Source organism: Populus trichocarpa, chromosome 1 (genome assembly GCF_000002775.5).
Source record: "Populus trichocarpa isolate Nisqually-1 chromosome 1, P.trichocarpa_v4.1, whole genome shotgun sequence".
Taxonomy (NCBI): Eukaryota; Viridiplantae; Streptophyta; class Magnoliopsida; order Malpighiales; family Salicaceae; genus Populus; species Populus trichocarpa.
The window spans coordinates 25778751-25850105 of record NC_037285.2 but is presented as its reverse complement, the minus strand read 5'-3'; the positions used below and the strand labels follow the sequence as shown (position 1 = coordinate 25850105).

The 71355-nt window shown below is 32.9% G+C and overlaps 6 protein-coding genes and 1 non-coding gene across 19 annotated transcripts; 4 read left to right on the top strand and 3 right to left on the bottom strand.

The window, feature by feature from the left end:
• The first annotated feature begins 4959 nt into the window (after nt 1–4959).
• LOC7485701 (expansin-A6) lies at nt 4960–7476 on the top strand. The gene is made up of 3 exons (XM_002298317.4): nt 4960–5298; nt 5496–5814; nt 6782–7476. Exons 1-3 carry the CDS (start codon nt 5139–5141, stop codon nt 7089–7091), a joined length of 789 nt encoding a protein of 262 aa, XP_002298353.1. The 5' UTR covers nt 4960–5138; the 3' UTR covers nt 7092–7476.
• Nucleotides 7477–19606: 12130 nt separating this feature from the next.
• Nucleotides 19607–24044, bottom strand: LOC18095040 (factor of DNA methylation 4). 5 transcript variants are annotated; one of them, XM_052453297.1, is made up of 7 exons: nt 23824–24044; nt 22224–23136; nt 21609–22080; nt 21317–21374; nt 20931–21213; nt 19968–20010; nt 19607–19878 (listed from the first exon to the last, which is right to left on the bottom strand). In XM_052453297.1, exons 2-3 carry the CDS (start codon nt 23125–23127, stop codon nt 21656–21658), a joined length of 1329 nt encoding a protein of 442 aa, XP_052309257.1. In that variant the 5' UTR covers nt 23128–23136; nt 23824–24044; the 3' UTR covers nt 19607–19878; nt 19968–20010; nt 20931–21213; nt 21317–21374; nt 21609–21655. The 5 variants fall into 5 exon arrangements, with proteins under 5 accessions (XP_052309257.1, XP_052309263.1, XP_052309256.1 ...); XM_052453303.1 differs by adding an exon at nt 20510–20722 and having other exon boundaries at nt 19607–20010; nt 21899–22080; nt 23824–24030; XM_052453296.1 differs by having other exon boundaries at nt 19607–20010.
• A 1759-nt stretch (nt 24045–25803) lies between these two features.
• Nucleotides 25804–25876, top strand: TRNAK-UUU (transfer RNA lysine (anticodon UUU)). The gene has a single exon. It is a non-coding gene; the product is annotated as a tRNA-Lys (tRNA).
• An 11748-nt stretch (nt 25877–37624) lies between these two features.
• LOC18095039 (probable aspartic proteinase GIP1) lies at nt 37625–39180 on the top strand. Its single transcript, XM_006369463.3, has one exon. The coding sequence runs from the start codon at nt 37668–37670 to the stop codon at nt 39018–39020; it is 1353 nt and encodes a 450-aa protein (XP_006369525.1). The 5' UTR covers nt 37625–37667; the 3' UTR covers nt 39021–39180.
• A 3802-nt stretch (nt 39181–42982) lies between these two features.
• Nucleotides 42983–46161, top strand: LOC7465109 (serine/threonine-protein kinase PCRK1). The gene is made up of 4 exons (XM_052450542.1): nt 42983–43711; nt 43846–44117; nt 44476–44598; nt 45150–46161. The coding sequence occupies exons 1-4, from the start codon at nt 43318–43320 to the stop codon at nt 45714–45716; spliced, it is 1356 nt and encodes a 451-aa protein (XP_052306502.1). The 5' UTR covers nt 42983–43317; the 3' UTR covers nt 45717–46161.
• An 8610-nt stretch (nt 46162–54771) lies between these two features.
• On the bottom strand, nt 54772–58292 carry LOC7485703 (probable serine/threonine-protein kinase PBL10). 9 transcript variants are annotated; one of them, XM_002299834.4, is made up of 7 exons: nt 58130–58292; nt 57665–57769; nt 56736–57061; nt 56329–56464; nt 56091–56233; nt 55848–55971; nt 54772–55707 (listed from the first exon to the last, which is right to left on the bottom strand). In XM_002299834.4, the coding sequence occupies exons 2-7, from the start codon at nt 57714–57716 to the stop codon at nt 55271–55273; spliced, it is 1218 nt and encodes a 405-aa protein (XP_002299870.1). In that variant the 5' UTR covers nt 57717–57769; nt 58130–58292; the 3' UTR covers nt 54772–55270. The 9 variants fall into 9 exon arrangements, with proteins under 9 accessions (XP_002299870.1, XP_024447423.1, XP_024447419.1 ...); XM_024591655.2 differs by having other exon boundaries at nt 56736–57067; nt 58130–58291; XM_024591651.2 differs by having other exon boundaries at nt 56736–57067; nt 58058–58285.
• A 7053-nt stretch (nt 58293–65345) lies between these two features.
• LOC7465110 (triosephosphate isomerase, cytosolic) lies at nt 65346–69939 on the bottom strand. Its single transcript, XM_002299835.4, has 9 exons — nt 69677–69939; nt 69471–69546; nt 68664–68787; nt 68089–68173; nt 67801–67933; nt 67436–67530; nt 67000–67078; nt 65779–65861; nt 65346–65666 (listed from the first exon to the last, which is right to left on the bottom strand). The coding sequence occupies exons 1-9, from the start codon at nt 69713–69715 to the stop codon at nt 65613–65615; spliced, it is 768 nt and encodes a 255-aa protein (XP_002299871.1). The 5' UTR covers nt 69716–69939; the 3' UTR covers nt 65346–65612.
• Nucleotides 69940–71355: the final 1416 nt, after the last annotated feature.

The window sequence follows — 71355 nt, the reverse complement described above, 5'->3', positions numbered from 1 at the left end:
TTCACGAGGGAAGTGTTTAGCTACTATTAGTTGGGTCTAAGCCAGCTGCATCCTGATGGATGAACAATTATGTTCTCTTTTAAAACGTTTTGTAGGATCGTCAGGCTCTAACCTACAATTAATGTCTTCAAAAATTTCTACCAATTAGTTGTTGTCACCAATGGTGGTAATGACATGCATTGTTTTTTTTACCTTCACCAACAGAAACAACATTGCCATGAAGAACATGTTGTTTGGGAAGTCAATGCATGTTAAGAAGTGGAGGGGAAGATGACTGGTTGTAAGATTTAATGGGACAGTCAATCCCAGAGAAGGGATGCGACTAATCTAGGGTCGTTCCTATTATTGGAAGGTCCCTCTCTATGAAGTAAACAACAAGCCTCATCTAGCTCAAATGAGGAGAAAAATTTTGTTGTGTTAATCTCGACTTTAACTGAATATGAAGTCAATAAGATGGCTAAAGGATATTAACAAGTTGTCTTGCAATGTACGCTGATTCCTTGCTTTTTTTCTCTCTATTTTTTGTATTTGTTTCTGAACTTCTTTCTTTTTGTTTTTGCAGGGCTAATAGTTGAAGGAAAAGGAGAAACTTCAGCAAGACCTGTAAAATAGAGTTTACCTCAAAGGTCCTTATCTTTCATGGTTGGTGGAGACAGAGGTGAAAGGGTGATAAGGGACTCCCCTATCATTGTTGGTGAACTCTCTGCTTTTGAGGTTTATGTTTCTGATGAGATAATGGTGGGGACTATAACCCCAACAAAAGTTATGGGCAGTGATATTCCCCCAGCCAGGGAAAAAACAAATCTAACTTCCCCCGCGGTGATTATAGGTGTTGTCGTTTTTTTAATAGAATGAGGGTTTTTACCCCGGTGGAAACCCGTGTTCCAGCCCTATCTATAGAGGCTCTTGCGATGATGTTTCCTCAGCCTCAACCTCCTATCTTATCGGTTGTAGAAGCAGCAGTTGGGCCTTCTACTAGGGCTAGTATGGAGGAGTTCAAGGATGTTTTTACCTATTTGACTCTTGGTCGCACTCCTTTTAATTTTCCAATCCTGACAGATGAGGAGAGGTAACTCATGAAAGTTTTTATTGGTGGAATATCAGGCCTTGATGAGACTAGCCTCAAGGTGGTGAGAATGCTGGAGAGGATCCTCACTATCCCGTCAGACATCTCTACGATGCCTAATAAAACTCCCACCATCATTTAATTTTAATTGCCAAATGGCTTTTAATGTAAGGAATTCCTTTGTTTTTTTTTTTGTTTGGTTTTATGATTACCATTTTTAACATTTACCCCTGACAGACTTTCATGATGTACGCCCACTCTTAGAGGCATTTGGTAGCTGAAAGAAGACATGCGAGGGAGGCTGTAAATGAGAACATGGCAAATCAAGTTGCCTTCAAATGACTACATGAGGGTAAAAATGTTATAGAGTCCAATTTACGGAGCTTTAAGATGGCTTATTCCACGTTGAAAGACCAAACACACGGCCTTGCCCTTAAGCTAAGCTCTAGTGAAAAATCATTGCAGGCTACTTATAACCAAGCGGTTCCCTTACGACAGGAACTCCTTGAAGCGATGGCCTCCCAAGCTAGTATATAGATTGAGCTTACCGTTGTGCGGGTTAAGCTTGTTATTGCTAGGGAAGAAGCCCAACATTTCCAGGCTAAGTTTGAAGCTTTGAAGGACTCTTTTAGGGAGTTCCAAGAATTTTTTGGAGGGTCGGCAACTTTGATCAAGATAGTGGAGACAAGAAATTTCTTGTCATGTCAAACTTGTATTTCTTCAACATCTCAAGAGGAATTTAGGTGGATTTTAGTGTTTCCTTCCATCTCGTCCTAGTTCTAACTTTACAAACGTGTTCCTAGTCAAGGTCGTCGCTGCCCAACGTGGGGAGTATCTAGTTAAGGAGCCTGGGGTAGATTATTAAACCCTTATGTGTGTGTGTGTGTGTGTGTATTTTTTTTCCCCAGTCCTTTGAGATTGACTGCTGTAAGCCTGTAACATACTTCATTTAATAGAAATTCTTTTTTATAGAATTCACTTATATAAATGTTAATTTGCATGGATCTAGAGTTCTTGTGTAGAGATTTTATTTGGGTTCAATGTCTATACTTAGCTAAACATTCCTAGGTCCAACATTCATACTTAGTTAAACATTTCTAGGTCCAACGTTTATACTTAACTAAACATTTATGGGTCTAACACCCATAGTTAGGTAAACATTCCTTATTTTTTAGCTTTGAATTTTTCTAACCTTAATAAAGTTTAAGAGGGTTCTGCCTCCTTCCTGAAACTGAGAAGATATCTTTTTTATAAGTGTCCCCTTATCAGTCTGGATGTATCTGTAGTTAATTATTAAGAATTGCTGACATACGAACGAAGCAAGTGTGCCAACAATTACAGAAAAGTTTGTTATATGTCTCGTTGTGATTGTGCTTTGATCATCTATCTTTGATGATGATTAGAGATGTCAATAACATGGCTTTTAAAAGAACACACAATGATTTTTTTATCAGTTCCCACATACGGTGCCAATTGATATGCTCCTGAAAAATCCAAATAGCTTGGGGACAATGTTTATATCTTGGATAATCGGTTAATCTCTTGATTCTGGTAGTCTGACCTATTCTCTCTAGTTAAGGAGGTTGGTGGCTGGTGTATGATACCTGCAAAAGGTCTTCTTTGATGAATGTAGAGACTTTTTGATGCTTCAGTAGGTATCTTATTGAGAGGAAATGCAATCATATTTTAGAGATAGGTTCTGATAATAAATATAGTATAAAGAATCGAGATTCTTCATTTTCTTTGAAGGGGAACCTTGTATTTATAACCCACAAGTCTCTTTATAAGAGACAAGAGCCTAAAATGTAAGCAAAATATTTCTGACTCATCAAGATAAAACATATCTAACTTATTAAAGTAAAATATCTTTGACTGAGTCTAAAAATGCTAGGTTATTACCTTATCTTTAAAATAAAATGTTGATCCATCGTTTAGTGTCATCAAATTTTTAATGACATTATAATGAAAACAATTGAGTTAAGGGAGTAAACTGAACTTTACTCATCAATCATCACACGGCGCGATAGTTGAACCCCACCCACTCTAGGTTCCTTCGCATTCTCATTCTCAATGCTAATAAGTTTGATGCATAGCGAGCTAAGATGATAATAAAATGTATAAAAAGAACCATGATGCAATTGAAAAATACCTCTAACTAAACTATGGAAAAAACGAGAGTTTTAGAGGACTAAAGTTACCCAAGCAAAATTAAAATTCTCCAAGACGTGCCACGTGGTAAATCAACTGGCTCCCACTCAGATAAAAATAGAAAGAAGAGAAACTCATTTAGGGTTACAGTCACTGAGAAGAGAGGAGACAATTTTAAAGAAAAGAATGTCCGATTACCCAAATGCAATGTTTGTATAAATTATTGTTAATATAATGAGAAGTAAGGAAAAAAAAATACAATACTAGAGATCGTTATTCCTAGTTGGTCGATGTCAACTTTAATTATACCTAATTTCTATCTTCCTTTCCGACCAAATTTCAAATAATCAAACATTACTTCCGTCTCCGACAACTAATTATCAAAGGCAGCTCACTGGGCACGTAAAATAAGTTTAAAAGATACTGAAATGACACAACTTAAGCCAGAACATGCATGCATTGATGTGTTTTTGTTTACGCGGTGTCTCATGTTTTTTTTCAAATTTTGAATTTTTTTAATTTCAAAATAAATTTTAAAAAATAAAAATATTATTTTAAAATACCCTCAAACAAAAATGTTTTAAAAAATACTGCTGCTGCAGTACCAAATTCAACGGGTCACCAGACACCAAGGAAAGGTAAACTTATTTTTTAAGAGAAACTTCAAAAAGAGTAGGCATGGAGAGTAGTGATTGTCTGTGCGCGCGTGTGTCTCGAGAAGGTGCTTCCGTACGGCCCGCTTATACAGCTAAAGATGGACCGGTGATCACGGGGATTAAGTGGGTCCCATTTCCCACGTTGGATGCTTTGCCTGTCACTGATGCTCAGTGTCGTCTTCTAGCTGGGTTTTAGCTTCTTTTTTTTTTTTTTTTTTAATTTATAATTGGGTTTTAGGTTGGATGAATCTCCGACCCCATCAAATCTTTTTATGGGTCTACTGTGAAAAATCACAACCGCTGATCACGCCTCAACTTCTGCTTGACAGCAAGGCCACTCGCATGTTGATATTGCCCCATCTCTCTTCTTGCTGACCAGTCACCTCACTGTTTGCTTTACTTTTTACTTTTACTTTTATATATCATGTACTGTATAATTTGACTGTTTTTTCCACGTATTATCCTCTTGGTTCATCCAGTGATGTCACTGTAACTCAGCATGAGATACAATGGCCATCAAGGGCATTTATGTCTTACAGGCAAAATAGAAGGACTATTGTGAAGATTCCTAATGCTAAAAGCAAGCAAATACCTTTATATATATATATATATATATATATATATATATATATATATATATATATTATTCATTGTTTTTTCCCCTGATTTTCTACTAGTAAATGAAAAGAAATCACTAGTAGTTTTTTTTATTAACACTTGGCATACGATGGGGAGAAGCAAAATTTATATAGATGTTTTTTTTTAAAATATTTTTTATTTAAAAATATATTAAAATAATATTTTTTTTATTTTTAAAATTAATATATAAAAATATAAAAAACATAAAAAATAATTAATTTAAAATTAAAAAAAAAACACGTTATAACCACACAAACAAACACCAACACAATCAAACACTACCATAATCTCCAATCAATTTGGAGATGTGCCTCTAAATTTAAGGTAGACCCCACACATATCCGTATAAGGTTTGAGAATTAACATAATTTATTAAATACGTGCCATAAAGAAAGTGGGAGATGGAGTTAATTTTTTTCTCATTTTTGTTCACACATGAGGAAGTAGAATGTGTTCAATGATGGTTTGTTTGAAAATTCCAAATTGTGCCCTTCTAGCCTACCTTGCCTCCTCTTTAAGTAGTCAGCTCCCATGCTCTGAGCCCTTCACATCCCCATTAACTCTCTCTCTCTCTCTCTCTCGCTGACTTAAGTTGAAGGGTGTTGCTTTAGTAGTATTGCGGAGAGAAAATGGCAATGAGCAGTTTAATTTGCATTGCCACTAGTCTACTAATAATAATGTCATCGTTGTGGATGGCTGAAGCTAGAATTCCTGGTGTTTACTCTGGGGGTGCTTGGCAAAATGCTCATGCAACCTTCTATGGCGGTGCTGATGCCTCTGGCACAATGGGTGTGTTCCTTTATCTTACTTACTTCTCACATTAAATAAACCTGATCAACCCAGCTAGGTCTAATCTTAATTAAGCTTTTACTGTTTTGTTTATTTAGTGTGCGACATTGGCCTGAAAAATGAAGCTACCTAAGTAGACGCACAGTCTTAGCTTTTAATCTATCTAATTAGACTAATTAATGTGTATATGCTTACAGGAGGAGCTTGTGGATATGGAAATCTGTACAGCCAAGGGTATGGAGTGAGCACTGCAGCACTAAGCACAGCACTGTTCAACAACGGGTTAACTTGCGGTTCTTGCTTCGAGATAAAATGTGCAAGTGACCCAAGATGGTGCCACTCAGGCAGCCCATCTATTTTCATCACTGCAACCAACTTTTGCCCTCCAAATTATGCACTTCCTAGTGACAATGGAGGCTGGTGCAACCCTCCTCGCCCCCACTTTGACCTTGCCATGCCCATGTTCCTTAAGATCGCCGAGTATCGTGCCGGTATCGTCCCTGTTGCCTACCGCCGGTCAGTGCCTTTTTAACTCCCTGTTTTTGCCCTGTTTATATGCCTCTGGACTTGAACTGTTTTAGTTAGCACATGGAAAATACGAGTACATCTTTATTTTCTCTAACTTTTACACGACATCGATTTTTGGTTTTAGATTTTGATAAACACTAAAATTTGGATTCATTCCTCAGTGAATATGTGCTAATTTTACCATTTAGTTTAATTGCAATTTCTCTTCCAAGCTAGAACAGAAGGTCAAGAGTTAGAAACTAGCGCGTGCTAGCTAGCTAGCAGGAAAAGCTGTCGTAGCAAGAAGAGATAGGTTTGTAATGTAATTTGGCCCAACAACTACCTTTATTGCCCCAAAACAATAGCTCTCTGAAGCCATGAAAATACACACTCGAGATGTTGGCAAAAGAACATCCACGATAACTGCGAAAAACACCTATTCTTGGTGGGTCTTTATCGCTTTTGCCAACCAATTTTCTACCTTTGAATTCTTGTTGAGATCCAAAAATGTGTTAACTGAAGTCACCAAACAGTTTATGCACGGGCTGATGTTATTAAGAGATGTCGGTGGGTTAGTTAGACCTCAACAACTTTCTCTTGTGTCCTTCACTTATTTTAGCCACGGGACCGTTTATGGTCACCTTCGGCGATTTGTTTTTACTCTTATAGCCCCGCTTTAGTACTAAAAATACCTATGCACCCTTGCCCTATTCGTTTCTACAGAAAGGTGGATAGCCATATCTTATTACAGCACTTTTTCTTAGTGGATCAAAACAGTATTTTAGTGAGAATCAAAACATTTCGTCAAACACCAAAACCCAAAAATCACACTTCCCAAAATCCTAGACTTCCATGTTTGTGTTTTTTTTTTAATGCCTAGGTTAGGCTTGCTGTTTTCCTTGACTGCCCTTTTTGTAAATTTGTTTTATTGTCGCATTGACGGAAGTGTCCTAACGGCATTGAGCCTCCTATGCAGAGTGCCATGCCGCAAGAGGGGAGGCATAAGGTTCACCATAAACGGATTCCGTTACTTCAACTTGGTATTGATCAGCAACGTGGCGGGTGCAGGGGATATAGTGCAGGTGAGCGTGAAGGGTTCAAAGACTGGTTGGATGAGCATGAGCCGTAACTGGGGCCAAAACTGGCAGTCAAACGCTGTTCTGGTTGGGCAGTCACTCTCCTTCAGGGTCAGGGCCAGTGACAGACGCTCCTCCACTTCATGGAACATTGCCCCAGCCCACTGGCAGTTTGGTCAAACTTTTACCGGCAAGAATTTCAGGGTCTAATTCCTTTTATATTCATTTAACCAAAAAAAAACTAAAAAAGTTGAAGTTTTTTTTTGGCGGGCTTCTTTTTTGACATGGGGATGTTTGTTGGGGGATGTTAAAGTAAAAGTGGGGTTATAATTAGGGACTCCAAAAGGGATTGTGAGATTTGGGTGACTGTTTTTTTTACTTTCAGATTGGTGTGTGTTTCTCAACTTTGAAGTTGTGGTAACGGGGGAAGGAGACTGAGGCTGAGGCGGCTGCACAAAAGATGGTTAGCCCGCTGTCTAGATTAAAGTACTGGTACCATAGTAATGTATGATGATGATATTATACATTCTGAGAAGTGTATTGTAGTAGTTTATAGCACTTGATCAATGGCAAGAATATTTAGTTTGCTTTTCCATGTTCATCGTTCCCATGTTCCAAAATCATATTTTCTCTTGGACCAAGTAAATTTCTTTTCAAAAACAGTGAAGAAAATTTGATTGGGACCTCGGGACGAGACAATTTACGTGAAGAATAAAGGATCTATACAAAGTAACCATCAAATAAATGTTTGTTCGATTTGTACAAATGATACAAATGGTACCACGGCATCGACATGATTATTTTGTATGCTCCAAACAAGAAATGAAAGACAAACTTTGCACGCCAATGTTTACTGTCAACAACAAATGAACTTAAATCGTTTGATTTGATAGCAGTGATTGGTTAGGAAATTTCATGACTAATTGCAAAAGGTTGAGAGAAGATAAATACAAATCTAATTGTAAAACCTACACTTTATACAAGTTTAAAACATATAAATATATAAAAATAAAACTAAAGACAAGCATGCTTTCAATACAAAAATAATAATAGAATTCTAGCATTTATAAATGTGAGTGGGCTAGAGCTTGAGATAGCCCTTTTAGAGCTAGTTGTTGACTTTATGAGATAGAGCTAGTATTTTGAGTTAGTTAGATTGACCGAACGGTGATACTTAACAGAATCATTGATTTATTAGGTTGTTCGAGTTGTTCTTGAATTAATATTTTTCTCTCCTGATCTAAGAGTAGTTCTAGCAAGGTAATCAAAGTCCTAGCATGATTACTAATAATTGATAAAACAATGCTTAAATTAAAATAAATAAGGGTACTTATTTGCTGAAGAACTTTAAAGGAATGAAACTTTTATTGTCAATAATGAATCATTTATCGTTGAAGTTTTATTTCTCATCACTTGTGCAACTAAAATGTTTGCAATTTGCCTCCCAATATACCTCGTTTGACTCATATTTGTTTGGATTCAGCATGTAGCTAAACCTAAGGATATTAGGTCTGGCAGTTCACCAGACCTATATCCTTCTAGGCTAAACACATAATTGAACCCAAGAACTTTGGTTACCAGACCCCTTTTACCATATGCGCTCAGCTCATAGCCATGTCCAAGGATGTTGAGCGTAGAAACGAGCTAAACCTCTTTCATTTGGGTCCAATATTCTACCAAGCCTAGGAATGTTTAGGTATAGGCGCAGGTCCCATATACCTATCATTGAATTATCACCCTGTCTTTGAACCTTCCAACTAAGGACTTAGATCAAAATTAATTTTTAAAAAATATATTGATCCATCAGTAATCACCCATGTTTTTATGTATTGAACACATAAAGATTTGAAATGTTATTAGCTTTTAATGAGAATTTTTACCTTCCCAATGCGATAAACTATCCTCAATCAGAACTGTTGGGATTCTTTTGGCCAAGTGGATTGTTCCTTTTGAAAGAGTCTCTTGGGAAACAAAATGACGATGTGCATTCAATGCAGTAATTGAGTAGGTTTTTAAAGATTTATGGTAACATCAAGGGTTATTCATCCAACTATGAGGATGGAAATTTCTTTCTTTTATAACACTGGCCTCTCTCGTTTCTATTTTTTTTCTTTTTTCTTTTTTTACTTTCACTCTTGTAATTTCTCTGTAAAAATTGACTTGCTAAAGAAGCTTTGAACGAGACATATTCTTATAGGTATTCCCTACCTTAAACTTCTTTCTTCTTTTTTTCTTATTATTTATTTAGAGAAAATAGACTTTATAAGAATTACGTCTGGTCCTAAGAGTAGAGATATTGCTTCCTCTGATGGTGAATTTATTCAACCAAAAACTAAGGAAAGTAGTAGGGGACAAGGGTCTACTAGACTGGGCTCTAAGACTAAAAAGGGTGGAACTTCAACATCCACCTCTAGAATGAGGAAGGTAGTTCCTAACACTAAAGAAGTCATTCCCCTATTGCCTCTAGGGCTGCCCACTTCAAGAGAAGAAAGGGTCTCCACCCCTGTAGAGTCTGGCGTTATAGCCTCAACTATAAAGACATCTATTGTCATCTCATTATCAATGCCCCTACCCTTGTTTTCAACTGCAGAGACATTTTCACTTGCTAGGACTTCTTCTCATGATGCTCTGCTAAGAGCTAGATAGTCTGGGCTCGAAGATGCTTTTGACAATCTCGTCCTTAATTGAGCCCTCTATATTTTCCCCACTTTGACTAAGGAGGAAAATTAGTCTATAAAGGCAATTATTGGTAGGAGGTCCAATCTCAAGGAGGATGGCCTAAAGGTGGTAAAGAGCCTGAAGATGTTTTTGACCATTCCTTCATACATTCAAACAATATCTAATAAGAGCTACAACCGTAATCTAACCCTTATTAGACAAATAACTCTCCACGTAATAAAACTCTCTGTCTTTTGTTAGAATTTCATGATATGCGTCTATTTTAAAAGCATTGGATGGTTGAGAGGGGCCAAATGAGAGAGGCCATTACCAATTGCAGTGCAAATCAAACTACCATTCAAAGCTTGAGGGCTAAGAAAGCTGTTGTGGAGGCTGAGCTAATGGAGCTCAAGATAGCTTATGCAGTACTAGAGAATATCATGAGAAGCCAGGTCCTTCAGCTAAACTCCAATGAATGGGAGCTTCGTCTTGCTTATAATGAAATGGCCTCTTTGAAGCAAGGATTGGTTGAGATGAGGGAATCCTAGAAAGATATGAGGGTTGAACTTCTTTCAGCTAAAGAAGAAACCAAAGCTCTCATGCGAGGATAAAGGCTTTGAGCAACTCTCTCAAAAAGTTCTAGGAGATGTTTGAAGGTTCTGCAACATTAATTGAGATGATGGGGAACGAGATTTTTCTTGCTATGTTCAACCTGTATTTTTTCAACTTGTTAAAAGGAATGGAGATGGACTTCAGTGTTACTTTCCATCTAGTCCCCATGCCCAACTTCGTTGCTGTCTTCCTTGCTAGAGCTACAACTGCCCAATATAGAGAATACCTTGTCGAGGAGCCTAACCTCTATGTTTAAGCCTTCGCCCCCTAATTCCTCATGGCTTTATAAACAACCTCGATCCTGTAGGGTTTTGCATTTTGTAATGAATATTTAAGTTTTATAAAATTTGGTATTTTATTCATTTCCATGATGTTTTCTTGGAAATAAAATATTTTGCTAGACTTGTTTAGTGTAAATAGGTCCAACACCCATACTCATTAAAATAAAAGGAGTTTGTATAGGTCTAATGCCTATACTTCAAATAGTTTTTAAAATTATAGCGAGATTTGAACTTTGTTAACCCTGGGAGGTGGAACTCACCCCCTACTTAAAACAAAAAGAAAATATAGGTTACATGTATATACACTTTCAAGAATTCATGTTCTTTTAACTCGTGGTTATCTATAAGAGTATCCCTAACAAATTGGTGAAAAGCCCTTAAGCATCACCTGAAGAGTATGACAATCCAAGACTACACTCAAGAATGAGGGATCCGAGATCAACCTCTAGCGAATTGGTGAGAGGTCCTTAAGCATTACCTAAAAATTATACTAGTTCAAAACTACACTAGAAAATGGTGTTATTGCACCAGGAATGCCTCAGATCTATCCCTTGAATATTGGTATTATTGCACTAGAAAGACCATGTCAATCCCTTGGATAATAGTGTTATTACACTAGGAAGGCCTTAGACTTATCTATTGAAGAGTAGTGTTATTGCACTAGGAAGACCTAAGACCTATCCCTTGAAGAGTAATGCTATTGCACTAGAAAGACCAAGTCAATCTCTTGAAAAATGGTGTTATTACATTAGGAATGTCTCGGATCATCCCTTAAAGAGTGGTGCTATTGAATTAAAAAAACCAAATCAATCCCTTGGAGAGTGATGTTATTTGACTAAAAAGGCTTTATACTAATCCCTTAGGAAGTGGTGGACTTCACTATACTTATTCATAAAATGATACTTCCTTCATAATAGAAGTACATTGCTATTCAAGTTATTTATAATATAGTTTTAAGTGATCAAAATGCTAGATATGAGGAAGAAGCTTCTCATATGTCTTACAGGTTCCCATTTTAGGGCTAGTTTGCTCGCACATTCTTTGTTGCCCATAACTAGAATCACCCCCAATGAGGTGCCACCTAAGATCATATTGATTTTGGGTAGTGTTTGAATAGAATGACCGAGCTCTTCCTTAGTTTACCTAGGTTAAGAATCCCTCTTCACAAATTCATTAAGACAGGTTTTATTTATCAACCTTTCAATTTATTTATTCAAAATAAAACACTCTTTTATGTCATATCTTTTATTAATGTGGAACAAACGATACTTCTTAGAAGTACAAGTGTTGGATGGTGATCATATGGGTAGAGGATATTAAACAAACTATTTACTCGCGATGACAGTGAAGACTTATATGAAAGTGGCATTCAAGGGGGTAGTAAGTATTTCATGTTAAGTTAGTTGTTCCCTAGTTGGTCTCTTTGAACTTTTCTTAGGGTTATTATCCCTCATAGGAAAACAATCATGCTTAGAAATCCTCTCTGATTGACTCTCTTTGTAGAAACAAAGAGGCCCGTATCGTAGCACACTTACCTCATCCACCTTTATATAGTTCTTCACCGCCTATTTCACTTTTAATAAGCTTTTATTTAGGAGAGCATACAACTATTTCTATAAAGCTCTCTCATTTACCTTAGTTATCAAAGCCTCGGAAGCCACTGGCTTGATTGATTATTATACCTTGAGTATTTCCTTATTAAATCTCTTTAGATTTACTTATGAGGAATCATCATCTGCCCAAGTAAGCCCAAAGAGTTTTGTGGAGCTTCTTTTACTTGGGGTGTTTATGCTAAACTGCACTACCAGCTTGGTGTGAAGATCATCATAGTTGTTCAATGTCATCTTAGTGGAAATATAATCTTTGGGAATAAAAGTACGCAAAACTCGTATTAACAAGAAATAATTTCGTATATGACAAGGAGTTTAGACATCTTTATACATATGCTCTCATATAGGTTGTTTCCCACTCGTATGTCTGTAGGGTTCCAGGGAGTTTGAGTATTCTGGTGTGGAGCGATAAGATCGGAGGCTGGCCTCCATCCCATAATGCCTAGATAAACGCTGAGATTACTTGCTATAGACATGAGCATCGTTATGACGTGACAGCCCTCTAGAAGGGTTTGGTGACTGTTGAGGCTGAAAGCCCCCCAATATATCATTCTACCCAAACTCTTCTAGATAGTGAAATTATCTACAGGTGCTAGGTGTAGCCTGCGACTATAGAGTCTTAATGAAGGGTGTTGTCACATGTGATAAGACTTGTTGATGTGGCAAAGTCTAATTTGGCTCCTACATTGCCAACACAGCTTGAGTGAGAAATTGCACATAGCTGATGAGTTGTTGGACGTTTGGATGGGTAGGAGTGTATGTTGTGACAGGTAGGTTTGTTATACGACTTATTCTAAAAATGTCTTGATTATCTATCATTGATGGTGATCAGGGATGTCAATAAACCATTTTTGAAAGAATAGTTAGTGGCTTTTTATTAGGTTTCTACGGACGACGTTAATGATGAAGTCCTAAAAAATCCAAGTAACTTAAGAATAAGGTTTATATGTTGGATAATCGGTTAATATCTTAGTTCTATCAATTTGATCTATTCTCTCTAGCCAAGATGACTGATAGCTAGTGCCTAGTGAGCCAAGATGACTCATAGTTAGTACTTGTAAAAGGTTTATTTTGGTAGATATGGAGACTCTTAAATGCTTAAGTATCTTTGTAGATAGATAAAATACAACAATATTTTAGAGAGATAAACTCTAAAAATATGAATGTTAAAAATGTTACGAATAAAAAAATTATGACCCCTTTACCCAAGTGGTTCAGGGGATATTTATAGCCCCATAACTTTGTTGTTTGTTTTTACTGGAGTTGAGAAACTAGAAAGTCATTTTCTTCCAATAGCATTAATGAGGGATAAATATATTTTATACAATATTAATGATATAAAAATATGGTATTTCATCGAGAGACGTTTTATACACCTATAGGTGTATGAAGAAGAATATCTCTAACATTAACATTTCATGTTGAAATTCATAAGAATAAATAAATGGAACCTTATGGCCTAACATTGGGCCTATAATGATCTCCAAACCTTTAACTTTTTTTGTTAGGCACATTGTCGGGCTCGTGGTCAGTAGGTCTGGCAACTCATTAGACTCATGTTTGTTTAGGCTCAGCATACAGCTAAACTCAATTATGTTGGGTCTGGTAGCTTGCCAAACTCGCGTCCACTTGGGCTCAACGTGTAGTTGAATCCAAAGACATTGGGTCCAACAACTCACCAGACTCACGTCTGCTTGGACTCAGCGAGTAGCTAAATCCTTTTATGTTTATCCATCAAATAAAGAATGGAATTTGCTAATAAGAAAAATCCTTTTATAATAACATTAAATAATAGTCTTCGGGTATTAATTCATCTCTTTAGGGATATTATCAATTGTTGAAGATGTTTTTTTTCCAAGACACCTTATAAAACTCTATTATCAGGATATCTCTATCAAAGAATGTTTTTTTTTTTTTCTAACAAGAAACAACCATCATAGCCTAGTAAAAATTCTAACATCAAAGCTTTATTTCAAGAAGCCAATATCCTAAAAAATAGAAACTCTGAGCACGGATTGAACTTACATTAAAAATCTAGATTAAGTTGTTAACATTAAAATAAAAATGAAAACAGAACAAGAAGTAAAGGGAAAAAAAAAACAGAGAGAAAGAAAATGGATTTAGAAAGGGCTATCGCCCATGATGGTGGCAAAGAGATTGTCTTCTAATGATAATAAAGAGAAGGATAAACATTTATTTGCAGAAAGGTTTTGGGAAAGAGCTTTACTTAAATATAATTTAAGCTTAACCGAGTTTGTATATCTACCCAACTTGACTCTATTAGAAAGTAAATATTTTTGGATAGTTATTTAATTTAATAAATAATAAATAAGGTATAAATATTGTTAAATATATATATTTTAATATTGACATAAAACACACATTTATAATATTTATCATTTAATATATATACACATGCTTCAAATATATATTAACTATTTTATTTTTATTGAATAATAAATACTTATATTAACACTAGAAACCTGATGAATAATTTATAAATATTTAAATTTTTTACCTGGTAAATAATAGGATATGAATTTCAAGAAATTTATTTGTGGATATTCATTGCCATCCCTAAATAAAATTAATTAAGAAAAAACTTTCTGATTAGGGCTGGCAGCACATCTCATTCTAACAATGGCAAATGGGTTTCCAGATTATTATTTTTTAATTGAAACTTCATACAAATAGATGTTCAAACGAGTGCGGGTTTTATAGATAATAAATGGATTGAAAGGAATTCTTGAAAAGGATAACCGTCATATGTATTCGTATAAAAACTTCTTATAGCGATACGGCACTACTTCAATGGAATTATCAAAGAATGACAGATAGCAACCCTTTCCCATCGACCACCTATCTCTCCTGCCAAAATCAAAACCCTAAAGTTGGTTTTTGATTGGTGAGCACTACTATCAAAACCCAACAATTCCATTCAGCAATATACTCGTAAAAAGATAAAACAAGACTTGCACATAACAGCATAGAAGCAAGGAGGACGAAAACAAGACTTGCACATAACAGCATAGAAGCAAGGAGGACGAAAACAAGACTTGCACATAACAGCATTGAAGCAAGGAGGACAAAATGTTGCTTTCAAAACTTAAAGAGAGTTCTAAGAAATGCCTTGAAGCTTTTTCTACCCTCTGCTCCATCCAAATTCATCTTAATTTCCTGAGTTCTCAACAACAGGATGCTATTGCGTTGTGTTCTGTTGAGGAAATTGTGCGTAAACGTAGGTAATAGGCTAGCACATTCCTCTCGAATGGCCTCAGGGAAAAAGACAGGGAAGGAAAGAGAGAATCTAAGAGAAATCACTAGTTAACTAACAACTAGCCACAGTTAATTCCAAAGGAAGTTATGTTGACTGTTTTGGAAGGAACGAAGTTATTTCAAAGGTATCGCAATTGATGTACTAGGTCACATTCTCTACCTTCATCGGGGGTCGAGTAATTTCCCCTGCAGGAAGATAATCAATTACCCCATTATATAGTGACAAATGGAAAGACGAGGGCAAGCATTAAGATGTGAAGATGAAAATTTATACACATTTAGGAGGAGAGGACAGAAGAACATTGATGGAGGAGTGTATTCCATTTCCTCCAAGTAACAAGTTCTTTACCCACAACAACGAATGAAGTCACATCAGAGGAAGGCTCCAGACGCGTTTGCTTTAACCAAACCAAACTTGCACATGGTGTGGGGTTGGGTTTGTTAATGCTCTCTGTTGCATGTGGGTTAGAATCTTGCATCTTTTGTCCATTTTATGACACAAAAGATAGATCTTCGGATTCCTACAACCTGAAACAGGGAAAAACAAGCACTGCATAGGATACCTTGCGCAATTATCTTCCCTTTTCACTCAGTTCGGCTGTGGCCCTGTGGGGCTCTGATGATTCCTCGTGATATGTGCTCATTATTACCTTTATGCGGTAAGTTTGGTGGATGACTCGCTAGAATTTGTCCTTCAATGGCTCGTGCTTTCTTATAATGAAACCTTGAACGGTGAGAGATCTTCCCCTAGCCTTACTCCTAGACCCTAGCCCTATAATTTTTGTCTTTGATTCCGAATCCGCAATGCTGTCAAGCTATGCAGAGTCAGAAACATGAAATCATGCAAAACATGGTGATAGATAGAAAAAAACAAAAGTAATTAGGAGCAAAAAGAAACAAGATAAATTGTTCTATGTTAACTCTCAGATAAAACAATGCGGAAAAGACAAATTTTGAAAGAGAAAATTGTTGATTCACAAGTTGAGATTTCCATGATAACAGCAAAGAAAATTCTTAATTGAGTTTTTAAACCCATGATTTGTATCTAAAATCATCTTTAAAAAGGCATCAAATTGTAGCTTTTTCAAAGCCATGCTTTTATGTATACAGAGTTCCAAAAACCACGACTTTTTTACTCAAAACCTGTTTTTTTCCAATTTCAACCGTACTTTGTGCTTTTTAATTACGGGTTCCAAACAGAACAACGATCTTAGAAGCTCCAGTAATCCTTTTATGATTTTCATTCCAGCAGGACCTAAAAATTGTTCGTCACAGCGTTCCCTAAACCACAAATGGATAAAGGGTCTTGGGTCATAATTTTTTTTACCATTTGGGCTACGGGACCGAAATCTTCAGAATTTCGGACAGCCCAACACAAATTGGGCTACTTCGCAAGAAAACATAAGAGGCCTGTCGGGATTGTTGTATTATCCTTTTAGACAGGCCTGGGCCCTGGATTAAAAAGAGAGAGAGCTTTTAGATGGGCAAGAGATATATCTGGGTCGCAGAAAAACACGCCCTCGAATTTCTAACATGATCAATCCAGAAACCTTTCCAGCACGCCTGCGTACTGCTATTTAACAGAACTAGTGTCCATCCTATTTCCTCTCTTTCAAGTTAACACAAGACAGGTGGCATGATTCTAATGTAAAAAAAAGACAGGTGGCATGATTCTAATGTAAAAAAAAGTGATGAGAATTAGAGCAAACCAGGTTAACTTTACTAGCATGTAACTTGATATATAAAATCAAAATAACATGCACAAATAAAAGTGAAAAAAATTGCAAATCTTAATGCCTAATAACCTAATATCAAATAATAAAACAAAAATAGATATTTTTTTAAAAAAATAACATCAAAAAAAAAACATGAGTTAAACTGAGTTAACTTGACTAACCCATGACTTGCGATATAAAATCAGAATAAAAAAATTAGAATTTCTAAAAAAAAACCTAGTAAAAAAGACCAAAGTTTAATATAAAAAAAAATTAAAAATAAATTGAACTAATACAGGTTAACTTTACTAGCCCGCTTTTGGGGTAACCTAACAGAAAGAAAAGCAAAATAACAACGAAGCTTGAGGCCAGTAATTTAATGTCATATGCTAAAATTGAAAGAAAATAATGAATGTAAAAAAAAAGTTAAAGGAAAAAACCTCGAGTCAACCGGATTAACTTAGCTAACCCGTTAACCCTGACATAAGATTGGAATAAAAAAAATAGACTTCCAAAAGAATGACCTAGCAAAAAATACTATAGTTAAATAAAAAAACATTAAAAAAAATAATTCAAGCTAACCCAAGTTAAATTGACTAACTCGCACTCGGGATAAACCAACATAAAAAAAAAAAGCGAAAAATCAGATAGCTCAATGGCTAATAATTTAATACCAAATGATGAAATTAAAAAAAAAATCAATTTCATAAAAAAAAACATTGAGAAAAAAAATCTGAGTCAACCCGGGTAACTCGACTGACCTGTTACTCAGGATATAAGATCGAGGTAATTTAATAAAAAAAAAACATAGGGGCTTAATGACTAAATTTCAAATAATGAATTTGAAAAAAAAATCAAATTTTAATAAAGAACCCCAAGAAAAGAATAAACCTAAATCAGACTCATGTCATGAGAACAGAATTACCTTGTAAGATAGCAATCACAAAAAAATAACAAAGTAAATTTTTATTCGTAACACAAACAATGTGGACCAAATATGATATAAAAATAAAATGTAAAAAATTAATTCGGGCCTGAATTGACAAACAAAATGAATTTAAAAAAGGATAAAAAAAATAATAGAAAGAATGAGGATCAAAATTAAATAAAAATAAATAAATTAAATTAAATGTTGGGGGACAATATAAAAAAAATATAAATCAAGAAAATGATAAGAAAATAGCAATTACAATAATAAAAGCCAAAATTAGATTAAAAAATAAATACAATAAAATTGTGAAGGATAAAATTGAAAAAAATATCAAAAAAGTATAAAAAAACAAAAAACAAATCAAATAAAAAAGAAACAAATTGAATACAAAAATCAAATAAAAAAAATATTTTAGGACAAAATAAAAAAAAAATCTAAACTTCAAAAAGTATTAAAGTAAAATAAATAATAATCAAAATAATAAAAGCTAAAATTAATAAAAAGTAATAATAAAGGACACAATTGTTTTTTGAAAAGGCTGATACAAATTTTGAGGGCATGAAAAAGAAAAGCAAGAAAACAAAACAAAACTCCACCGCGGCCTAATCGGACTTCCATCGTGAGCACGCGCCACACAACCAGAAAAAGGATGACTCGTTGCTCCCAACACCGTCGCGGGTGGAGGACTTTGGTTACCATATAACCCCACATGCGCCACCTAAAAGACGCAGGGGTTGACGCTTGCATTGCACGCCTCAACAGTTTTTTTTAATAATATTTAATTATTTAAAATTAATAAATAACCTCTAACTAAATCAAAAAATTACAAAAAAAAACCCAAATAAAAAGACAAATGCCCTTGAAACCAGCCTTAGTTTTTTTTCGATTTTAATGGTAATTTTATCATTGAACTGTTTAAATAAAATAAAAAAGACGAAAGAAACTCTTCTATGCATGTTCACTTTTATTTTTTAAAAGTATTACCGTAACTTTATTGTGCAATTTTAAAAAAAAAAACAAAAAAACAAGAGGCCCCTACCAAAATCGTATTTTTTTTTATTTTTAAGGTTAAAATAATCATTATATTGTGCAAAAAATAGATATCATGAGTAATTTGTCTATAATCAATTTTGCAATGATCAATTGATTTCCTGGAAAAAAAAAAGATTCTACCCTTAGTTGGAAGCTTCTTTTGAGTTCTCTGGTGTGGTGTTTTATTGATGGCTTTTAGTTTTTGGTTAATTAGTCAAAGGATTTCCCACCTTAGCTTCTACTTAGACATAAGAAGATGAACAACTTAACCCACAAAATCGTCACTTGTGCTCAAGCATGACATTCTCGCGATGCCAACACCTGACGAGTGCTTTCTGGCTGCAATTCTGGGTAGAACAAACAGTTTGTTTTTTTCAGATCTACAATATAGATATTAATTCAAATGCTAGTTTGAGTTTGTGTCTCTTCGACACCTAGGTGGATTCAACAATTTCCATTTACAGCATGCATACCAAAAGTAATTAGCTTATTGACATCGTTACCTTCTACATTTATACATGCCCAACATTACTATACTTCTAAGGAATATGAAAGACATCATCAAGGCATCTATAGAAGTGATACTTTGCGTGTGTATAGCACGAAGATATCAGCAAGCATGAAAAGCAAATCGTATAATTTTTCAGTTTCTTTAACCATTACACAAAGTGACTCAGCTTATTGTTGTTCTTGATAGTTTTAAAGAGCAACAGAAAAATTATGCATTCTCTCAAACTGCATATTTCATGTTTATGTTCTCTTGTATAGTTAAGGATACATACCTCAGGTTTTCTTTTTCTTACATTGCTTCCAATGCCTTAATATTTGCATCACTCCCTCACTCAGTGTTGCCTTCCTTTTCTCCTTGAAATTCCAGAGCTCCTGCACGATGTAACTACCACTTGGGTTATACTCATTCATTTCCTTCAAGGCTGTTGTCACAGCATTAAAAACTTCATCTCCATACTCACTCTTCAGAATTCTCAAGTTTTCATCATCCTCGTTGATTATTTCCTACAAAGCCACATTGAAGATGACAATGTGACAAGGTCACAGCTTGTTTGCACAGAGAAAATAAAAGAAGAAAAAAATCTGCTTGCATTTCCTGCAATATTTGAGGGTATGTGCTACCATATATTGCAGTAACATCACGCTACATAAATAACAAGCTTCAGGTAAGACAAGTATAAGCAGGACCAAAAGCAGCTAGTTTCAAGTTCTTTCAAGGGCCAATTACCAAAAGCTATTGGCATTTCATAGTTTTTGTGCCTACACAAAGTTCTAGAAGTTTAGACAGGAATAACATGTCTATGTTTATGAACAAGAAGAAAAGCAGGCGAGATTTGGGTTTCAAAAGGCAATTACAACAATCTACTGGCGTTTCATACTTTCTGTGACCATACAAAGTTAGGCAGGACTAGCAAAACATCTACGTTTATTTATGTTATAAACCTATGTTATCATTCAGTTTAAATAGAGCATAAACGATCCGTTTGATCATTTAAATGAATACTTCATTCTTGCCTTCCTTATCAATTATAACCTGAAATGGATGCCAGCTCGGGTCTCGAAGCTGATCTTTCCATAGTGAACACGACTCAAGTGCTTTCTGTTCTGCTTCTCTGCCTAAAAATTTTCTCATGGTTGTCTCATGGAATGGTTTGCTATCAAGATCTCCCATTCTCTTGACACCAATAAAAGCTCTGGTATTCCATTTCCCCAAGTACTGTGAAAATGGAAATTAGACTTGCATCCCATAGCACAGACATTACCTCGTAGGTAAAGATGAAAAGCAAGCATACAATCACAAAACTTTATCCTCTAAATTAGATATTGACTTTGAATACAAACAGTCATATCCTCGATCTGGCCTAACTTTCGAGTCTCATATTGAATGACTTTCAAACTCAACCATGTTTGTTTCTAGTACTTACATTAATTAACTCCTTTAGAGCTTCCTGCAATTCATCATTTATTTTGCGCTCTTGGAAAATAAGAGCCTGATTAAGTTCCTCCAATCCCCTTAATTCTTCTTCCTTCTCCTTCAGTTCCTGTCGAACTGTATCCATTTTTGCCCTAATATCCAGGTCTTCATCTTCTCCCATGTGTTTTGTTACTTGTAACGCATTCTTCATGCATCTCCAACTCGAGTGCTTGTTTAGCATCTAGTTTCTTTTCCAGTTCAATTATTTTCTTGAGAAGCTTCTCCTTTTCGCTCTGCATTGGCCATCAACCACAAAAAAAGAACCTATTATTTCTCAACCTGATACACATTTTACTTTCCAACTCAAAAACTTAGTTCAGAAATGAAAGGATGTACCCTTTAATCTTAATACACTTTTGTCTGCCTTTTCCTGCTCCAAGGTTGCTGTCTCATTCTGTAAGAAATATAAAGCAACCCTATCATTTGAATATTTAGGATTACTCCAAAATAACTCCAGTATCACCCTAAAAACAGCTCATGCTCCATCAAATTATCAACAACAAAACAGTGAAAAATGAATTCATAAACTAATTTTAGAAGTTAAATATGCAACAAATTCAGGTACCCTTCACCGCATGCAAACATTACCAAATGCACCAAGAGTTTCAGAGCATCTGGTAGAACTCACATCAAATATTCAACGAGTAATTACGTAAAGGAGGAGGAGGGATACTTTCAGAGATGTTCAAATGAGTAGCTTTGGTCTTTGCCTTCCAAAATTGAAATATCTGCTAAAACATCACAAACATTATATCTTGACTGATGTTGGACCAACTTAGATGTGGATTTATAGGCTGACAAATGAATGTTAATATAGAACTCTTTGATATCTGGCTTAGATCTATCAATTTCAGTCATCTTGCAAAATTCCCAGCACAGCTGGAAATTGACAGCTTTAAGAAAGCCAAAGTGTGTTACCATTTTCTTCTCAAGGAGAAGCTTCGACCTCTCATTTTCAATTTGCACCTCACGTTGCTGCAGTTTTTTCTCACACTGCACTAGCTCTTCTCTCTTAGCTAGTAATTGCTGCGTGGCCTTTTCATGCTCTAAAGAGATCTTCGCAAAATGGTCATGTGCAATCTGCTGCATTTTTCTTATCTCTAATCCCAAAAAATTGACAAAGAAACAGGGCATAAGCTTTTCCAGAATATGTCAGGGGAAATTTGAATAATTCAAAGTAAAATCCCACTAATGGTCTTTTTTTGTTTTACCCTTTTGGCAAACTTGCAAAACTGAAACATACCTTCATTGTAAGACTTGACCATAGAATCCTTTTGGTCCATCACCTTGATCAAGGATTGAGTAGTCTCCTCATATCTGATCTCCATTTCTCTAAGGTGGTCGTACTTCTCTTTTAAGGTGCTGGTCAAGTTGCAAAGTAGCTTGGCATCCTTCCTTTGATCCTCTGCTTCTTTTCCACATACAGTTTTTAAATCCCCATTCTTTCTGAGATGCTCTCCTAAGAGACCATTGGCCTTGTAGTCATCATCTCGAGCAATCCATCCGTATAATCTCTGCCCTCGATCTCTCTCTAGAATTGTAACATAATCCTTCTTCCCACAATGATTCAAATCAAAATCCTTCTCAAACATAATAGCGTTATTGAAGCCGTCCCAGTCTTTCTTGAATTCCACAACAGCTAACCCTGAATGACCAAAGCAGCTCCACAAAGGATGCACCGTAACTGGATCAAACCCTTTTGTTGCTAACTCATGCCTGAGTTTTGAGCCACTTTCCCCAACACGACGTCCATCCTTCACCTGAGTAGGAATATTAGCAACAACCCCCATCCAAGGCCAAACAAACAGCCGCTCCCTATCACGGTCACATACAGCAGGAGATTCAGTTGTGGTAGAGGGCTCCGAGCTATCCTCCACACAAAGATACCTCCGAACATACCTCTCAAGAGCTCGGTGTCGAGCTTGCTCTCCTCTAGTCCTCCTTTGTGAGCCTCTATCAAGGTTAGAAGCATGTTGGGGAAGCTCCTTCGGATGGTAATATCTCTTCCCAATACAGTAGGGACATCCATAAACTGAATTTAACACTCTAATTCTTTCCCTCTTCAAATATTCATACTTCCTGAGCTCATACTCTTCTTGAAACTCGGAATCGCTTATGTCCCTTTCTTCTGATTTATAAGACATCATAAACCAAACCTGAAACATCACATTATTGTTAGACATTCAGACACCATACATACTCTAAAGAAACTCATTCAATTCATGAATATTGTGCATTTTATTTTATTTTTTCCAAGCAAGTAGATAATAACACATCTTAATTACCTAAAAGAATGAAAGAGATTAACATTCATGATCAAACACAGGCAAAACTGAATGAGCTTCATCTCAGTCATCAAATTAATTCATTAATCCATTTTTTTATATTTGAATGAAATTCGAATTCATGACAATTTAGTGAATAAAACTCTAATATTTTTAAAAATAATTTTATATTACTCTCCTCCAAGTAAAGATAAGTAAAAAAAAAAATATACAAATCTTAATATGTTTGGCTTTTAAAAATATAAAATAAAAATGAAAACAAAAAATAACTTTCTTTAATGTGAAAACTAACACTTATTCAATACCAAATCTAAACTGCAACAACCTCATTTCCTTTCAGCTAAATAAAACATGTCCTTTTCTTTTCCTGCATTTTCTCAGTAAGCAAACAGAGCAGAAACCCTAACACACTCATTGTTCCAGGTTCATTTTCTATTTTCCTTCATCTTCTACAAAACCAGAAAGATTGCCAGGAGTAGAAGTAACCTGTTGTAGCTATAAAAAGGAACATTCATGAAGAACAACAAAAATAAGGCAAACTTTACAGGATGTAGAGACCTGAAACGACAAGGTCGCAACACGGAAAACGCGAAAATGATAGATTGAAATATGAGAGAAGCTTTTCTTCTCTTTTCCTTTTTGTTAATTTAATTTATGTGTGCGCCACAAACGGACATCGATCAGACGCCTTTGGTTTTTCAATTTAAGTCACTCTTCCTCTCTGATTGTTCAAGTCGGTGCTGTTCATTTTGGCGTGCTAGCAGTAGTCTTTCCTCGCGGGTGTGGAGGAGAATAATGTACTCGCGTTTTATTGGATGGTATCTTCGTCTTTTGGTGACAGTGCGAAGGTGGAATAATAAGAGGGTGAGGGTCCTAGATGTAGAAGAAGCGAGTGTTGATGGAGAGTATGGTAAGAGGGGTTTTGCTGGTAGGGCTGCAAGGCTGCGATTTTGTGGGGCCGATGGACACTTGGAGTCTGGAGAGTGAGGGATCTATAGTCCTTGCCAATAGGCATGAGCAGGTAAAAACAAAAGCATTTTGTTTGGAAAGGATTTGCAAAGTTGGGGAAATGTTGTCTCTCTCTATTCTCAAAAAAGAAAACAAAAAAACTTGTCTCTATTTATTTATTTTAAGAAATTAAACGCTTCAAATTTACCCAATAATTAAAATTTTAAAATCTTAATTTATTAACAAATTCAAATTATATTCTTATATAACTTAATGGTATTTTTAAAATTAAAAAAATATAATTATGTTAATTTGAATAAAAAAAACTTGATAGATATATTGAGAACTGAATATTATAGATAGAATTAAAAAAGTAAAGATATATTGGAGGTTTGTTTAATTATATGATGATAGATTAAATCATTATCTAATATTTTATTGTTAATGTGGATCAAACTCTCATTCATAATTTTTTATGGTTTCGACGAAGACAATGGTGACTATTTTTTTATAAAAAAAAGTGAATAGTAATTTAAGCCCCGTTTGTTTGCTGAAAAGTAATTTTCTTTTTAAAAGTGAATTCCGGGAAAGTGAATTATTTTCTGATGTTTGGTAGTGTAATGAAAAATAAGTTGAAAAATATTTTACAGTGTTTGGTTATATCATGGAAAATGAACTGCAAAATAACTTATTAATGTTTTATTTTTCTCAAGTTTATTAAAATAATGAGGAACAAATCTTACAAATTAAAAAGTTGAATGAGAATGAAATTGAAAAAAAATATAATTTCATAAATTATCTCAAATAAGATAAATAATAATCAAAATAATAGAGATCAAATCTAAAAAAAAAATGAAAGATGAAGAAATTAAAATAATAATAATTAACATTTAATAAATTATTTCAAATAAAATAAGTAACAATCAAAAGAATGAGGACCAAATTTGATACATAAAAAATTTCAATAAAAAAATAATAAGGAAAAAACAAATAACAATTATAAAAATGAGAACCAGAATTAATATAAAAATTAAATTTTAAGAGATGAAATTGAAAAATAAATATTCAAAACAATATATATATATAGCAATCAAAAGTTTGAGTACCAAATTTGATATAATCAATAAATAATATGATATTTCTAAATTTTTCATAACTTCTATAAAGTGTTTTCCGTCCAGATTTTCTAGAAAAATACTTTCCTCGAAACCAAGCTAAATTTTTTTTGATTGAAAAGTGTTTTTTGTTGATCAACTTTTCTAATAGCAAACAAACACAAAAAAGTTTGGAAAGTGATTTTTTTAAAAAAAAAAATTTCAAAAAATAAACAGTCTTAGTGAATAGAGAGACAAGCCTAACACAATGGAGGATAGAAATTTTCATAGATTACATAAGCAGACGACAAAAGAAAGGTTGAGCTCTGGCTCTATTTTTGGCACAGATGCAGTGGTCACTGGGTACATGCAAGAATTGATAGCTTCAGGAGGTTTCACCACACGAATAAAATGCTACAAGATACGCGAAAGAATTTTACCTATGACAGGAATTATTATTGTTAATATATTGTTTTAATGGATTGAGTAAACAGAAGCCGTCTTAGCTCAGCTGGTAGAGCGCATGGCTTTTAACCATGTGGTCGTGGGTTCGATTCCCACAGACGGCGATTATTTGTTTTCCGTGTCATGACCTACAGATTGCACGGTGTGAATTGGAATCTGGGGTGTTATATTATTAGCCTTACTTTTTGACATTTTCCTCCCTGTTCGACTGTTACTTTTTTGCCCCTGCATTCATGCAATCCCTTTCCATTAAGAAAAATCAACGAGCATTAAATCTCGTCTAGCAAATGGAAGAATTAATAGTACTTTATTATAAAAAAAAATATATCTTCTTTTATCGTGAAACTTCAAATCCTGTCGGCTTTTTTTCACCTTTCTTGTTTCTTAAAATAAAAAAATAAAAAACATGAAATACACAAAAAAGAAGAAGAAGCAGTTATAAATGAATATAAAAACATAGAGGTTAAATAACAATTTATGAAATCATGAGAACTAATTAATTATTTTTATTAAAATAAGGAGTCTGATTTATAATTAATTTAAAATATCCTAAATATAAATATACTAATTATAGTGCGCTTTTATATTTGCAAAGTAATAACGTAAGACAGGACATTTCAAATACAAATAATTATTCATTTCAAGATACTCATAGGAAGGAAAAAAAAAAGACATTCGTGCGAGATTATCTAAAATAATTATAAGAGACAATATTTTTTTTCTTCCGAGGAAATGTGTTTTTTATTGCAACTATATCTGAGTATTCATAATTATCACAATTTGGTCCCTTTTTTTTCTGGGCAATATATAACCCATATAAACTAAGAAAAAAAAAGCTTAAAATCTTCTATTATATAAGTGAGTAGATATAAAAAAATCAATTTTAATATTTTGTTTTCATTATGAGCAAACACATAAAAAAAAAAAAGGAGAGCTTTTGGCACAAAAAAAAAAAGATGGAGGGAGAAGAAAAGGTGTGTTCATCTTTGTGCAACGATGATTTGTTATTGATTAAGATGGAATTTTGATATATTATTTCCAACAATGAGCTTTTAACCTAGATGGTTTTGATTGTTCAGAAGCTTTCAACGAGCTTTCAACCTAGATGGTTTTGGTTGTTGAGAAGATTTCACCTTCTAAATATTTCTAAAATCACCTAATTTGTGAGATCTAGCTTTTTTTTTTTATGAAATTCATTGTTTGTAATGATGAATTTGATGAGTTAATATATATCCTCTGGTTGAATTAAGAAATAACTTTGTGATCCTATTATTTAAATTAATGGAAGAGTTTGAGTCAAGGTTATCAATTCTGTTTCGGTGGGTGTTTTGTTTTTTCAATTGGAATGAAATATTTTAATTTCGAAGTGTTTTGGCGTGCCATTTCGAAGTTGTACTGTTTATATATATATTCAACAAACATAATTTAAATTCAAGATAAATTAATTATAAATTATGCAATACAAATACAATGTCAAACAAATATAATTTCAAATTTTAAAATATTCTTAAATAGCCAAGATTAAATAGATTTTTAACTTAAAGTAATTCAACTTAAACAAAATATCAAAATATTATGAAAGTAAAATGTTTTGACACAAATATTATAAATATAAAGCTAGGTCAATGTTATCAAGGCTAATAGGATCTAAAACATCCCTTATTTTGCTCAAATTCCTACAAAGTATAAACGTGAAAAAAACAACATGAATATAAATCATATATATTTTAGTGATAAATCTAATTTTAAAAAATTAATATCATTATTAATGAAAATAGTAATAATAATTCTCAATATTATTATTAATATCATTGTTATTGAAAATAGTAATGAAAAAGAACTTTTTATAGTTGGATGGTTTAATTAATTAAATTGAACCAGATTCAATTTGATTCAATGGCTTTCAAGACCAGAACGGAACATGTGGAATGAAATCGGAACATTCCGGCCGAAATTTAGCCGAAAAATCCGGAACGGACCGAGATTTGAAATAAGATGAAAATTGTTTCGTTTTTTGAATTGGTATGAAATGTTTCGGTCATTTCAGACAAAACAGAATGGAATTCACAACCTTGGTTTGAGTGGACTAGTTCTTTTGTGTTGTGTGTTTATTTAATTTTATATTTAATTTTTGTTGATTGGTTGATTTTATTTTAATTGCACAAAGAGGGAAAAATATTAGAACTTGTGAATTGTGAATTTAATTATATTGGTGTATTTTCCCAATAATAATAAAGATAAAATTAGTTAAATTGTAAACGGAAAAATATTAGAACTTGTGAATTGTGAATTTAATTATATTGGATAATACAATGAGGGTTTAACAATTTATATTGTGAAATTCGCAATGATAAAAAGGATGCAATTTCGAATAAAATTTAATGCACGTGACTGATAAGTATAAAAAAAATAGTGGAAGTATATATTTGAACAATTTTGTGAAGTTTTCTATATATCTTTACATATCACAAGGGCAAATATAGATTGAAAAATATAATTCTATCAATTTAAATAAAAATACTTAATTAAATGATATATTAAAGATTATATATTAAACAAAAATATAATAGACCCAACTAATAATGTAAGGGTATATTAAAGATTCACTTAATTATACACAAATTGAACTATTGCTTTAAGTTAAAAAAAATCCATAATGCCTTCTTGGTTCTTGACGAAGCCATGTAAAGATCATTTCCTTCACAAATATAAAGCCATATAATTTTCAGTGTTATTTTGGATTCTAATTATTTTTCCTAATAAGTTTTAGTTTGTTTTTTTCTAAGACTGTGTTTGTTTTCCGGAAACTGGTTTCTGAAAAATCACTTTCTAAACTTTCATGTGTTTGTTTGCCATTAGAAAAGTTAGTCAACGGAAAACACTTTCCGGTCAACAGAAAACACTTTCCAGTCAAAGGAAAATTTGGCTTAGTTTCCAGAAAAGTGTTTTTCTTTTATTTTGGGCAGAAAACACTTTCCGGAAGTTATGAAAAATTTAGAAATATCATATTATTTGCTGATTATATCAAATTTGGTCCTTAAACTTTTAATTGCTATATATATTTTGTTTTGAATATTTATTTTTCAATTTCATCCCTTAAAATTTAATTTTTATATTAATTTTGATCCTTATTTTTATAATTGTCATTTGCTTTTCCCTTATCATTTTTTAATTTAAATTTTTTATCTATTTAATTTGGTCCTCATTCTTTTGATTGTTACTTATATTATTTGAAATAATTTATGAAATGTTAATTATTATTATTTTAATTTTTTTATCTTTCAATTTTTTTTATTTTATAGATTTGATCTCTATTATTTTGATTATTATTTATTTTATTTGAGATAATTTATGAAATTATATTTTTTTTCAATTTCATTTTCATTCAACTTTTTAATTTGTAAGATTTGTTCCTCATTATTTTAATAAACTTGAAAAAAATAAAACATTAATAAGTTATTTTCCAGTTCATTTTCCATGACATAATCAAACACTGGAAAGTGTTTTCCAACTTATTTTCCACTACACTACCAAACATCGAAAAATAATCTACTTTCCCGGAATTCAATTTTCGAAAGGAAAATACTTTCCAGCAAACAAACGGGGTCTAAGTCATTTTTATTAAGTGGATTAGATGGTTGTTGATGCCCCTTCACCAATAATTTTGTTTCGATCAAGCCCCATTTTAAATCAGTTTTATTAATTATTAAATTTTTAGAATATATTGTAGTTTTTTTAACAGTTTAGGTTGTAATCTTGGATTTTTAAGAATTCTAGTTTTATTTTTATAAGATATAATAAAAATAATAAGAGTAGAATTTGTTTGGTATTGTTGTAGCTTTTGTGGTTGTGGTTCGAAAAAAGTTGTTTTTATAAAAAAGTACTTTTGGTTGAGGTTGATTTGGTATGTATGTATGTTTGGTTAAAACTGTTGTTGAAATTGAGGTTGAACAAAAAGTAATTTAATGTGTTTGGTTAAGAATGCTTTTGAAATTGAGGTTATAAATAATTTTAAAAAATATATATTAATATTGATGGTTTTTAATTTAAATATTGTAAATTTAATTATTGTTATTACATCATGAAATAAATAATACTTTATATAAAATATTTTTTATTATTCCATTAAACTATCTACAATTCCATCACGTATGACATACATTCGACAAGGACTACAGTTTTCTTGGTTTCTTAAGCACGCAACAACATCAGGTAAAATATAATCAGGAACAAAATTGGAATTGCGATCAAATTCTGCAAATGCTACGTCATCAACGATCTCCGTCTAATTTATATAGTGTCATTGAATAATGTTAAACACTAGTTTTTCGAATAAAACACAATTAAAAATAAAAAATAATTTTTTTTATTTTACTGGGTCGGACCTGGTTCAATGCATTTTTAGCTTTGTACCGGACCCGGTCTGGCCGTAACAGTGGAGAATGTCTCCACTATTCACGTGAACAGTAGAGCATGGCTACACTGTTCGTGTGATTCCCCCGCGCAAGAAGCAGCAAAGAGCTGCTTTCCTTCCCCCCTGCGTTTCAAACGCAAATTACTGTGGGACCCATGAATAGTAAATGGCGTTTTAATTGTTACCAAACCATTGTTACCCGTGGTTTGCTTAAAAAACGGAAGCAACCACGGAAACAAACACTCACGTAACTAGATTGGGAATGTGGTTGCGGTTGCTTTTCAAAATGTTTTTCACTTAGAAAAGTATCAAAATAATATATTTTTTTATTTTTAAAAAACTATTTTTGAAATCAGTGCATCAAAATGATCTAAAACACCAAAAAAAATAATTTAAAGCAAAGAAAAAAAAATTAATTTTTTTTAAAAGCACTTTTGAAACGCAAAAATAAACAGGATCTAAGACGACTTATCATTTAACTTTCTTAATTTTGCTTGGTAATTTTATAAATAGAAGAGAAACTAAGGGAGTTAAGTGTGAACAAGATAGTTAGTTGGGGGAGGGGGGTTACTTTTCAGGTATGTTTGGGGTCCTAAAAATTTTGAATTTTTTTTTGCTTAAAATAAAAAAAATTTAATGTTTTAAGATCATTTAATATCCTAATGTCAAAAATGATTTTTAAAAAATAAAAAAACTTTATTTTGATGCATTTTTAAGCGAAAGCCGAAAAACACTTTAAACCGTCACCGCTACCACAATCTCAAACAGACCCTTCGTATGCCTAACTACTAGATTGCAGAAATACACATTATTTATTATTTTTAATTATATTCATGTAAATTTTAATTTAAAATTTACCAAATCCTACTCTTATATATAATTTTATTTGGAAATTTATTTAATTAATATGATTTAAATAAATTAAGGTTAGAGGTAAAATTAATCTTAAAGAAACCTTTGTTTCTCTATTTAAAGAACTCTTAGTTTTTCTAGATTTAATTATTGATTTATGGTGGCTAATCAAAGATTGATAATGGTGGGAATTAATTTTTATTAATTTTTCAACCTTTTAACTTTCAATGTTCACTATAAAAAGAAGGGTGAAGAAAGTATTTCTAACTTGAATTTTTTAGATTTTTTCATATTTTTTCTCATTTTATTTTTTGTGTTTTCATTCTCTTCTATACTTTAATTTTTTCTTTCATATATAGAGCTTAGGGTCATACTTTGTTCATAGATATTTGAGTTCTTTTATTTTGATTCAAAGAACTTGTTTAAAAGTGTATTAAACTAAAAAGATGTTGGAATATTGGGATACATATTGTAAACATCCTAGTTGTACAAGTGAGGAGCAATAAAGCCTCAATAATAAAATATTCATCCTTGACAACAACAAAAATCTCATTATTTTAAAGTATTTTAACAAGTAAATAGCCTCATTTGTTTTAGTTTAAGTATAAATATTTTTACTATTAGTATGCATGTCAGGACTTTGAATTAATATCAATTACAAATTTGGATTTATGTTTAGTATATATGTTAGTATTCTATTATTATATTTGTGTTGAAAACATGTTTGCCATGAATTAGTATTTTTCATGCTTATAGATTTAAATTTGTATGAACTCTAGGCTTTTCTTTAAAACATTTTTATGTTTAGCATGCCTTGTTATGATAAACTAAACATCTTTACTCACTAATTTAATATATTTACAAACATTGATTAGCAATTTTAAGGCTTTATTCTTATATCAAACTTTGTTTAGTTATCTTGTAAAATAATAATAATAAAAATAAAAATAAAAATAAAAATAATATAGATTAAGTATGAAAGAGGTTTTAAAATATTTAAAATCTAAGTTATAATTTAATTTCCTTTTAAGTTGCTATATTCTCACAAATAGATTTAATTTTAGTTATGTATGCTTTAATCTATGACCTTTTGGTTTGTTATGAATTTTTTTCTTTTTGTTTAATTTTATAAGATTGCTATATATCTTTGTTTTAAAGTTATAGTTTATCTTCCAAAATTATTTTTCAAGCAATTTGGATGGTTTGATACATGTCATATATCTTATTGATTTATATTTTCCAATAAGTTAATCATTTATTTTTTTTATGATAGTTTATGTTATCTTGCTTATACTCTCTAAGATTGACATCAAAGTTATCTAATTGGTTTTGTTCACTATACATTACTATTCATATATACAAAAAGTTAGTGCAGTAAATAGATACAACCTAAGAAATTCTGTTTAAGAAGATTGGGTTATAAGTGGGACCGTTTGTGATCATTCTAATCTTTTCTAGAAACTTACTTAGTAAAAGTATTATTCACGCGACTATTTTTGTATACGGTGCAATTCATAAGTGAAATGATGAAAATTGAATAAATCTTAGTGAACAAAATAAGGCTCAATACAGTAACCCAAGAAAAAGAATGGTTGTTGATTTTATCACGCATAGTTTAAATATTTTTATTTAAAAAGTTGCTTTATTAAAAGTTTTTATTTTATTACTTGTTTATTGTGGAGCCAGAATATTTTTTTATAAATATTATTGGTTACTGTCTTCTTATAAATTATATCATGTCTTTTACTTCTTTTACTCAAGATTTGGTTGTGTAAATCAATATTGCTTCGACAAGTACTACTTCGGTTGTGAGAATTATACTATCATGTTTTGTGGTGCATGGTGGGAAATCTAAAACGTTCAATGGATTGAACTTTAAGAGGTGGCAACAAAAGATATTATTCTATCTTACCACATTAAACTTGACAAAGTTCTTGATCAAGAAAGTGCCAAAATCATTAGAAAATGAATATGACCCTACTATTGTGGCGGTTGTGGATGCATGAAATCATATTGATTTCGTGTGAAAGAACTACATCTTGAATAGGTTGGATAATACATTTTATAATGTGTATAGCTCAATTAAGAGTGTAAAAACATTATGAAAAATTTTAGATAAAAAGTACAAAGCTGAAGATGTTGAAATGAAGAAATTCATAGTTGGTAAATTTTTAAATTTCAAGATGATTGATTAAAGGACCATAATGAGCCAAGTTCAAGATTTTGAAATCTTCTTGCATGATATACATGCTGAAGGTATGTTTCTAAGTGAGCATTCCAAGTCGTTGCAATCATTGAAACATTGCAATCATCTCAGAAAAACTTCAAAAACTATCTTAAGCATAATTGCAAGGAGATGGAAATTGAAGACCTCATTTTAAGGTTTGAGGATAGAAGAGGACAATGAGTTATTCAAAAAGAGAACCAACTCTTCTAGTACCCAAAATAAAAATATCACATAATAAGTGGCAAAGTCCCTTAATAAAAATCAAAAGAAAAGGCTTGTTACAAAAGGTAAAGGAATTGCAAAAAAATCCAATGACAAGTGTTTTATCTTCAATAAAACCGAGCATCTGGCCAAAGATAATAAGGGTAAGCAAGGAAACCCCGTGAAAAAAATTGCTCAAACCAGTATCATCACGATTGATTAACTCACTAATGAAGTTTCAAAAATAAATCTGACTTGTATTGTTTTCAAAGTCAACCTTATCAACAATCCTGAGTAATGGTGGGTTAATATTAGTGCTACAAGACATGTGTACATCGAGAAAAAGATGTTTCACTTACAAAAGAGTGAATGGAGAAAACATAATGATGGAGAACTCATCAACCTCCAAGGTACTAGATGTTGGGAGGGTCATACTAAAAATGACCTTTGGAAAGCTTCTCACACTCAACAAGGTATTACATGTTGCTAACATTACAAAGAACTTAGTTTTTGGCTCATTGTTAAGCAAAAATAGTTTTTGAAAGTGATAAATTTATGTAATCCAAGAGTGATATGTTTGTATAAAAAGGGTATTTTTATGATGACCTCTTTAAAATGAATGTAATGACTATGTTAATCAATTATAAGAACAATAATAAGATTGTATCTTCTTCTTATTTGATTGTATCTTCTTCTTATTTGATTGAGTGAATTATTACCAAGTATGATTCATTGTGATGTGTGATATGACAGATTAGATCATGTGAATTATAATTTTATGCAAAGATTAATAAATTATGAATTATTATCAAGTATAATTTTGAAAAAAAATCATAAATGTAGGGCTTGTGTAAAATCAAAATTGTTCCACACAATAAAATAGGCCCCAACACTTCAAATACTTCACAATAATAAATTAAAAATCAATAACATGTTAAAAATTGCTTAAATTCAAATATTTTATCACAATGCACATAAAAATCAATACATGTTAAAAATCATCCAAAATAAATTGTAAAGGATGTTAAGAGTTTGAAGACGACCTTCAGAAGCTGTCAAAGTCGACTAAAGCCAAGATGGTGCGTGAGTTGCACGCGTTGGTGTATGGGTTGTGATAGGAATAGTGGTGTGTGTGCTTTATGCACCATCACCAAAACTTACAAAAAGAGACAGAAATGATTTGAATCTTTTTTATTTTTAAAGTGATTTTGGGTTGGTTTTTAGGTGAGATAAAGGCTAGATTTGTAGGTAGAGAAGGGCTGAAACTCAAGGTTGCTGGATAAATGATTTAAGGGGATGTTTTGTGAGGGGTTTGAGTGGTGCTTCATTGGTTAAAACTAGTGTGATTTAGAGGATATAATGGCTAATGATTCAATGCTGTTTTGAGGTCGTTGTGGGCTTATCTCAGGATTGTTTTGTGGTTCTTTGGAGGGCTACTTCAAAGCTAATTTAAAGGTTATTTGGTGATGGTTTGAAGGGATGTTTCAATTTATTTCGTGGTGAATATTATGGCTATTTTGGTCTAAAAAATAGGAGAGAGAATTGTGTTTCATATGGCTATTTTATGGTGGAAATGGTAGGCTAATATAGGATGAAAAATAGAGAAAAATTATTGTGTTATTGTTGGAAAATAGAAAAAAAAAAAAAACATATTGTAATGGTGGCAAAGGTGATAGTGTTTTGTCTAGGGGTTGGTGGTAAAGGAGATTTCTATGAATGAGATGGAGGAGTGGTAAGAAGGAGTAGAGGTGATCATTTTCGGTTTGGTTTGGTTTTTATAAAAAAAAATAACCAAACCGGTTTTTAAAAAAAAAATGGAACCGGTTCAAACCGACCGGTTTCGGTTCGGTTATTTTAGAACAAAAACCGATTCAAACTGGTTTGACTCGGTTTTTTCAGTTTGGCTCGGTTTTTTCGATTTGGCTCGGTTTTTTCCCGGTTTGGCTCAGTTTTTTCCCCGTTTGACTCGGTTTTTTTCAGTTTGGGTTCGGTTCGATTCGGTTTTTTCGATTTCAGGTTTATAAAACCGAAACCGAACCAGTCAGTTTTTTCAAAATTCTAATCGTTTTTTTTCACGATTCGGTTTTTTCGGTTATTTTTTTTCCAGTTTTTTTATTTTTTCGGTTTTTTTGCTCACCCTTAAGAAGGAGATGGTAAAAGAAAAACTAAAATTCAGCAAGGAAAGAGTGAAGAAAAAACTGAAAGGAGTACTAAAATTTGGTTGTCTCTTTCTCCTCCGATTTGATAGTCCTTCTTCTTCTTTCTTCTAAATTTTTGTTCTTGATTTTCTCTCCCTCTCTCTTTTAATATTTTCACTCTCGATTCCTTTTTCTTTCTTATCACCTTATCTTCTCCTACCTTCTACAAACTTCTTCTTTTTTCTCATTAATTTTTTTTAATTATTTTCCCTTTATCTCTTAGTTTGTCTGCATGATTTTTTCAAAATTTTGCCTACATGATTTTTTTTTCTTTTTGGTCCTTTTAATTTGAAACTTTTACGTTTTATTTCGAAACTTTATTTTGTTTAAATTTAAGTTTCTAAGTTTAAGAGAAAAGAAAGAATCACTAAAAATAACAGAAGAGAAAGAAAATAGTTGATTAGTCAAATTTTGAGAACAAAAATATTAAAGTTTGGTGTTCATATATTTCTTTTAATTAAATAAATTTCCATGAGGTGTTTTTGAGCTTCTATTTTGATGAAAAAAATAGAATGGGGTTAAGAAAGATTTTATTTTGTGTTTTTAACCGATTTATAGGTGTTCTGAGTATGATAAATCACTATATTGAAGTTGCAAGGATGTTTATTAGGTGTGTTTTTTAATGAAAAATAGTTTTAAAACAAATTTTTAGAACAAAAAAATCTCCTGATTTTATCTAAAATATTGTTATTCCGATATTAGTTTTATAAAAAAAAACCACTAAATGAGTTTTTTTTATTAGGCAGTCATGTTCTAGATTCACTCTCTAAATTTACTTAGCCACACTAATTAATTCTCACATTAATTATTTAAAAACTTGGAGGATAAAAAACCATGTTGATGAGTCATCATGTTATCTCTGCATATTTAGATTGTATTTAAGATTTTAGTAGTAATTATTTTTCAAAATAAAATTACTTAAAAATATTTTAAAATAATATATATTTTTTAATATTTTTAAATTATTTCTCGATCGCACTTCATAAATCATGTACTACACTGGAGTCATTGAAATATTTAGAGACAAAAAAAAAAAAAATATATATATATATATATATATAACAGTTATCAGCAGCTCTTGGATGCCCTCCAGGACATGTTATCTTGCATCAGCTTCACCATACGTATGGGCTCCATAAATTAATAACTAAGATTCAGTATGTTTTTTCTGATGCATTTGTAAAGGGTATTTTAGTCATTTACTCTTTATTGAATTATTGTTGCAGGCAACTATTTGAATGAGAGGACAGTTATGGATAAGGAAGTGAATAATGGAGTAGAGTTTGCGCCTCCTTGCGAGGACAAGGATGGCGCCTGGAAGGTGCTGCACCATGTACCATGGAAGTAAGTTTTCCAAAAAAAAAAGAAAAAAAAAAGAAGTTTTCCAAAGTGTTTGATATATATATATATATATATATATATATATATATATATATATGTATGTATGTATATATATATATATATATATATATGTATGTATGTATGTATTTTAAAATTATTTTTAAAAAAATTAATTTTTTATTTTAAATTAATTTTTTTCATTTTTAAATTAACAAAAAAATACTTTAAAAAATAATTATTATTGCATTTCTAAACACCCTAAAATAAAAAGCAACCGTACCAGTCGATAATCAAAATTTTTTTTTTTTTTTTTACAATCAATGCTTGAATTTCCATGCATTTATGTTTAACAACTTCTTTTATTATTTATTATTCACAGAATGTTTGGGGGTCCGCATGATCAACATGATTTATTTACTTTTTATTGATGAATAAGATCATAATTTATAATTGTTAAAAACTATATATATATATATATAAATTATTGACCCACTTTCACATCATGAGGTTTAACACGTGTTTTTTTTTAAAACAAATGAATAACATTGCGTTACAGCTCCCCGCATTAATACGCGGAGAACGGACGAGGCATCCCTATAAATGACTCACTTTCACATCACGAGCTTGATCACAATTAATCCTACTCTCGACATACAAAGGAAATGTTACCGACAAAGCTAGCCGTCCCTCTTCTAATTCTTCTCTTCTACTCATCTTTTATCTCTTCTCAGGCGGCTCTTCCCCTCCAAACACCAATCCAGAAGGACCATTCAACCAGCCAATATGTCATCACTGCATACCTACAAACCCCTCTCAAGCCCACCAAATTGCTCTTGGACCTTGGTGCTACATACACCTGGGTAAATTGCGACGGCTACACTTCCTCTACTTACCAGCATGTTCCCTGTAACAGTTCCATCGCTAATTTACTCGGCGCTTATGCTTGCTTGGACCTTTGCGACGGTCCACCAGGTCCAAATTGCGGTAACAACTCTTTCCTCTTATTCCCCGATAACCCCATCAAACCTGTTGACTACAAAAAAGTGAAAGGCATCAACATTGCCCTTATCGACTCCTTCGCCTTGTCCACCACTCAAGGTTCGCTTACGTTGATCAATAATTTCATCTTTTCCTGTGCTCGAACTGGTTTTCTCAAAGGCCTGGCTAAAGGTGTCGCTGGCTTAGCCGCCCTGGGCCGCTCAAATGTTTCTATCCCGGTACAGTTTAATAGATTCTTCTCTTCTTCTCCAAATTGCTTTGCTATTTGCTTATCAGGATCTAAGTCTCAACCTGGCGTGGCTCTTTTTGGTAGCAAAGGGCCTTATGATTTCCTGCCAGGAATTGACCTCTCAAAATCACTTCTTTACACTCCTCTCATTTCAAACCCGTTTGGAAAAGATTCTGATCCAGATAAACCCAGATCCTCTCCTGAATATTATATAGGGTTGAATTCCATAAAAGTGAACGGAAAGATGGTGGCTTTGAACAAATCACTCTTGGCCATTGATGGTGAGACTGGTCCTGGGGGAACCACGATCAGCACTGTCGTGCCATACACAAAGTTACAGCGTTCTATTTACAAGACTTTTATTCTGGCTTTCTTGAAGGAAGCAGCTTCCCCTGCTTTCAATCTTACTGCAACAAAGCCTGTTAAGCCATTCGGAGTCTGCTACCCTGCGAGTGCTGTTAAGAACACACAAATGGGACCAGCTGTACCTATAATTGATCTTGTATTGGATAGACAAGACGTGGTTTGGAAGATTTTTGGATCGAATTCTATGGTGAGAATTACAAAGAAAAGTGTTGATCTTTGGTGCCTGGGTTTTGTGGATGCTGGAGTCAATCCAATGGTAGCAAGTTGGATTGGTGGTCCATCTATAGTGATTGGAGGTCATCAATTGGAGGATAACATGCTACAATTCGATCTACAGTCAAAGAGATTGGGATTCAGCTCATCACTTTTGTCCAAAGGGACAAATTGTGCCAACTTCAAATTTTCTACCAAAAACATGTAAAATGATGGTGTTTATATACCATCATGTTCGTTACATGCATGCACGCGTTCTTGAATTTCCTCCCTCCTGTAAGCTAACGAGCCATAGAAAGGCCAATCTAGCTATGCAGTAAGAGTTTCTGCTCTCGAATAAATTAATAAAAGGATGTGTCAACGAGAAATATATGCGTGGTGTGTTTGTTGTTTTTATAAAAAAGGTGCACGTAATTTATATCATCTCAAAGCTCGATTGCACAGCCATCGGCTATTCAGCATGACGGTGGAACTTTGTTGGATTTTAGTGCCGGATTTTCATGGATTGATTATTTTAAAAATATTTTTATTTAGAAATATATTTAAATAATATTTTTTTTAATATTTTTAAAATTTTAGTTTTAATATTATTGTATTAAAAAATTTTAAAAACAAAAAAATATTAATTTGAAATAAATAAAAAAATTATTTTTTTTCAAAATTCCTTTTAAAACGCCTGTTTGTTTTTGTGTTTTAAAAACATTTTAAAAAAAATTAAAAAATTTTATTTTTTTCTTTGTTTTAAATTAATATTTTTTATATTTTCAGATTATTTTGATGTGTTGATATTAAAAATAATTTTTAAATAATTAAAAAATATTATTTTAGTATATTTTCGAGTAAAAAATATTTTAAAAAACAACTACTATTACACTACTAAACGCTAAATAGACTTTTAGTTTGATAAAACCAAGTTTATCAGCCATGGACCCAACATACACTTTTTGGCTTAGATTTGAGAGTTCCTGGTATTGTTTGATATTGTTACACTCTCTGGCTTAGATTTGAGAGTTCTTGGTATTGTTTGATACTCTGAAAAGTACTACTTTTTAAAATATTTATTTTTTAAAAATATATTAAAATAATATTATTTTTATTTTTTAAAATCATCTAAAACATAAAAAAACAAGTTAATTTAAAATCAAAAACTTTAAAAAACAGCCGCACAGATAATTTGTGCCTTTTATAAATTAGCACTGTAGTAAAATATATTTTTCAAACTAGTTAAAAAAATAATTTCTAAACTGATATAGTAGTTAGTATACGCATAACTTGGGCCTAGAAGGACCCATCACTTCTATGCACAATAGCCAGGGCTTCTGAGAGGGCTTCATAGGCTATACGTCTTGTTCTGGTCTGCAATGCCCGAACAAGATTCTCCTTGGCCCCGGGCCAAGTCGGACCCAAGCTAGTAATGTGCTATTATTGGTCAACAAGATGCCTCATTTCCACTTATGGCACGTGTAGATGTAGCGAAGCCCAAATGGTGATGCCAAGTAGGTTTTTCAAAAGCCCAGGCCCATATGACTCTTCGACTTCAAGGATGGCAACTTTGCTAAGCAAGGTTGTTAATTCCGTTCCGTTTCGTCCGGAATGGCCAAAACATTCCATACCAATTCAAAAAACGAAACAAAACGAAATAAATTTCATCTCATTTTAAATCTCGGTCCGTTCCGGATTTTTCGGCTAAATTCCGCTCGAAACGTTCCGGTTTCATTCCACATGTTCCGTTCCGCTCTTGAAAAGTCATTGAATCAAATTGAATCTTGTTCAATTTAATTAATTAAACCACCCAATTATATATAAAAAAAAACTCTTTTTCATTACTATTTTCAATAACAATGATATTGATAATAATATTGAAAATTATTATTACTATTTTCATTAACAATGATATTAATTTTTTAAAATTAGATTTATCACTAATATATATGGTTTATATTCATGTTGTTTTTTTCATGTTTATACTTTGTAGGAATTTGAGCAAAATAAAGGATGCTTTAGATTCCATTAGCCTTGATAATATTGACATAACTTTATATTTAAAATATTTATGTTAAAACATTTTACTTTCATAATATTTTGATATTTTGTTTAAGTTGAATTACTTTAAGTTAAAGATTTATTTAATCTTGACTATTTAGAAATATTTTAAATTTTAAAATTATATATTTTTGGCATTGTTTTTGTATTGCATAATTTATAATTAATTTATCTTAAATTTAAATTATGTTTGTTATATATATATATATATATATAAACAATACAATCCTGAAACAGTACACCAAAACATTCTGAAACTGAAATATTTTATTCTAATTAAAAAAATAAAACACCTATCAATCTTGATCCCAAGAGTCTCTTACTCTGATCTTCTCTTTCCGTAAATGCATGCGGTGGTATCTTGTAACATTGATTTCGTGTAAGAATTTTCAAACTAGAAAAACCTTAGTAAAATGAATTGACAAAATAAGAAGACCTAAATTTACGTCATTGGCTAGCCCAGCGGGCATAATTAAGACCAAGCAGGCATCAATGAAATAATAATTCTTCCTCCGAGAAGTGACAGGTGATCTTGTTCTTTGCATGTCTAGGACACAACTTATAATGCTAGGGTTTCTCAAATCCTAAAAGGTACAATTATATCCATAAATTATTAAGATTTTTTGTCTTATAAAATCTTAATAATTATCTGTCCCTTCTAAAAATAACATACAAGGTTGTTTAAATAGAAGCTAAAAATGAATCAAATATAATTCTAAAATATAATTAAGAAAAAAGATCTAAAAATAAACACTAGAAAAAAGAAGAACCGGGTAATTAGAATACTTTGGTGGAATTTCAACATGACCCAAATATTACAATATTAATTTTCTTCAAAAAGATTATAGTTAGTCTTGGACATGTTGCTCTTGAATTGCTTAACAGTTCTCAAGCTCCATTGTATATTATGGCGCATACGTTTCTTGAGACAAACCAATACGCAGACTTAGCTTGTTAAGGGAGAAAGGGTTCATCATGCTTGCTTGAAAACAAGTCCTGTTCTTCAAATTCACGACAACGATGATAGTTGCTTGTGGAGTTGTTTTTCTATGTAATAATTTACGTTCACCGTCATGTTTTTTTTTTTTTTAGTGTATGCTAGAAGCCTCAGGTTAATTATTTAAAATGCAATCCCAAACTATTTAACATCATGTTGAATTGTTTCTTTCTAGGTTTTTTTTCCTCGGAAATAACGATTTTAATCGAAGACTTGGAGATTCAATTAATGAGGCCTTTTTTTTTTCTTCCTGTCGTTAACAACAGCCATTGAAGTTTGAAATCACCCCCCAATCAAAATCGCACGGCAGTGCAAAACGGACTCGGTCTATAATTCACTGGCGTCAGACGCCCCTAATTAAGGCGCTTACAATTCTAGAAGCTGGAAGGAGTGAATGCCAGAATTTTATGGTGAAGAGGCATGTAATTTTTGTGACGGGTGAATATGCAGATCGTTCATGCTTTATTACACAATTAGCACAAAACAGCTCCGGACACCAAGAGTAATAAATACTAGGGATGGAAAAAAAACCATTTATTCTTCCGACTGACGATCTTAGTGCTAGATTCTGTCAGAAAAATGTAAGAAAAAAACAATTTAAATGACGATTATGTTGGGTTTAATGGCATCAGAAGTCCTCGCGGTTTCATATTTTGTTACATTGAACCCCATAAGCTTAAATGCGGCAATTAGATGCTTAGCATTTAAATCTTGACATGATCAGAGAATTAATTTATTGATCCATCCATTAAAGTTTACAAACTTGATGAAAAACTGAGCCAGTTAAAGGCGTCATTTTCCCTTCTTGAGCTCGTAATTTTGACATTAAGTGGAGAGAAAAAAACCCATTTTGTCTCAAACTCACAATATCAAAGGCTTAATTGCCTATTTCAGAACTACAGGAATTTCAGAACTACAGCAAGCATCTGTCCTCTATATATATATATATATATATATATATATATATATATATATAAACAATTCATACCCGTGATAATAAAAAAAGTACAGCATAGTCCTTCCTTACAAGGATAAAATAGCAGTTAAACATCCCATTTGTTTTTACTTGTAAAAGTGATTTTGAAAATATTTAAAATTTTTAAAGAGAAGAAAACCTCAATTGGTTGGCCGAAGCCATATAAACAAACATGCTGGACTGGAAGACATAACAACAAGTAGAAGAAGACATGACGACCGAGCAAGCCAAGCCTCTGTCTTCCTTCTGCGCTCCTCCTCGTGATGCACTCTGACTTTCTCTTTCTCTGCCTCTCCTCCTTGCCAAATTTAATGGGCCCATGCCCCCATCTATCTTCCATTCAAATATCAAACTAAATTACCATTTTAGTCGGTCGTCGACTCACCCACTCCCTTTGACCCTCTCCATTTCCTCGGCTTCCCCTCATTTGCATATCAAAAACCTCGTGTTTTTTTTAAAAAAAATTGCTCCTTGTTGGAATCAGGATAAATGAAGTGTTTTCATTTCACGAACGGGGAAAGAAGAGAAGATGAAGACGTCGTCGTTTCGAAGGTATCCAGAGTATCCTGGGCAAGGTCCTTTAGTGTGGCGTCCAGCAGTCTGGATGCAAGGCGGTCCGACCTTGACTCGGACAGCTACTGCTACTCCTCCAGAGACTTGTCTGAATCAGTCGGGTTCTTCGAGTTACTGAGTCAAAGAAGAGCTAATGATCTGCGAGTCTTCAGTTTCTCCGAGCTCAAATCTGCTACTAGAGGGTTTAGTAGAGGTTTGCTGATTGGTGAGGGAGGCTTTGGTTGCGTTTATAGAGGCGTCGTTAAAGTTCCGGATGATCATGACTCTAATTCCAAGATGGATGTTGCTATAAAGCAGTTGAATCGTCACGGTTTCCAGGCAAGCCTTCCTTGCTATAAACGATTAATTAGAAGTAGTAATATGCAACTTAGTTAAATAAATAGCGGGTTTGTTTTTGTAGAATGATTAATGATTTTTTAAAATATTTTGGACAATTTCTTCTAGTATTACAGGGGCATAAGGAATGGATTAATGAGGTGAGCTTTTTAGGTGTGGTTAAGCATCCAAATCTTGTTAAATTAGTGGGGTATTCTGCTGAAGATGATGAACGAGGGATTCAAAGGCTTTTGGTTTATGAGCTTATGCGTAATAAAAGCTTGGAAGACCATTTATTGGCGAAGGTACTACCCGTACCTCTTCCGTGGATGACAAGATTAAAAATTGCTCAAGATGCAGCTCGCGGATTGGCTTATCTTCATGAAGAAATGGACTTTCAGGTATTATATACAGTGTTTTATTGATTTGGTTATAGGATTTTAAATTTTAAATTTCAATGTTATCCAAGGCTTTTTCCCTTTCTTTTCTCTGTATGTCACTTTAGAATTTACTGTCAATCCGTGGAGATGGAGTGATTATATTTTTTAGTTGCTGGTGTGTTTAGAAATTTACAATAATGAGAATTCATGCTTCTATAGATTTTCGTTGTTTTTAAAGTATGGATGCAAGCTTGCACGTTGAAAATTTTAGAAATTTTCTCTCGAGTAGTACTCTGTCAACTGTGGTTTGTAAATTGTAATATCTTTCTTAATTTTCTCAGCTCGTTGTGTGCTTATGGTTTCCCATACATTGAAACAGCTAATATTCCGAGATTTTAAAGCATCAAACGTTCTACTAGACGAGGACTTCAATGCAAAGCTTTCAGACTTCGGACTGGCTAGGCTGGGACCTCCTGAAGGACTCGGACATGTTTCAACATCAGTAAGTAGTTCTTTTCTCTTCCCTGTTCTTATTTTCTCCCACCTGGCTGAGTATAATTGAACAGTTCAGCTATATTACCTGTTTTAAAATGTTAAGATGGATCAGTTCAAACCAGAAAGAGAAATAAATAATAGACTTTCAGATGGAAAGAAATTCGTTTTATGTTGATGAAACTTGGTAATATTTGAATGATATCATGAGTGTCCTGGTCTTTCACTCTTTTTTCGTACCTGTTCTTGTTGGAAAGGTTTCGGTTGGAGAAATACATTAGTCTTGTATAATAATACCATTATTCTTAGTTTATATCACAACTGAAAATCTTGTAACGGTGGTGGTGGTTATATTTTCGTGCAGATTTATATTATTCAGTTAACTGGCGGCACTCACTCAAGCTTGCACACCCTTGTGCCATTGATACACTAGTTTAGAGAATTAGAGAAAATTTATATGAAACCAGCATGCCGTTTTTTCTTCTTTTTACTAATCCTATAATTCTGCTGTTATGGAGAAATAGTAACTATCTAATTATGCATTTAATTACAATGTTAAAGGTTGTGGGCACAGTGGGTTATGCAGCTCCAGAGTATGTTCAGACTGGCAGGCTTACTGCAAAGAGTGATGTATGGAGCTTTGGGGTGGTTATGTATGAGCTTATAACTGGAAGGCGAGCAGTAGAGAGAAACCTGCCTCGGGGTGAGCAAAAGCTCTTGGAATGGGTAAAACCATTTGTATCAGATTCGAAGAAGCTCCACCTTATCTTAGACCCACGACTTGAAGGGCAATATTGCATCAAATCAGCCCAGAAACTATCAGCCTTGGCAAACAAGTGTGTAGCAAAGCAGCCCAAGTCCCGCCCTAAAATGAGCGAGGTAGTAGAGATGCTGGGAAACATCATCGGTGAAATTTCATCTCAGGATGAAGATGCCCCGGAACCTGCCTCCGAAATTGAAGAAGTTAAGGAAGAGGCCACTGGGGAGACCGAGGCCGAGTCTAACAAACAGGGTAACAGTAATCGGAAGAAGGTTTTTGACATAAGAGAAATGGTCAACTTGAGAAATAGATCCATTGGGAAATTAGATTGGAGAAACTGGACGCCAGGGTTGGTTAGAACTACATGATGAGCCCTTAGCTTTTACCAGTAAATAGAAATGCACACATCCTTGCTCCCCTGGGGAATGGCAAATGAATGGGTTAAATATTTTTAGTTGACGAGATGAATATTGGGAATACATGCAATTCGAACACTCGGTAGGGCAATCATCATCATTTTATTTGCAAGAAGGCTGTAAATATAGGTTTTTTGTGCGCCTTCACAGCTGTGAGACATGCATGTATTTTTGGAAGGCACAAATTCACATCCCCTCAATAGCATGTAATTTTGCCGCATAAAGGATAGTTTTGAAATTGCAAGGGGTTGTGCTGAGTCTGTTTTCAGTTCATGGTCCCAATAGTCTGCTATCATATATTAAAGCTTTTCGAATCGAAAGTTGCAAATCATTGTCTGTGAGAAATGTTAGAAGTTGCAGAAGGAAGAAAATTAGAGAAAGAGATAGTTTGATTGAATTGTTTTGTGAAGAGCTCTGCTCATTCTGTTTTTATATTTGTTAAGTTATTTTACAAGATGGACGCAGCCTTATATATATAGACATCAGAGCTGCTTTTCATACTATCCCACGAGAAATGAATGACCTACTACCCACGTTGCAGTACCAGCTGCATGTCAGGCTAAAAGGACTAACAGAAAAGTAAAAGAATGAATAACAGAAAGAAAAGAAAAACAAAGAATAACAGACTAACAGCTAGAAATAGAAGAAAACAATTATCCTTTTTCTTCTAGTAATTTCTTATCATTGTCATTCTTCAACAGACCCCCACAAGATGGAGCGTAGTAGTTTACGATGCCCATCTTGGATATATGAGAAGAAAGCAATGTTGCAGGGAGAGCTTTTGTAAAGACATCGGCCAATTGAAACTTTGTGGAAACATGTGTAGTCTTCAGAATTCCTTCCTGAATTTTGTCACGGATAAGGTGGCAATCTAACTCGATGTGTTTGGTCCTTTCATGGAAAACTAGGTTTAAAGCAATGTGCAGTGCAGCTTTGTTATTGCAATGTAATTCAGCAGCATGAGGGTGAGAAACTTGTAGGTCTGTGAGGAGAAAACGTAGCCAGGTAATTTCTGAACTAGTGGTGGCTATGGCACGGTATTCAGCCTTTGCTGAAGATCGAGATACAACTGATTGCTTCTTAGATTTCCAAGAGATCAAAGATGAACCAAGAAATATGCAAAATCCAGAAACAGAACGTCTGGTGTCAGGACAGGATGCCCAATCAAAATCACAATACGCGATTAAATCCAAAGTGTTGACAGAAGGGAAGAAAAGACCCTGCCCTGGAGCTCCTTTAAGATATTTCAGGATTTTGAAGGCGGCTGTTAAGTGAAGATTGGTGGGATGATCCATGAATTGACTCAAAGTCTACACACTATAAGATATATCTGGCCTGTTTATTGTCAAGTATAGAAGTTTTCCAACTAACTTCCTGTAATAGGTAGGATTAGACAGGATATCACCCTTTTCTTTGCTAAGTCGCAGATTTTGATCCATGGGGAGTTTGGAAGGCCGAGATCCCAAAGTACCTGAACTGGCTAGGATGTCCAGAGCATATTTTCTTTGACATATTTGTATCCCTTGTGCTGTTCTGGCGATTTCAAGTCCAAGAAAATAGCGCAATGTTCCCAAGTCTTTGATCTTAAATTTGTTGTTAAGGAAGACCTTGATTTCTTCGACAACAGCAGGGGAGTCACTTGCCACTATGATATCATCGACATATACTAGCAGTGTTGTGAAAGAGTGAGTATCCCGCTTGATGAATAAACTGTAATCAAACTTGGACTGACAGAAGCCAAAATCAAGCAGGGCAGTGGAGAATTTTGAGTACCATTATCGTGATGCTTGTTTTAAACCATAGAGGCTCTTAAGCAGTTTGCAAACTTGGTGAGGTGATCCTTAGGTGTATCCAGGAGGACGCCTCATGTATATTTCTTCCTGCAAATCTCCATGTAAAAATGCATTATTGACATCAAATTGATACAAACCCCAGCCTTGAACAACAGCAATGGCCAAGAGGCAGCGCACGGTGACTAGCTTGGCAACATGAGAGAATGTTTCGTGGTAGTCAATACCCTCTTGCTGTGTGTATCCCTTGGCAACTAATCTTGCTTTGAATCTTTCAATGCTACCATCTGAATAGTATTTGATCTTATAGACATATTTGCAGTCAATAGGTCTTTTGCCAGGAGGTAGGTCAATCAGTATCCATGTCTGGTTAGATTCCAATGCTTCCAACTCATTTTGCATGGCTGCATGCCAGTGAGGTTCGAGGACAGCTTGTGCATATGTTTGTGGCTCAGTATGGGAAGATATGGATCCAGAGAATACTTGAAAAGGTAAAGAGAATTGTATGTATGAAAGGAAATTACTCAAGTGAAATTGTTTACCTTGAAGAACCTCAACTGTCGTGGCCTGAATTGGATTGGGAGAATTGAGAGAAACCAGCTGACAGTGAAAATCTTGTAAATATTTAGGAGCCTGTTTCATCCTACTAGATTTGCGAATAGGAATGTGGGGAGGAGATGATGTGGAAATGGGAGAATGTGAGTGATTTGAGAATGAAGGGCCTGATGGTGAATGGTGATGTGGAATACTTATGTCGCACGTTTCAGGTAAGACAACTGTATTTGGAGACAGGTCAACAGATTTGGAGGGTGAGCAAGAAATGTTAGTTACTGGATCAAATGAGGTGTGAATGATGTTCAGAGGATCTAAGGTAGAGGAGTAGCAAGGTTTATTCTGCTGTTGTACCAGGGGAGAAATTGTATCAGAAGAAAGATTTGTAGGTGTGTTGAAAGGAAAAATATACTCATGGAAGGTTACGTTTCTGGATAGAAAAGTGTCATTGGTTTCTAAGTCTAATAACTTATAACCTTTCACCCCAAACGGATAACCAAGGAAAATATATCTTCTTGCTCTAGAATCAAATTTTCTTCTTCCCTGACTTAAAGTGGTAGCAAAACATAAGCACCCAAAAACTCTTAAGTGATCATAAGTGGGACTATGTTTGAAGATAGCTTCATAAGGTGTTGTATTCTGCAGTAGGCGCGTAAGGATACGGTTTATAAGATAAGTTGCAGTAAGGACACGGTCATTCCAAAATTCAAGGGGCAAGTTAGCTTGGAATCTAAGGGCTCTAGCAACATTCAAGATGTGTTGGTGTTTTCTCTTAACTATCCCATTTTGTTGTGGGGTCTCTACACAAGTCTTTTGGTGGATGATACCATTTTTGCGGTAGAAATCTGTCATCTGAAACTCTGTTCCATTATCACTTCTTAGATACTTAATCCTAGTTCCAAATTGGGTGTTAACAAGGTTATAAAATGACTTTATAGATCTTTGTGTGTCTGACTTATTTTTGAGCAAATAAACCCAAGTGCTACGAGACATATCATCAACAATTGTTAAGAAATATCTACTCCCATCATAAGCAGTCACAGAACATGGTCCCCATAGGTCACAGTGTATAAGTTCAAAGTTGAAAGAAGATTTGTGTAAGCTGTGATCAAAAGGAAGTATATGTTGTCTTGCCATGGGGCAAACAGAACATGGAGTTTCATTGTCAGTAGAGCATGAGTTTTTTTATTACAATAGGATCTTTAATTAATTGCAATCTAGAGTTGGAAATATAGCCTAAACGGTAATGCCACAAATAAAAAACAGGGCTAGTATTTGTGGTACAAGCAGAATGCAGACGGTGAGTATCAAAATACTTAGATAATTTACACATCAAGGCAGTAGGAGATACTTGAATGTGCTGGAATTGGTACAGACCATTCTTCATTTCACCCAATCCAATCGTTGTCCACGATGTGAGGTCCTGCATAAAACAAACATTGGACAGGAAAATAAAGCAGCAACAGATGCTTTTAGTTAATGTTGGTGCAGAAAGGAGATTGAAAGTAAAAGAAGGGACGCACAAAACATTCTCAAGAGTGATCAAATTTGAAAGTTTAACAGTGCCTATGTTTTTTACTGGGATTTCTTGTCCATTTGGAAGTTTGACATTATAGGACACGGTGGCTGTAATTTGTGTAAAGAATACAGTGCTACAAATCATATGATCTGTAGCTCCTGTATCTATAATCCAAGGGACGTTGGTAATATCAAAAACTTTATGTGCAGAAGTGGAGAGACAAGTTGCGATACCAGACATAGATGGAAGATTTGTGGAGTTAGCCACGTTAACCATAGGAACAGTTGAATTTGGAGCTATAGAGAAATGAGTGTCTGCTGAGTTGTGCTTTTCATGGAGTAACTGTAAGATTTTCTGAAATTGATTTGGAATCAGATCCATCTTGTCAACATGGTTCTTTGGAAAATCTTCTGCTATAATCATGTTGGCTTGTCTGGTATGAATATTTGGTCTTTTCCCTTTGTTGTATAGCTTGTGTCCTGGAGGGTATACCACCAGCTTGAAACACTTCTCGGCCAAGTGACCACTCATATTACAATGACTGCAAACAGGAGGTTTTGCATTTCCTGCTTTGAAACAATCTTCTAAGGAATGCCCTTGTATCTTGCAATGAGGGCAATAGGGTCTGTTGAAAATCTTGAAGTTTGTGAACGTGTTTCTGGTGAAAAGAGCCATTGAATCAGGGGTAAATGTGCCAAGTAACATCTAATATTGTTTTTCCTGTTGTTGAACGAGAGAGAAAACCCTGCTGACTTGTGGTATTGGATCCATCAGCATGATCTGATCCCGTATGTTAGAATATGTTTCATTCAAACCCATGAGAAATTGAATTACACAGTCTTGTTGGTAGCGATCAGTCAGGACCCTCATCTGTCCATAAGAACATTCGGGCATGGGACAATGCAATGCTAACTCATCCCAAATTGATTTTAGCTTTCCGTAATAGATGTTGACTGAATCATTTCCTTGTGTTAAGTTTGCTAGAGCTCCTTTTAATTGAAAAATCTGTGGTCCGTTTTGTTGAGTAAGTCTCTCACAGAGTTCTTTCCAAATTTCATACGCATTATCTACAAAGATGAAGGAGGATTTTACTGAAGGACTTATAGAGTTATGAATCCAGGAGACAATCATATCATTGCATCTTTCCCAAGCGTCCAGAAGGGGATCGTTAGGATCTGTTGGTTTTGTGATACTGCCATCAACAAAACCCAGATTGTTCTTGGCTCTAAGGGCCCTTTTCATGGCTCTTGCCCAAGTAACATAGTTTTCTATAGTTAATGGATCGGTCACCAGACTGAGAACTGATGTATCACCGTTGTCAAGTCGATATGGATTATTTTGATCTGATAGATTGTGGAAGCGTGAGGTTGATTGCATAGTTGAGGTTGGTGTTTGTTGGTTTTCAATTTCCATAGTTATCTAGAGAACCAGAAGCTCTGATACCATGTGAGAAATGTTAGAAGTTGCAAAAGGAAGAAAATTAGAGAAAGAGATAGTTTGATTGAATTGTTTTATGAAGGGCTCTGTTCATTCTGTTTTTATATTTGTTTAAGTTATTTTACAAGATGGACGCAGCCTTATATATATATATATACATCAGAGCTGCTTTTCATACTATCCCACGTTGCAGTACCAGTTGCATGTCAGGCTAAAAGGGCTAACAGAAAAGTAAAAGAAGGAATAACAGAAAGAAAAGAAAAACAAAGAATAACAGACTAACAGCTGGAAATAGAAGAAAATAATTATCCTTTTTCTTCTAGTAATTTCTTATCATTGTCATTCTTCAACATTGTCTTTGGTTTCCTCATTGTCGCGTCATACATGACATTTCTTCATATTGTCTCCACTGCGACATCTCTCCGAGGCTAATAAAGAAGAGGGATGACCTCCATGTTGATCGAAGATAGGCACCACTGGAGTGGTAGATGCTAGTTCCTCAAAACCATAAGCGTGGCAGCAACGATAAATTTATGGTAATATTTGAAGATCTAATCCTTGAATAATTTTTTAAAAATTAGGTTATTATAAATTAAAATTATTTAATTATTTGATCTTCAACAATAATTCACATGAATCACCAATAAAAAAATCTTTTAAATTTCTATTTAGGAGAAAGAGATTGTTATGCCTAGAGTGTTAGCTCTTTATTATGTGATTTGCGTAATTTTTTTGTCTAACAGATAATCCCTCTAAAATAAAAGATGTAAGTTTATATTTACAAGGAATTCTAAAATTCTTATAAATGGTAAGATGAATATTATTTAAGAATAATTTTAAAAATTTAATCAATCAAGTTCCTTCTTGATTATTCTAAGACTAGAATTATAATCCTTGAGTTAAATAAATTTTAGTGTTTAATTTCTAAAATTATTTTCAATTAAGTCACATTTGATTAATTATCTCAATTTAATTTCTGGTTAATGATTCTTAATATGTGTGACCTATTAGGTTCCTAATATGTTGGTCCAAATATAAATTATAATTTTAAATAAATATAATTAAATAAATCAAACAATTTAATTTATTACCAATTCAATAATTGATTAATTTATATTTGAAGATCAAATGAGGCTTTCCATATACATAAGTGATATCTCCATATAAAATTCTCATGCAAGTTAGTTCAGTGTACATGTCTTATGACATGTACCTATATATTAGTTCTCGGTATCTTTTATACCTCAACTTATAAGAATAACTGCTTCATTTCATAAAAAAAATACAAAATATGTATCAATCTCTACGACTCTAATAAATATCTAATATTAAAAAAGTATTGACCATAAATATTTAGAAACAATACATGCAATAGAAATATTATAATTATAATATCTTTATAATATCTTTTGCAAGTGTTTTTATTTCATAAATTTTATCTTTACTCTAAATTCATTTATCAAACATTAAGTTCATATATTAAATATAAATAAGTATTAAAAATAAATAATATTTTTATTTAATAAAATTAAATATATTCTACATTCACTTAGTTTAATTTAAAATCTCGAATCAATAAGTTGAAGTATAGGCGCACCGTCCCTCCTTTATTTGGTGCGCTTCGTTAGGGGTCAAAAACATGTGTCCCGTGATAACATGAACAGAGTTAACACCACTAGTCCACAACCTTTAGGTCCTTTACCTTAGTGCTGCTGCTGCATGCACTGCACTGCACTGCACTATCTGAGATGGACTTTTTGCTCTGCTCGAAACTCAAAAGCTTCATGGACTTTTTGCTCAGCTCGAAACTCAAAAGCTTCATGGACTTGAATATGGCGGCGATTCTCGCTTTTCATTCTTCAACCCAACTTTCCCAGTGGAGTCTAAGGTCATTATCTTCAACTTTACATCCTCTCCTTCTTCGACGCTTCCCTAGCCAATTCTATAATGCTTTGCTGAATAATTCTTTCTTTCTTTTTCGTCAAAAAAATAAGTAAACTCTTGCGCAGGCAGTTTGCTATTCTCTGCTTGCAGCTGTTTTCTTTCTCTGTTTTCTTCGATTGGATTTGATTACATGATTCTATGTTGATGATAATTACGTAAAAATACTATGATGTTTTGTTTATGCTGTGCTACCAAATTAGGTTATTTTTATAGTAGAATTCCGCAATCCATTTTCTTATGGATGCAGTGAATTTATTTAATAAACTAGTCATATGCCCTATGTTGCGAGGATGGTACAATTTTATTTAATCATATATAATTATTTATTTAGTAATTTGACTATATTGTCATAATCTTGTTTATCCATATTTTACCTAAGTTTTGTATAATCTTTATAGCATTTTTTTTCCATCCTGGTATCAATCTTTAAATCTCTTTAGAGCTTATTCTATCCTGAAACTAAAACCAAAAGGTAATAAATTCTTCTTAAAACACTATAGAGCTTATTTTATTTTCAATTTAAATATTAAATTCAAATTTAAATTATTATTTTTTATTTTTAAATAAGTCCTATTATATTATATTATTTTTTAATTTTATTAAAAACATATCTGTTGAAAAATAATAAGGAATCAAATAATTCATAAGTAAACTCCTATTCTATCATAAAATTATTTTTTTTCAGTTTTTGCTTTTTTTAATGATCACATAAATCCATGATTATTTAATTTTTATTAGGTAAGTTTTTATAAATATTTTTGAAAAGGAGAATTTACACCCCTGGCATTTAGGAAAGCATCAATTAGAAAGTTTTTCTGATAATCCGAAATAAAAAATTCAAAACCAAAACTTAATTAACACATGATTGTCACATGTTATGTTACCAATTTAAATCATACTATAAAACAATTATAAATTTAAGAGTTCTATAGTTTTTCAAGATAAGTTCTGAAATCTTTAAAAAATTTAAATCAGTCCTATGAAAATACCTCCAAGCAATTAGAAAAGTATAGCTATCATCCATCATAAGTAAGTAACCACTCACTATGTTATGCACGAACCATAAAATCAAGATCATTTTATAAAAAAAAAAAAAAACAATCTTAATCAACTCAAGTTAAATTATCAAACTCACAACCTGAATCATGAGATTAAGATAATTATATAAAAAATAAATTAAATAAATTATAAAACTCAATTCACAATAAACTCACTGTTAAACAATAAAATTAAAAAAAAATCAATCTAAAAAAAACACAATAAAACAATCTAAATCTACCCAGATTAACTTGCAAAACACGTAACTAAGTTATAAGACTAAATAGAAAACAAACTAAAACAAGTAACAAAATCAATTCTTAATCAACCCAATTTTAAAAATATTAAAAGATGAAAATAAAAATAAAATGTCAATCAAAAAAAAAAACTCAAATCATCCAATTTAACTTACTAAATCTAAGATATATATCATGAAATTAAAATAACCGCGTAGAAAATAAACTGCAATAAATCATAAAATCTAATTTTTAATAAATCAAATATTAAAAAATAAAATTAGATTAAAAAAACCATAAATTAAAAAACAAATCATCACAATGAATGACGTGACGTTTTGAGAGATGATGCAAAACAAAAGCACTACCTTTTAATTGGTAACTATCTATATTATGATTATGATATAATTATGATTTCACACTTGCATGAAGCGAAAAGAAGACAAGCAACGGTTTCCCTTCCATGTCAAGGCATTATAGAAGTCGCGAGAAATATGAAGGAGCATTCACAGCTTTTGTGATGGCATATAATCACACCGTAAATGAAGCCCAAACATGAAACATATAGCTCAGCTTCTCTTCCTAGAAAAAAGAAACAAAGGACCTACCGCAACAGACTAATGCATCTGAAGGTGTTATTCACAGATCCATATGAAAAGGTTAAAAAGAATATAACATTAAATACAACAAATACAATAAGGCTAACTTTAAATGGTCGGTCCCAAAGCTCTTGCATCTCTGATTCTCAGCCCGGGAGCTGTTTCCAAGCGTTACAATCAAAAAGACAAGTAACATTGAGAGCACTCCTGTTACAGGCCGACCTGGAAATTTGTCAGCGGGACTTTGAATACCTTAGCCAAAACAATATACTGTACAGTCACTGGACAAATATACTTGAAGTGATGCCAGAGTCCCGTGTGAGTTGCAAAACTGCCAGCATTGTATCAAGTACGAAAAGATGCAGCTGTAGTCAAGTTCCATTATTCTATTTCAAGCATATAGTGGGGATGTGGAGGGCCGAGGATATGCAGCAGTATTCCTTCCACTAATAGTGTCATCTGCACTTCGTCTACGAATTCGGGGAGCATTGCTTGCATGGCCATTTGCACTACCAGTTTCTTTGGAATCCTGAAGCTGCTCCATTGCTGTCACAACCTCATCCATAGTTGGTCGAAACTTGGTTTCTATGGATAGGCAACGCAGCGCAAGTGTAGAGGCCTTAAAGGCAACATCCATTGAATACTGGCCTTCAAGACGATTATCTAGGATGCGAAAGATCTTACGTTTGTTAGCTAGATAGGGTTTAGCCCATTCAACAAGATTGTGCTCTCCAGATGGGCGATTTTTGTCGATTGCTCTCCTGCCAGATAACATTTCTAGCAAAACAACTCCGAAGCTATAGACATCACTTTTGGCAGTTAGATGACCTGATCAGCAAAGAAGAATTGTCATCACAATTTGTGAGCAAAAAACACAGTTCAACATTCTAAATCTAATAGGTAGACAGAATGGTGGACGGGAAACTCATAATTAAGCTCTGGGAAAATGCATCTGAACTGATTAGTACCGGTAGCTAGATATTCTGGAGCAGCATAACCATAGGTACCTATAACCCTGGTAGATACATGACTCTTATCACCAGTCGGTCCATCCTTGGCCAACCCAAAATCAGAAAGTTTTGCATTGTATTTCTGCAATAATAACACAAAAGAAATTCTTAGAAGCACTATTAGAAAGTGAAAAGATTATTGAAACCATCAAACAAAACCATATCACAGAGCATGAAATCTGCTTCATCCATCACACATACCGAATCAAGTAGAATGTTAGAAGTCTTGAAGTCCCTGTATATTACTTGTGTTTCAGCACAATGAAGAAACGCAAGACCCTTTGCAGCACCAAGAGCAACCTTCAAGCGGAGGTTCCAAGAAAGCGGTTGGAAATAAGAACCTCCTGGTAAGCAACAGTATAAACAGTTTAAATTTCAAATTATATGCAACATCCATTTTGGCTCAACAATTTCAAGAGATGGAACAAGAATAGCTCACTTCTAAATAAATGATTTTCCAAACTGCCTCGAGGCATAAATTCATATACCAATAGTCGGTGTTCATCCTCTAAGCAATAGCCAATCAGCTTCACAAGGTGAGGATGATAGAACTGCCCCAGATAATTTACTTCTGCCTACAGTAGAAGCACAGGATAAGTGAGCATATAAATCTCAAGCTAGAGTAAACTTGGCTTAAATATGTTATGGTGAACAAGACTAAAAAGGGAAACAAGGTCACCAATTGGAAATGATTTGCTGAAATTTGAAGGTACCAGCACACTGGTTTTTATTGATGTCCAACTCTACTATTGCTAAATTTTAATAGGCTCGTTAGAAAAACAAATCATCACTCCTGAAAAAATCTCTGCTTATACAGAAGTGAAAAGGAGGAGAAAATGAACTCACCAGCCACTCCTTGTGACCTTGGAAACCGTCTTGGTTAAGCCTTTTCACAGCAATAACAATTCCAGTTCCAGGCTTGGCAGCAGAAAATGACTGCTCATCAATCCATCCCTTAAAAACTGAACCAAAACCACCTTCTCCTAAGACACTATCAGGACGGAAACTCCTGGTGGCCATTTTGAGATCAGAAAAACTAAAGCTCTTCAGATTGGTGGACTGCAAGATCTCACCCTCACTCCGAGGAGTTGGAGGCACTGAAACAGACAAGACCTTGCTACCCGTACTGCTCAGATCATTCCCATCTGTGCTAACATACTTTGAACTCAACCCTGCAACTAAAGAAAACATATACCCTCTACATAAATTGATTGCCACCAGCACATTACTAAGGAATTTCCAACACTATTTTTGGCTTTTAAATTTCGTAAAACAATAAGTGACATTACTTAATTAAGATAATGCCATGATTGAGCCGATCATTTTGCCTGTGCTAAAGGAAACCTGGAAAAGCTTTAAGATTCCTTTTCTTTTCTATTCCCGGTATTTGCCAGCAACCAAAACAGACCACGGTGACAAAATGGGAACATAAAACTCACCCAATTTCACAGAATTAAATTTCTCGGCAAACTATACCTGCCCAAATAGTAATAACATAGTTATTAAAAATATATATATCATTAACTTCCAAGCGAAGCATACTACATTTGGATTCAAAATCCAACTTCCTCTTAGCTCACCTTACAGAAGATAAACAATTATATCAGAGTGTAATCAGGTAATAGATAGAAAACCGACGAGAACCCAATCAGGTAAAAGGCAAGCAATTGGCACAAAAATATTCAGGGAAATCAACTTTTTTAAAAAAAAGCGATAACCACAGAAGCAAAATACATAAATGAACAAGGGGTTCAATAAAAAAATAGAGAGAGTACCTGTGTTGCATGAGCTCTCAGCTTTAATTTGGGCACTCAAGCAAATCCCCATCAAAATTGAATCAAGAACCCAAGCTAGCTACCCTTTTGAAACTTCTCTTCCTTCTACAGATCAATCAAATCAAAGACTTGAGCTTTAAAAGCTTAAAAGGAACCATATTTGAACAGTGAAACAAAAGGGATAGATCTATGTGTGAAAACAAAACCAGAAAAAACACTCCTTTTTGCAACAAAAGTTTTTTTATTTTGGCAACCAAAAAGACAAAAAGTCTAATTTTTAAAAACAATCAGAGAAAGAAAGACACCACCAATCCAGAAAGCAACTTTAGTTTGGAAATAAAAAGAATTAAACGCTAACCCATGAACCAGAACATCAAGAACTAAATAACCCACTTCTAATTATCTTATCCCAACAAAGAATCAACCGGTTATTTTAGTGGAGAAAGAAGGAGAGGGTGGATTGACCAGGTCTGAGCTAAGCTCTGGAGTGCTTGATTAGTCGGAAGCAACAGGAGGACAGATATGAATTGAAGAATAGCATTAATGGCGGGCTGGTCCCGCTTTTGAGCATAACATTTTTATACGATTGTTTTGCGACCTGTCCTCTCTCGGTCTCTCTATATGTAGGAGTAGAGTAGAGTAGAGTAGAGTTGAGACTTGAGAGTGAAGTCAGACAGGGTAGATAAAGATAATTGATGCAGCAGATTTTGAAGGAAAATATTTTTCCTTGATTATTTTTATTTTTTATTCAATTTAAAAATTAAAAAAATATTTTTTAATTTTATTTTTTAATTTATTTAGGATTTTTATTTTTATTATTTTTTTCTAGATTATTAAAGATGATTTTGGATTTATTCTAAGAGTTGTGAATCTCTTACTAAAGGTAAATTAATTAAAAATAAATATTAAATAATAAAATTATAAATTAGATTTTTTTATAGTCTGCTTTATTAAAAATTACATGTTATTGTACTCTTTCTTATGCCATTTCAATGGGTGCTACTCGGTATCAAGTCCAATGATTTTTATTTGTTAGTTTTTATTTGTTGTTAAATAATCATAGATGACAATGATGATTGTATAACAAGACATACTCGTGTAGAAAAAAATAAAATGCATTCTCCATTTGAAAAGAATACTCATGTAAAGATAAATTGCAAAATTATATCGTCAATTAGAGGTAATAAAGTTGCAGAGATAAGTTAAAGAATTATCCTATTAATTAACAGAGATAGAGAAAAGAAAACTAGAGGAACATGAGGAGAGTAGTCACAAATTTATTGTTATATTTTAGAATTCATTTAAGAGGCATGAGCATAACAAATAATTTCATGATCGAGATAGGTACAGTAGAGATTTTGGTGATCCTATTTATGATGAGATAAATGTGGATTAATATTCTTCATCAATTTATAATTTTTATTTTGATGATGATTATATTGATAATGATATCATGTATAATGACTATAATGGCCGTGACAATGTCATTAATGGTCTCCTCATCGATAATTTAGAGGTTGAATGTAAATAAAACATTAAAGGGCTAAATAAAAAATATATATTGATTCAAACCATGTTAATTGTTTTGATTACAAGATTATTATTATGGCAAAAGTAAGTGCATGAAAGGATTATGTGGATACAACATATATTGATGAATCAAGTTTAAGGTTTGTAATTTATTACTCTATAAGCTAATAAAAGCGAAATAAATTGTTATTAGTTGTCCCTTATACAAATTTTAAGATGAATAGACTAAAGTTCATATCTAAAAGTGTTATAGGCCGAAGTAAAGAAAGAAAAAGATTCGGAGAGGCTTGATTAAAACATCCACAAAAATGAGATAAGGGTAATTTAGACTGGAGGATGAATTTTTTTCAATCTAAAAAGATCAAGGGGTTTTTAAGGAAAATTATTTTTATATTTTTCTATTTACTTTAGGAAATTAAATAATATTCTTTATAATTTTATTTTTTTATATTTTATTTAGGATTTTATTACTTTATATATATTTTTCAAAAATTAAAAATTAAAAATTTTATTTAAAAAAAGGATTAATTTAAACTAATTTATTTAATCTATGATCTGATTTATTTTCAGGTTTAATAACTACATACACGTAGTCAAGCATTTTATGCATCGTGTAATCCAAAATTTCACTTTCGCAAAGCACAGATTAGTGACGTATGTGTTCGTTTCAGGGCTTACGTATATTAAATATTATACGGTCAATGGCATTCCCTTGACCTTACTTATTCTGTGCTGTAACCTGCATTATCTCAGAATTAAATAATAAAATTAAAGAAGGAATCGAATCGATGGTCACTCAAACTCACTCGTGGACGACTGGAAGCTTCCCATGAGACAGTTTTATAACCAATACAACCTTTGAACATGTTAATAAATAAAACATTAATTAATACAGTAAATTATCTATTCCAGAGTATGGTTGTTTTTTAATTGTATTTTATTTAAAAATATATTAAAATAATATTTTTTTATTTTTTAAAAATTATTTTTAATATCAATGAATTAAAATGATTTTAAAATACCAAAAAAATATTAAATTGAAGCAAAAAAAATAAAAAAAATTTAAATTTTTTAAAAATATTTTTAAAATACAAAAACAAACAGGAAAGTGTTGTGTGATTTCCTAACTTTTTTGACTTTTAACACGACAAGGTTTCAAACATGCACCTAAGGGTATATTTTTAACTTTAGATTTTTTATATTATACGTTGATATTAAAAATAAATTTAAAAAATAAAAAAATATTATTTTAATATATTTTTAAATAAAAAATAATTTTAAAAAAATCTACTATTATAATAATAAACTGCCTGTTTAGCTGGTTTGCATAAGTTTCATTTTTAACTGTTTGGTTATATTTGTTACGAGTGGAAAATGTCTTAAGAGTTATCCATGTAATTATCTACATTTATTTGGTATGCAAAAATTTAAAGGGTAAAAAATTATAAAGGACAATACTTCATTTTTTTTTTAATTTGCTACTGGATCATTCTATTTTGACTTCCAATAACTATAAATTATTTATTTATTTATTTATAATTTTTATAATCTAGATTGATTTTTATTTACATTGAGACTAAATCCTACCAAACAACCTTAGAACTCTATCTCTTTTAACTTTTTTACACCCTTAATAGTTTATCCTTAAATTTTACTCTTTTAACATTCATTCTTCAAATTTTTCATCTCGCATCGAACATAACCGGAAGAGGTAACATTCATTCTTCAAATCTTTCCCTTTGAGATTGTGAGCAAGGCTCTTGCTCTCGTGTTAGACAATATATTAATTTCTTGGTTTTGATAATTTGATTGATTTTTCTTAGCTAAAATAGTAGTGGCTAGTGCTTGATCCCACAAAATATTTTTTTTGAGGAATTTGATACTTAAATAAGTATCGTTTTTTGAGAGAAAATATAATTATATTCTAGAAAAGAATTACAGAAATAGATATGCAATAGGAATAAAAATTTGAACTTACCTTTGAAGGATTTTCATGACCACTTTTATAGTCTATATGGCTTGTCTTTTTTTGAAGGAAATTGATAAAAGTAAAGTAAAATATCTCTGACTTATCAAAGTAAAATATTTTTGACTCGTCAGGAGGTAAAATATCCCCGACTCATGATCTAATTATAGAGCTCAAGATTTCCATAGTAAAAAAGAGCATGGGTTCAATGCTTAGCTGAGCCTATAAATGGCAGGTCTAACAGCTCGTTGGACTCATATATGTATTGACTCAACGCTTAATTAAGCTCTAAGATGTTAAGTTATCATCCTATTTTTAATTATATTTTAAAAAAATATATATAGATAAAAACAAGATATGATGATGCATCACAATCTTAGACACTATTTGAAAAGTAATTATAGAATAAAAATCAATATATATATATATATATATATATATATATAAGTTAGATTTAATGTATAGATAAAATGCTCTAAGCATTTATATTTCCTTTGTTCTTAATAGAAATTCTAATGCTAATTTCTAGGTGTTACTCGTGTGTTTTTAAAGAAATCAGATTCTTTAAAGAAGTATTCTTAAAAACTTTAACTGCATTTGTAGTTTGGCTTTAAATAAAACTATTTACAATACAATGGGAAAACTATAGATTACTTTTAACAATGCCCATAATAAGAATTTTAAAATAACACTTTCATTTTCTTCAATATTATCCATTAGTTTTTCCATCTATATTTTATTAAATCAGTAACTCAATGTGATTAAAATAAGAACAAACTATTAAAAATCAATAAATTATTTTATTATTGAAAAAATTGAAATTGTACCAACAAATACCCACGAGGTATCTCACACAGCTATGAAAGTATTGTCCAAGCATCTCTAAAAGCACACTTAATAACTATTTGGAGATCGGAAGTGTGCAATAAAACTTAAAAAATGGAGCTTGTTATCTCCGAAGAGATCCTAGTAGGGGTGAGCAAAAAAACCGAAAAACCGAGAAAACCGGAAAAAAAATAACCGAAAAAACCGAACCTTAAAAAAAAACCGATTAAACCGATTAGAAGATCACAAAATATTTCCGGTTCGGTTCGGTTTTGGTTTTCAAAGTCTGAAACCGATTGAACCGAACCGAACCGGCCCGGTTCAACTAAGTTATCTCTTGAAAAAAAAAAGGAGTATAAATAGCATATTTTCTAACCCTAAACTTATCTCACCATTCTCACTTTCTCAGCCGCCACCTCTCCCTGCCTCTCATCTCAAATCTGCCTCTCATCTCTGTCTCTCAAATCTGCCTCTCATCTCTCAAATCTGCCTTCTTCTCCATGTTCTCTACCTCTCATCTCTCAAATCTGCCCTCTCATCTCTCATCTCTCAAATTTGTCTTAGGGTATCACAAATCCAACCGAAGGAATATGATATTCGAGCTCTGTCTGGGCTGAGTTGTGTTCTTGATAAAGAGGTACAAGATGCAGTTACATGCAACCTGTTACATTTAGTTGAACAACCTGCAATACTTGTGATGCTCAGTTATGGCACAAATGTTTGTCATTGTTTGCCATCTTACAGGGAGGATTTGCTTTTCTTTGGTCTATGATTTAATTCTGCAACACTTCCAGTTCTAGCTCAATGTTCATTCCATTTTCAGATTGTCCGCATTATTGTCTTTTGGGATTTGGATTGTAAATTTCATGCTATCGATTTGAAAGCAAGGACAGAAACAAAAGTGCTGAAAAATACGGTCAATAAAAAGCCCAGAAAAAACTCAACCGGAATAATTTCGGTTACCGGTTTGGAAGGGAAAAAACCGAACCGAACCGAACCGAAATTAATCGGTTTGAACCGGTTTTCGGTTCGGTTCGGTTTCCAAAAAAAAAAATCGGTTTGGTTGTTTATTTTGGTCCAAAACCAGACCGGACCGAAAATGCTCAGCCCTAGATCCTAGCTACGAGGTTTTTTTTTGTTTTTATATTTTAAAAATGTTTTTTAAAAAATTTATTTTTTTTATTTTTTATTTATTTCAAATTAATATATTTTTCAGTGTTTTTAGATTATTTTGATGTGCTAATTTCAAAAATAATTTTAAAAAAATAAAAAAAATATTATTTTAATATATTTATAAATAAAAATTACTTTAAAAAATAATTACAAACATATTTCAAAACATGTCTATGAAGATGCGGGGAGTCTAGTGACTGGGCAAGGACAATATAAAATCATTGGAATCACCTTTAGGCAAAAAAAAAAAAAAAAAATTCTTGTATTACAGTAGTTTTTTTTTTGTGTTTTTTTTATGGAGCAATATTAATAATAAAAAATATTATTTTAATTATAAAATAATTTTAAAAAACATCTTGCGAGCATGTTTGGCAGTGTGGTTGCGGGTGTTTTTCAAATAACTTTTCGTGTCAAAATGCATGTCAATGATGTTTTTTTATTTTTAAAAAATTATTTTTAATATCAGCACATTAAAACGATTCAAAACATATAAACTATATTAAATTTTAATAATAAAAAAAAATTTAAAATTTTTTAAGAACACAGCCGCAGTTACGTTTCCAATCAAGCTCGCATCTAGTTACCAAACTCACACGAAAATAAGTCTTCCCTCGTAAACATCTACTAACTAATATACATACAGAGAAAGGTGATAATAACGAAGAGAATCTACAAGTAGCCATCAAAATTATGAGCCAATAGCTTTATCCAGAGACTGAGGCAGGCATTGGTCAAAGAGTGGGAGCTCTGAGTATGGATTTCGTTGATAGTTGACACGCCACGACAGCACTACTGTTTTATATTACTTTCTTTCGAATTCGAGGAATTGACAGGACAGGAGGTGACCATGTGGCCGAGAGATGAGGTCCAGAAGAAGACATGCACCCTTGCTCAACATGCTTCTTACAGCGGTGTTTGGTTGGGCAGTGCAGCTGTCGTTTCACTAAATATTATTATTGAAAATTTTATTTCTAATTTTTTTAATGGTTTTTTATAAGATAATCTTCATTTTGTAACTTGGATAATTGGTTTTAAATATTAGCCTCATTATCTTCTTTTAGGTTTTTTATTTTTTTTATTTTATTATTTAATATTGAATTATTAAACCTTAAACTTTGTTATTTGTTCTATTTTTTTTTGAGTTTATTCCGATCTTATATAACAGGTGGCGGGTTAGTTGAGTTAACTCGGATTTATTCTGGTTTTTTTTCTCAATGTTTTTTTATGAAATTGATTTTTTTTTTTCATCTGGCATTAAATTATTGTTCCTTAAGCTTCGTGATTTTTCTGTTTTTTTTATATAGGGTTATCCTGAGTGAGGGTTAACTCGAGTTTTTTCAAAAGTTCTTTTATTTCTTTTGCTAGGTCCTTAGTTTAAAAATCTAATTTTTTTTATCCCGGTCTCACATCGCAGGTGGTAGGTTAGTCGAGTTAACTCGAGTTTTTTTCTTCGACGTTATTTTTTAAAAAATTGATTTTGTTTTAGTTTCATCTTTTAATATAAAATTATTAGGCTTTGAGTTTTATGATTTTTTTCTTGTTTTTGTATTGTGAGTCATCTCGATCTTATATCAAACATCATGTGATAGTGAAGCTAACATGAGTTATCATCACCTCAATTTTTTTTTTATTTAAAAAAAAATTAATATGATCTACAAACGTAACGTTGGCCAAACTAAAAACCAACAATGTGAAAATTCGATTTGCGTTACAACATTAAAAAAGGATTCCCAAAAAATAAAAATTGCTATCCTCACAAATTTTAACATTGGACTGATACCACGAAAACTGGAGCGATGACCTCCCCATAGGATAACCAGGTCAATGAACAAGACAAGGAATTATTCTAGTATTTCAAATCCATTTCCACTAATATAAGTAGGCAGTAGCAAGAAAGGGCCACTCCAAGGCATGTAAACCAAAGTTATTAATGCCGGTTTAAAGCATACCTCATGAGTTAAGCTGAAAAAATCCAGATTAATCCATTATAATGTTTTTAAAAAATAAATAAATAAATCAAACTGATTAAATTTCAAGTTAATTTATTAAATTAATTAAATCCACTTGAAATTAATTTTTTTTTAATACTTGGGCCGGGCTAAGAGACAGGTCGCATGACCTGCCGGGCCGGGTTGAGTGGAATAATTATGATGTAAACATACTAATGGCTAATTGTGTAGATATGGCTATATGAAACAGAAAGAACTGCATTTAAAATCAAAATAAAACTCGAAACCAAAACCAAAAAATCCAAGGAAAACAAATCTCAAAACCACATAACAGCGCAAATCCTAAGGAGTACAGACCAAGATCTGATAACAGATTTGATTTATTACGTTTTGGAACAGCAATGGCAGATATCTCTTTTCCAGAGCGGTCAGAGCACAGAACTGCTTATTACACCACGCGCATTTAAGGAGGAAAAACTAGGACAGTTCTGACAGCTAATCTTCTTCACAGTTGACTCTTCTTCACCGTTAAAGATTTGATGATATCAATGAACTCCCGCTGGAAAAAGTAAACGGATGGTTAAAGAGCTAGGCGCCGAAAGTTTTAAAATAAGAAAGCAAGGGAGAAAGAATGGTGACGCTATAAGAAAGAAAGCAAGCAAGCAAACTACCTTGAGTGAAGCTCCACCGACTAAAAATCCATCAATATCTGGTTGCGCTGCCAACTCTTTGCAGTTAGCTCCATTTACAGAACCTACAAACATGTTGAAATGATGCATGAAGCCAGTTTTAGCAGAAAATTATTTGTCTAAAGTTTACCAATCTAAATGAAGAGTACAAGGACGATCCCTCTTCAAGTTTACCGAAAGCCATAGGGTGCAGCTGCTTCAGTTTCCAGCTCGAAGTTATTCTTCAGGGTTTTAATTCTTCAAATACAGAATTTAACTAAATAATTGCTATAATAAAACAAGAAAAATGGCCAGGGCCAACTCATTCAAATGTTGAAGTTCAGTTCGACCTCCTCTTTAGATTTTTGGCTTTGCCATTATTTAAAGAGTTGTTGAGGGAGTGACATATAGCATACAGCAGTACCACAGGGGACCAACCATGAACATGAACGCAATTGTGTATTTCTAGCAAAGAATGGACAAGAGTGGAAGCTTAGCAAGATATTTCTTGTTGGGAGATTGGAGGGAGGGGAAACTTTCCCTAGGCAGATTTGGGTTTGGATTTTCGACTTTGCAAAATGTTTTATACTGTAGAAAATTTTGGCTGGATCTTAACAACTTTTAAATTCTTTTTTCAAATTTGATAAATTTAAGGGCTAAAATGGATATTTCAAGTCAAGACCAAATTATTAGGGGGAAAAAAGGACCTAAGTTGACCCGACAAAATTAAGTGTTGAAATTTCAAAAAAACCAAAAGCCTATTAGTTTCAACTTGTCAATGTACATATAATAAAAATCAAAGATGATTAGTCATAAGTATTGATTTTTCTGTTGACGAGATCTTGTACAAATTTTACCTTAAAATCTTCGAAAATACATAGTTTGGGCAATAATTGTTTAGGAAAAAGAAGTTTGGCCAAATACCCACATCAATGCATGAGAAACTTTCTAGTTAGCATACAATGACACACCTATAAACACCGAACTTTTTTTTTGGATTCGAGGAAATTAACCCCATTCTTCAAAAAACGCACTTTGTGGGTTTAGGTGAGCGAGTAAAACCCCGGCTGTTCCAGGCTCTTACAATAGGCGCACGCCCTGACTCGAACTCGAAACCTGCTGTGCAGATCTCAAGCTCTTTGCCATCACGCCACACCTCTTAGGAACTATCAACACCGAACGTTCACATAATAACTAATAAGTGAAAAAATAGATAATGTTTACCTCCGTAGATAATTCTAGTTGTTGCAGCAACTTCGGCACCAACATTGTCATGAAGCCATTTCCTCAATTCAAGATGGACCTGGCGTATCCAGTAAATATTGTAAACAAGAAAACAAGATGATTCAAATGAATTATTTAGCAATAAGTAGACGAAACAATTGTTTGTATGTGGGCAAGGAAGAAAATAGACAACAATGAGGATTTATCAGCTTTCAGCTATCGCCATGTTGATCACACAGAAGAGTTGGTGTAGATTACAGTTCTGGAATTTTAAGTTGATATAAGTAATAGTTGTTGATATAGCATTCTCACACAAACAGAAATTGTCGATGACACTGTAGAGTTTAAATACAAGAGCTCAAGTATAACAAAAATGGCAGTATAATGTCCTAGTTATAAGATATTGGCTAGACAACTGAATTAATTTAAGACTTACTTCTTGAGCTTGATCAGGTGTCGCCACCTTTCCTGTACCGATGGCCCAAACTGGCTCATAAGCCAAAACGACATTGGCCCAATTTGAAGCTTTATCTGCAATGGAATATGACAAAATAAAAACAAAGAAAGAATGTATAGTTCTTTAAATACGTGTGTAAATGGAACCTAGTTTTGGGGAAAGATTTATTACTTTCCCTCTGCTGAGAAGGATTTGGTTTTCTACTACTGCAAGGCATCATTACAAACTAGCCATGCAATAACTTCTCTGTAAGCATGGCCTACAAGAATTCTTAAATCGATAGAGAACCAAGTTACCAAAAAATCTACATGACTACCTGTTACCTGAACAGTAAGAATAATTACCTGCAATTGCTTTTGTTTGTGCAGCCACAACAGCCATTGCAGATCCTGATTCTCTCTGCTGAAGTGTCTCGCCAATACATGCAATCACTTTCAAGCCTAAAGAAAGTGCATAAGCAACTTTATCTCCAACAAACTACAGGGATAGACATATGCAATATGGTTTAGAAATACAGCAATTTGCAGATGAAACACCAATAAATAAAAAAGCTTAATAGAAGGTATAGTTGTACATGCTAAGCAGAATATGCGTAGTGTATAATATATGCACATCAGCATCACAAAATTTACCTCATTTGACTCATTTAAAAGAGATCTCCGTTCAGAATGGCCAAGAATCACCCAGGGAATGCCCAAATTCACGAGCATCTCAGCACTGTCCATAAAGAGTCATATAAACTTCCAATAGTTAGACAACAAAGGGAGAGTAGAAGGATTGAATTATATTGTTAATGCTTAAAAGTGATGGCTATCAGAAAAACATTCAAAACACAAAATAAAACCTGTCAAAGATCATCTTAAAATTTAACTTGATCATACAAAGTTGTTGTACCATATCTTATAACCATCACATGTCAACCAAATTGGGATTCCTGATTCCCGTCCAAACACAGCAAACTCTTTGTCACAGAAGTAGCATTGATAACTACAATTAAAGATATATAAAAATATTGCTCTGATAATATTGTATATTAACCATTACACTTCTGGCAATTGGTAGTCATAGTAATGAAATGGGTACTGAGAAGGGGGACTCGAAGGTATTCCTTGTCTTTGTCATATTTACATGAAATGTCTGCTTTCCAGACTAAAACCCGCACCCTCATGGTTTGACCCAAGTACAGATTAAACGAGCATTGGCATACCTAATCTCTCCAGTAAAAGCACCACCTTTGCGAACCCAGCAATTTTGGGCAGCTACTTGGAAATCAGGTCGCTGCAAACTTTTTACCAGAGGAAGAAATACAAATGGAGGGCTCACAACAACCTCTGCAAATAAAAGGAAATATGCCTACCACAGCATCAGAGAAACTAAAACAATGTGAACGAAATTACAGCCCACAAATGGACGGCTCACCACAACAAAAATAAATGGAAATATGCCAGCCACAGCATCAGAAACTAGAACAATGTGAACAAAATTACAGCCCACATATTATGAGTGAGAGAGATAAAATTGTGTTCCTGATGAGGCAGAAAAACAGCAACTTGTTGATATAAAAAGAAATGCATGAATATTGCAGTAAAATAAAGGAACTCCAGGCTGGTTTAAATTTTGACATATAAAATGAAGCTATGTAATGGCAGCTTAGGAGGCCAGTGCGTGGCTGAATCGCTCGATATGCATGGCTTCAGCGTATAAAATCAAACTGTAACCTTCTTCTTTTTTCCAAAAATTCATAAGATTCAAAGTTTTCTGTTTACTTTTCTTTTCTTTCAAAATATGGAAATATAATGAGAAAATTCATGGATTACCATTTACCAATGCATCAAGTTCAATGATCCCAAATTATAGCCTAACTTGCAACAAGTAAAGTGGGGTTCAAACAAAATCACATATCCGAAACAAGTCGAATTAAATTCTACTTTCCAAACAAAACCAGAATTCACCAACTGTATGTAACTGATGCAGAGCTAGAAATATGAGTTAAAAAAGAAGAAGAAAAGCTTACCTACAACATCCTTGGATGGAACCTCAGCTTCATTTAGCATGGTGACAATCTTCTTCACCCCCTCAATGGTCCCATTCTGCAGCCCCGTTTTTTTTAAAAAAAAAAACAAACAAAATCAATCCATGTCGGAAATACAGTACAAGTAAAAGAAAAAATATGAGCAATATTAACAAGTAGAAGTAGTCGATAAGTAAAAGTGAGCATACGCATTTCCAGTTTCCGCCGACGAAGAATTTTCTGGCCATAGTTGAGTTGAGTTGAGTTGCTGGTTCTAGCGAGACAAGAAAACGAGGAAAAGAAGGAGAGCCGCTGCTTGAAGATCAGCCTGGTTAATGCTAGTGCCTTCCCTTTATTTATAGTGTCTGTACCGATGGAGGTGAGTTGGTGGCAAGTTTTGTCTGAGGTTCTATATTTACCATTGTTTGACTTCTCCACTCTGCAGTGAATGGTAAATCAATCGTCCATACTCTGTACTCTATAGATAAGTTGACATGGGAGGTTGCCTACCCCGTCCTACCATTAATTTGGTCCTATATTTTTTTTGTTTTGTTTTTTATTTTATTTTATCCCTCCGAGGAGACCAAGATGATAGAGATGGGCCGCGGGGAAGGGGAGGTTGCCTACCCCGTCCTACCACCTATTTATCGTTTTCTGATGGAGGAGAGAATTATTCGGGTTCAAAGATTTTCTATTAATGAAAAATAGGTTTTTTTTCATAATTGCAATGCAATGATCAATTATTAATGCATAAAGGAAAAAAGAATCCGTGTGAATACTGAATATTCCTGTACCTCTAATATAGTTAAACTACGCTCCTGGGTTCTAATTTTTGTTTTCAAAAAAAATACTGAATATACAAGCTATTTTAATGTATTTGTTTTTACATAAAAAACTCAAAGTGTAAATTTAAAATCTCATATAAATATTTAATTAAATAAATTGATAATTATATATGTAAATAAATGCAAAAATTGTTAATAATAAAAAAAATTAAGAGATAAAAATAAATCAAGATATTCAATCATACAAAATGAGATATTCATCTGATTATATTTATTGAATTTATTTATTTAAATCAATAAAAAATAAATTCACACCGTAAAAAATCGGTGACCTGAAAGATAAATACAAATAAAACTGACTTAATAAACTCACATCCTAAAAACAATATTATGCAAGGCCAAACATATAAAAAATATTATTTTAAAAAAATATTTTTAATTTGAAAAAATAAAGTTCATGTGTATAAAACAAAACAAATACAGATGAATTAAAATAATATCTTAAAAAATAAAACACAAACATAAAAAAACTAAAAAATAAACATACATTATAAAAAGACATGCAAAACTCGTGACTTAGGTCACGAGATCAAAATAAATTCATATAAAATAAATTAAAAAAAATCACAAAACTAATATAAAAAAAACTAATGCAGAATAATAAGATAAAACAAAGTCGAATCCCTAACAAATCAAATGTCGAAAGATGAAACCATGAAAAAGAATCAATCACATAAAAGGATCTAAAAAAATTAGGGTGAACAAAAAAATAATCAGAGGGCAAACAAAATATTTTAATTAGAGGGTTAAATTGAATTGAAAAGTAGTTTTAACAAAATAAAATAAAAAGAAAATCAATAGAATGAGGGTCAAATAAAAAAAAACAACAAAAATTTTGATTGAAAAATGAAATTGAAAGCAAAAAAAAACTTTAAAAAAGGGTCAAGGAAAAAAAATCAAAATCAAAAGAATAAAGATCAAAATAAAAAAACAAAACATATAAGAAATTGTAGTTGAAGGACTAAATTGAAAACAAAAACTTCTATAAAATAAATAAGAACAAAATAAAAAATTAAAAGAATAAAGACTGAAATTAAAAAAAA

Coding starts and splice junctions, on each gene's coding strand:
- LOC7485701 (XM_002298317.4), top strand. CDS start 5,139: ATGGCAATGAGCAGTTTAATTTGCATTGCCACTAGTCTACTAATAATA. Junction 5,299..5,495: donor TGATGCCTCTGGCACAATGG/GTGTGTTCCTTT, acceptor ATATGCTTACAG/GAGGAGCTTGTGGATATGGA. Junction 5,815..6,781: donor GTCCCTGTTGCCTACCGCCG/GTCAGTGCCTTT, acceptor CCTCCTATGCAG/AGTGCCATGCCGCAAGAGGG.
- LOC18095040 (XM_052453296.1), bottom strand. CDS start 23,127: ATGATGTCTTATAAATCAGAAGAAAGGGACATAAGCGATTCCGAGTTT. Junction 22,081..22,223: donor GGTCAAGTCTTACAATGAAG/GTATGTTTCAGT, acceptor TTTTGGGATTAG/AGATAAGAAAAATGCAGCAG.
- LOC18095039 (XM_006369463.3), top strand. CDS start 37,668: ATGTTACCGACAAAGCTAGCCGTCCCTCTTCTAATTCTTCTCTTCTAC.
- LOC7465109 (XM_052450542.1), top strand. CDS start 43,318: ATGAAGTGTTTTCATTTCACGAACGGGGAAAGAAGAGAAGATGAAGAC. Junction 43,712..43,845: donor AAAGCAGTTGAATCGTCACG/GTTTCCAGGCAA, acceptor AATTTCTTCTAG/TATTACAGGGGCATAAGGAA. Junction 44,599..45,149: donor TCGGACATGTTTCAACATCA/GTAAGTAGTTCT, acceptor ACAATGTTAAAG/GTTGTGGGCACAGTGGGTTA.
- LOC7485703 (XM_024591655.2), bottom strand. CDS start 57,716: ATGGGGATTTGCTTGAGTGCCCAAATTAAAGCTGAGAGCTCATGCAAC. Junction 56,465..56,735: donor AAGGTCACAAGGAGTGGCTG/GTGAGTTCATTT, acceptor CTTCTACTGTAG/GCAGAAGTAAATTATCTGGG. Junction 56,234..56,328: donor GGAAAATCATTTATTTAGAA/GTGAGCTATTCT, acceptor GTTGCTTACCAG/GAGGTTCTTATTTCCAACCG.
- LOC7465110 (XM_002299835.4), bottom strand. CDS start 69,715: ATGGCCAGAAAATTCTTCGTCGGCGGAAACTGGAAATGC. Junction 68,788..69,470: donor TCCATCCAAGGATGTTGTAG/GTAAGCTTTTCT, acceptor TTTTATTTGCAG/AGGTTGTTGTGAGCCCTCCA. Junction 68,174..68,663: donor GCTTTTACTGGAGAGATTAG/GTATGCCAATGC, acceptor CTTTATGGACAG/TGCTGAGATGCTCGTGAATT.